The 72,089-nt window shown below is 35.6% G+C and overlaps 2 protein-coding genes and 2 long non-coding RNA genes across 9 annotated transcripts; 3 read left to right on the forward strand and 1 right to left on the reverse strand.

Annotated features, from left to right (window-relative positions):
* Positions 1–6,298: 6,298 nt before the first annotated feature.
* LOC108485449 (sulfate transporter 1.3) lies at positions 6,299–11,345 on the forward strand. 6 transcript variants are annotated; one of them, XM_017789286.2, is made up of 15 exons: positions 6,299–6,347; positions 6,477–6,591; positions 7,807–8,148; positions 8,248–8,296; positions 8,389–8,596; positions 8,678–8,852; positions 8,964–9,029; positions 9,117–9,230; positions 9,308–9,424; positions 9,541–9,667; positions 9,779–10,065; positions 10,171–10,361; positions 10,441–10,526; positions 10,616–10,692; positions 10,793–11,345. In XM_017789286.2, the coding sequence occupies exons 3-15, from the start codon at positions 7,816–7,818 to the stop codon at positions 10,934–10,936; spliced, it is 1,974 nt and encodes a 657-aa protein (XP_017644775.1). In that variant the 5' UTR covers positions 6,299–6,347; positions 6,477–6,591; positions 7,807–7,815; the 3' UTR covers positions 10,937–11,345. The 6 variants fall into 6 exon arrangements, with proteins under 6 accessions (XP_017644775.1, XP_052886019.1, XP_052886020.1 ...); XM_053030059.1 differs by lacking the exons at positions 6,299–6,347; positions 6,477–6,591 and adding an exon at positions 6,679–6,760; XM_053030060.1 differs by lacking the exons at positions 6,299–6,347; positions 6,477–6,591 and adding an exon at positions 6,838–7,170.
* A 2,730-nt stretch (positions 11,346–14,075) lies between these two features.
* LOC108484920 (non-specific lipid transfer protein GPI-anchored 31-like) lies at positions 14,076–23,333 on the reverse strand. Its single transcript, XM_017788802.2, has 2 exons — positions 23,203–23,333; positions 14,076–14,361 (listed from the first exon to the last, which is right to left on the reverse strand). Exons 1-2 carry the CDS (start codon positions 23,331–23,333, stop codon positions 14,076–14,078), a joined length of 417 nt encoding a protein of 138 aa, XP_017644291.2.
* A 39,057-nt stretch (positions 23,334–62,390) lies between these two features.
* On the forward strand, positions 62,391–65,579 carry LOC128293959 (uncharacterized). The gene is made up of 2 exons (XR_008284119.1): positions 62,391–62,496; positions 65,386–65,579. It is a non-coding gene; the product is annotated as an uncharacterized LOC128293959 (long non-coding RNA).
* A 3,478-nt stretch (positions 65,580–69,057) lies between these two features.
* Positions 69,058–70,826, forward strand: LOC128293975 (uncharacterized). The gene is made up of 3 exons (XR_008284140.1): positions 69,058–69,160; positions 69,275–69,318; positions 70,592–70,826. It is a non-coding gene; the product is annotated as an uncharacterized LOC128293975 (long non-coding RNA).
* The last annotated feature ends 1,263 nt before the right edge of the window (positions 70,827–72,089 follow it).

Raw genomic sequence — 72,089 nt, forward strand, 5'->3', positions numbered from 1 at the left:
TTAATTACCACTTGGCATTGTAAGAACTATGCTACATCAACAAGCTTGGCTAATTTGGTGAGAAACTTGCTTTAGTATATATATTAGATTAGTTCTATGATTTTTTTAAGGGAATTTAGTTCGTATTATCTTCAAATCATACATGGAATTATTGTTAAGTTATACATGATATTACCACAATCAAGAATTTTAATTTATCTTTTAATAATAGCGGCATTAGACCAAAAATTTGTTTTCTTGATGTTTTGAACACACCATAAAAATAACATCAAAACATTACGGAAAAACAATTTTTCATTCATATATCTGCTACTTTATATTGATGATATGTTGATTGTGAGTAAGGATTCTTTAGAAATTGAATGACTCAAAACTATGCTTAACTCTAAGTTTGAGATGAAGAATCTTGGTACAGTCAAGAAAATTTTGAGGATGAAAATTTTAAGAGACAGACGTTCCGGGAAATTATTATTGTCGCAACAAAGGTGCATCGAGAATATCCTTGAGCGATTTGAGATGCAAGAGTCTAAACTAGTAAGCACCTCTTTAGCTACACATTTTAAACTCTCAAATTCAGGTTCACCACAAACAAAAGAAGAAGAAAGGTGCATGTTAAGAGTACCTTACTCAAGCGCAATTGAAAGTTTAATGTATGCAATTGTATGTACACGCCCTGATATTTCACATGTTGTTAGTGTTGTTAGTGGATTCATGGCCAAACCCGACAAGTTACATTGGCAGGCAATCAAATGGATTTTTAGATATTTACAGAGTATTTCAAGTATGTGCTTAGAGTTCAGAAAAAGCTCAAAGTGCTTAGTCAGTTATGTGGACTCGGATTATGCAGAAGACTTAGATCAGAAAAGGTCTCTTACAGGCTATTTGCCATTAGTTGAAGAGCCACATTTCAAGCCACAGTGGCCTTATCGAGTGTTGAAGCAAAATACATGGAAATCACTAAAGCTGTGAATGAAGCAATTTGGTTAAGAGACTTGTTTAGTGAACTGGTTAATGAAAAATGGACAATTGTCGTGTATTGTGATAATCAAAGTGTTATATATCTCACCGAAGAACAGATGCACCACAAAATGACAAAGCACATAAACATTCGTTATTACTTTTTTCGTGAGGTGGTCACTTAAGCAGATGTCCATATCTACAAAATTAGCACAGAACACAATCCAACCGACATGTTGACAAAAAGTCTCTCAGTTTCAATGTTCGAGTATTGCTTGGACTTGGTAAGCATCGAACGAAGATCAAATTAAGCCCGTGACAGGGCATGGAGAATGAGTTGAGTCAAATACAATTCAAGGTGGAGATTTATGGTGTATGCCTCCCATTTCAGACTAAAACAGTGAGTGACGTCACAAAAGAGAAGACACAATGTCACAACGAATTGTTGATGTCACGACGAGAAGAAATTCGTTGTCCTGATGACGCAACATCTTCTCATCATGACAACATGGAATGCCACATCACGATGTGGTGACGTGTTCCTCAAGTTTCTTGGTTTTCTTTTTTCAGTTTAATTCTGGTTTAGTCTCCGACTTAAACTTTAATTAATCTAAGGTTATTCTAGCCATAAAAGCTATGAATTTCAGTCTATAAAAAGGATATAGTTACCCTAGGTTTAAACATAGAAAACAAGACAATCAAGAGAGAATTATGTGTTTTAGTTTGAAAGGGTTTTTCTCTTGAGGTTTCGGGTTTTCTTTGTTTTGACTCTTTTCATCTTGTACTTTTCTCTTATTAGTGAAATCTTCTTTTACCCGTGGTTTTTTATCCTTTTTAAGGAGTTTTTCCACGTAAAATTTATGTATTCGATTGTTTCAATTTCTTTGTTATTATTCTTGTTCGTCGTTTACACGGATTTATCCCCAACAAATCCTTTTGAAACAGATTTAAATTAGTTTAAATATTTAATTTTATTTTTATAATTTATAAAATGAATGTTTATATTTTCTATTATTATTTATGTCAAAACCATTTTTTTTTGAAAAACGGGAATCGACTTTTTAAAACGAAAGTTTGGAGTCACCACCGATCCTTTTTTATGAGGTGTGACCGCGTCACCTCAAAACGTGGTCGTTTTTCAATAAACAGATTGATTTATCAAAACAGCAATTTTGGTCTGCAAAATTTGAAAAAACGAGTTCGGGAGTCGATTACGTGCAAGGAAGGGTTATCATCCTCGTCACGCCCAAATTTGGTACCTAATTGATTATTTAGTGACTTAATGTCGAAAATTGAAATTTTGACAAGAGTTTAAAATACGATCCCTCTCAGTGTTAATGTTTTTTTAAAGTATTTGGATGAATTAAAACGTATGTCAAGGACCGTTTCATCTCAAGGTAAAATGTTATATCCAGTACGTTAGGACACAACACCTCAACCCTCGAGTATGAGCTTGCCTTCTATTTCATTTAAAACTCATGTATTTAAATTTTAAAAAGGTTATTCGGATATTTAGATCAAACGAATAATCAAAACCCAGTACATTAGGGCACAACTACTCGAATTTCTAAATACAGAATATTGCCTTTATTTTATTTAAAACTCATGTATTTTAATTTAAAAGGATAATTGGTTACTTAGATCAAATGAAAAACCGAAACCCAGTACGTTAGGACACGATTTCTCGAATTTCCAAGTCTTGAATATTGCCTTTACTTGAAAAATCCTACAAAAATAATATTAAATAAAATAATATAGAGATAAAAATGGAATAACAAAGAAATTTTGAATAAAAATTAATTTAAGCGGGAGTGGCAAATAAACACATGTACAACAAAATATTAAATGAAATAATTTAAAAATAGTACGGATAATAAAAATAATAGTAATAATAGTTTTAAAAATAATGGTAATAATATTAAAAAAGTAAATATAATGATGATAATAATATTAAAATAATAATAATAAACAAACGATATATTAATGATAATAGAAAATAATGATAATAATAATGGAAGTAATGAAAATAATAATAATAGAAACAATAGTAATAAAAGTAATAATAAAATGGAAAATAACAATGAAACATTAATAATAATATACGTGCTAATAACAATAATAATATAAAAAAAGAAAATAATACTATATTGATAAAAATAATAATAGTAGGTTAATAATAATTGTAATAAAAGGTAAAAATAAAAATAAAAACACTATTATGTTGCTACTACTAATAATAATAATAATAAAGAAAACAGTAATAGTATATAGAATAATAGTAAATTAATTATTTTATTATTATTAAAAATAACACTCTTCCCCTCCTATTTAAATCCGGCCATCGGTCCGGCCTTGCTCCGGCCACCGGACCTCCACGAGCCAGTGTTGGCACCACCTACACGGTGGTTGGACCTCAAAAAAAACCCTTTTTCGGCAATTCCAAAATGGGTAAACTTCTTCCCCTTATTTTTACTTTAGTATTAAAGAAACAAAATAAAATTGAAAGATAAAATAAATAACACTCTTCCCCTCCTATTTAAATCCGGCCATCGGTCTGGCCTTGCTCCGGCCACCGGACCTCCACGAGCCGGTGTTGGCACCACCGTACACGGTGGTTGGACCTAAAAAAAACCCATTTTCGGCAATTCCAAAATGGGTAAACTTCTTCCCCTTATTTTTACTTTAGTATGTAAAAAGAAACAAAATAAAATTGAAAGATAAAATAAAATAAACAAGGAACTTAAAACGAGAATAGACGAAAAAAACATCTCTTTTGCTTTGATTTTTGATTAATCTCGTGTATTTCTTGTATTGAGAGTCTCTCTTTTTCTTGTATTCAAATCTCTCTCTTTTTTTCTTCAAAATAAAAAACGAAACCCGATTACAATGGTTTTGAATGGCTTTTATAGCCAAATTTTACAACTTGTTTGCTAACCGATTGCCTCTTTCTTTTTGTAGTCAAATGGGGTGATGGAGGTAGTGGTTGGTTTAGTGGGGTGTTAATTAGACTGTTAATTTATTTGGTGTTTTGGGCTCTGCTTGTTGGGCCCGAGCAAAATTTGGGCTCTATAATTTATGTGTATTTATTTTGAATGATTTTTCTGTTAATTTTTTTAAAAAAAATTATAAATTTTTAATTTTATAATGGTTGAATCGATTGAACCAAAAACCGATGGTCCAATCGGTTCAACCATCAACCCCATTTTTCAAGGATTGATAAATTATTTCCATTTCTTTTCCATTTTCACCAATTTCTTACCCTCATTGTCTCATTTTCTTTTTTTTTTTTTTTTGTTTTGAGATAAAACAATAATTAGTCTTTGAAGTTGGCAAATATTTCTACCTTGGTCTCAGAACTTTTATTATCCACATTAGTGACAAAACTTGACAATTTTTTTTTAATTTGGTCTATGAACTTAGATTTCGTTAAGGTATCATGACATGACACTTTAAAATTGTCACATTATCATTCAAAAATGTTCTAAAATATTTTTTATTTTTAAATTTTATATACTTTTTTTTTAAATTTTCAAGTGATAAAATGGCACAATCTTAGAGTGCTACATAATCAAACCTTAATGGAATCTAAGTTCATAGAGCAAATTACAAAAGAATTCAAATTCGGGAACTAATATGGAAAAAAAAATTAAGAGGCAAATTTAAAAAGTTTACAAATTTAGGGATTAAATGTTAGAAAAAAGAGACTTAGGAAATTAGAATGGCAGCTTGAGGTGTGAATATCCCTATCCTTAAGGATATTTGATTTAACAAACATTATTATTTATTCAATAGGAAAACAATAAATAAAGAAGAGAATTTTGAAATAACAAAGCAAGTTTGGAAGAGAAGGTTAAGTGAAAATTGATTGAGTGACTTTGAATGCTATGATACGTAGTATTTATAGGTACAATGTATGTCAAAAAATAGAAAACAAATATTTGATTCTAACACTAAAATAATTTTGCCTAGTATCACTGATATTTATACTGAACTAAGCTTTCAAACTCAAACCTCGTACATGCTTACTTATCCTTTTTTTATTTCGCCTCTAATATGTATTTTAATAAATGTATATAAAAGATGTGAGATTTGTGTAATTCTGTCCAAGGCTTTCAAAATTCTCTTATATGTTAATAAATTTTAATTTTAAATTACATTGAAAAAATTAAATTAAAATTATATCTTGTTAAATAATCATTTAAACAATTTTCAATTAATACATTTAAAATAAATAAAATATTTTATAAATGAATTGAGAACATATCTTAAAACGACTTGAAAGTGCATGTTGAAATCGAATATTTTTTTAAAAAATTGATACATGGATAAAGAGAGTAAAACTACGGCCAAGAGGAACTAATAAAGGTAGTAGATGCGCAATAAACCCACTTCCAATGTGTGAGGGGAACCCACCCTTAAAGACGTCCATATTCAAACTAGTATTGGGTTTGGCATAGGCTGTGAGGGGAGACTTCAAAAAGTCGTTTTTTTGTCTTGTTTTGTAGTGTATGTTAGACTAGGGACTGAAAATGAAGTTGTTAAAGTAATGGCCATGCTTTCATCTCTGACTTTTCCTTTGCCCTTTCCCTCATTCATTCCGTCATTCAACCGAAGTTTTTTTATATTTACGTGTTTTAATCCCTCACGTTCGGTTGCCTGCAAATTTGGACTCAACCTATTCATTTTTCTTACATTATGGAAAATGAAAATTATAAATTATATTGAATTGAGACCCAATTGTGAAGTACTAAGTTTAAGGCAGGGGGAGGGGGAGGGGGAGGGGGAGGGGCTTTTGCCTCCTTGGTTGAAATGATTATATTGTTATTTTAATCCTCCTTAGAAAATTATAATTTATGCTTTTGGCCCTTGCTTCAAATACTGTATATCAAGGTTGGAGATACAGATAGAAAGCAATTCTGCCATTTTGTTGGTATACAGTCTGAGAAATGGAGACCCAAAGTGAGAAAGAAGAGTAACATTTGCTATGTAAAAATATTATAAATTTATATTTCTGGATAAAATATTATGTGTTGTAAGCATATGCCAAATATTATTAGAATCCACACATAATTTAGGTAAAATTAGATAACAGAAAGCCCAAAAGATCTTATTTTTATCTCTTACGAAAAGTTATTATTTTTTATTTCAACTTATTATTCTATATTCCTATTTTTATGGAAAAAAACAAGAAATAAATGAAAAATCCGAGAAAATGGCAAGAAAGTAAAAAGAAAGTAATGCGGGTTCAATGAACCTGGACCACATTTGGGTTCTCTCCCGGTGATCTAAGGTTTCTCCTGCCAATGGGTTTATTTGTTTAAAATCAATATATATATATTTAAAAGTGACAAGGCGAAATATGAGGACCATCAAGTGTGGAAAGCAAAAAGGTGAGCTTTTGAAGTGATTTTAAACGGTCCCTTTTTGGCATTTGCATGAAATAGAAATTCCTCTCTTTTTTTATTGCCCTTCTCTGTATGTTACTATTTATTGTCCTTTCTTTATACATTACTTTTTAGGGAGGTTTATATACAAATTCCATTTGAAGTAAGCTTTAGCTTTAGCCTTGGCCTTTGGAACTGGGGTGGGGCAAGGTGGGGTCTTCCACTATCAATGGCTTCTGTATGAGAGGAGGTGAGACACACAGACTTTGCTATCTTATCCTTTATTCTGATTCTATTAGTTTGGAACTTTCATATGCTTGTTGTTAATTATATGAACCATCTGGGTTCTTTTCTGGGTTTATAAAGCAGAAATTTGTAGTCATGGTATTGTAAATTGTGATTATAATTTCATGAAATTGGTGAGAGATTTTCTAGTTTGTTTTTGTTTCCATTTTTGCACTACAAGCCAAGAGATTTCAATTAATTATTCGTGTCCTTGGGTCCCCTAGGAGGGATTTTCAAAATGGGACCCTTAACAATACATCAACTAAGACTTTTATACAAATAAAACTGAAAAGTCTCTTCTTAATGTATGGCTGCTTGTGATTGACTGCAACTTTTTCCATCTTTTCCCATATAACATTAACAGAAGCCGCATCAAATCAGTTGTTCTTTGTGCTTGTATTTTTTGCAAATGAGCTTTTCATGATAATTAATAACAAGGAAATATACATAAAAAGGCACAGAGAAAGAGGTGGCTAAAGACTTAAAATTTCTGGTTTGTGCTTCCCAAACTGCATATTTTATTCTAAGCACCACATTTTTACAAGTAATTGCTTGCATCAATGACTAGATATTGAATGATCTATATGTTTATTTTGGTACCACTTCTTGTTTGCTGTTTATATAACATGTAAAAAGGATCCGGATATTGAAATTGATGCTATTCATATGATAATTTAGTAAGTGAAGATGAATGTTTATTTACTTTTGGTGATAGTATTTCTGTAAATTCTATTACCAGGAGACTCTTTTTTGCTTTTATTAAAATTTTACACTAGATTCATGCATTGTTGATGCTTAATTCTCTCTTTTAGCTTGTAAAGTTTGACCTGGAATCCTATTAACACTTATATAAGCAAGATCATATCAAGGATTTATCCAAGTTCAATAGGATTTTGCAATCTCTAAACCATTACTCCACTTTCTTTGGTTAGTTTAAGCATCTTCATTGTGTTCTAATGCCATGAACTATATTCAATTTCTTTGGATGGCTTGACATTTTGATGTTCTGTTCTTTAATATCAATGCTCTGTTTGTCTATTTTAGGGCTAAGAAACTAAATAAGTATACATCAGTGTGGTGTTTTTCATGGTTTGCATGGATTCTTGCATTTTGCTATTAATTCCCTGCAACATTCAGCAGTGCACTTTTTCTGATAAGACTTAATTTTCATGTTGTACAGATTAGTGACATGGAACCCAACTCTGCTTCAAGCATTGAAGCTGAAACCAAAGAGATGGATGTTAGAAGCCTGTCGGCCTCACACCAACACTCGCAGTATCTTCACAAGGTAGGGATTCCCCCTAAGCAAAACCTCTTGAGGGAATTCACTGCCAGGGTGAAAGAAACATTATTTGCCGATGATCCTTTGCGTCCCTTCAAGGACCAACCAAGGTCTCGAAAGCTTGTCCTCGGCATCGAGGCCATCTTCCCGATTTTCGAATGGGGAAGGAGTTACAACTGGAGAAAATTTAGAGGTGATCTCATTGCTGGACTCACAATCGCGAGTCTATGCATTCCTCAGGTAGATTTTGCTATACTCCTAAAACATACATAGAGGCCATTAACTGTTAATTGTTAATGAACCTCCAATAATTTTCATATGTATTTTCTTGGAAAATAGGACATTGGTTATGCAAGGCTAGCAAACTTGGCTCCACAGTATGGACTTTGTAAGTTTTCATGTTATTTATCATCACCTTCCATTGTTAGTCTTTTTGTTGGAGTTGTCTTGAGGTTTTTATTATTGTTTTAACAATTACAGACTCCAGCTTTGTTCCACCATTGATTTATGCCTTCATGGGAAGTTCAAGGGACATCGCGATTGGACCAGTTGCTGTGGTATCTCTTTTACTAGGGTCAATGCTTTCAAATGAGATTGACCCTAATCAAAATGAAGCCGAGTATCTGCGGCTTGCATTTACAGCTACCTTTTTTGCTGGGATCACTCAAGTAACTCTTGGTTTTCTCAGGTAATTCTATATTTTACTCTCTGAATTAATAGTATTTGCTTCTAGCATTCACTAATCTATGTTTTGAAAAAAAAAAATTAGGTTGGGATTCTTGATTGACTTCTTGTCACATGCTGCCATCATCGGTTTTATGGCTGGAGCTGCGATTACAATCGCCCTCCAACAGCTTAAAGGTCTTCTTGGTATAGAAAAATTTACAAAGAAAACAGATATTATTTCTGTAATGCGCTCTGTATGGGGCAGTGTCCATCATGGAGTAAGCAGCCTTCCATCTTCCCAAGCTAAAATACAAAGCTTTCCGAACTTATATCAATTTAATCATTCGCTACTTCCCAGTTACTAAATCTATATGGTTCTACTTCTGCAGTGGAACTGGCAGACTATACTCATTGGAGTTAGCTTTTTATCCTTCCTGCTGTTAACCAAGTACATTGTAAGAGCCTCTAAGTACTATTCCAATTTACAAACTATTTATCGGGCCTGTGAGCATTTCCTAACTTTTACATGCTTTGAAAAATAGGGGAAAAAGAGCAAGAAGTTCTTCTGGGTGCCTGCAATAGCTCCTTTGATATCAGTTATTCTCTCCACCTTTTTCGTTTATATAACACATGCAGAAAAGAAAGGAGTCCAGATTGTAAGCATCTTTAACCTATAATAATCTTTAAGTCCAATACTGCAATCTCTTAGTTGAATGTTTTCTCATATATGCAGGTGAAAAACATTGAGAAAGGAATCAATCCCTCATCAGTAAATCAAATTTATTTCACTGGTGACTATCTTCTTAAAGGTTTAAAGATTGGTGTTGTGGCGGGTATGATAGCATTGACGGTACGCTATCTTTTCTTTACTATCCATCTTCACCCACAAAGGAAATTAATTAACTGCCTCTAAATGGACCTTTTTCATGTTTTCATCTTTTCTTCTTTGTTGGGTTAATTTAACAGGAAGCTGTGGCCATTGGGCGAACTTTTGCTTCGATGAAAGACTATCAACTAGATGGAAACAAAGAAATGGTGGCATTAGGAGCAATGAATGTAGTCGGTTCATTGACTTCCTGCTATGTAGCCACAGGTAAGAAATAAGATATGAATATGATATATTGAAAGTATAGACATGCACACAGAAAATCACTTAATTTTATCGGTTTATTACTAATAATGTTATTTCCTTCATCATCTGCAGGGTCATTTTCTCGATCAGCAGTAAATTTCATGTCTGGCTGCGAAACTGCTGTTTCTAATATCATCATGTCCTGTGTTGTATTTCTGACTTTAGAATTCTTAACACCTTTGTTCAAATACACCCCAAATGCTATTCTCGCTGCCATCATTATATCTGCTGTGGTTGGACTTATCGATGTTAAGGCAGCAATTTTGGTATGGAAGATTGATAAATTCGATTTTGTTGCATGCTTGGGAGCCTTTCTTGGAGTAGTATTTGTATCAGTCGAGATTGGCCTTCTAATTGCTGTAAGAACTAAGAATATGCCAACTATATCTAAATTTCCTGAAGATGAACTATACCCTATTTATGTTTGATTAAAATCTGTTTTCTCACTGAAAACTTCATGGCAGGTCATAATATCCTTTGCTAAAATCCTCTTACAAGTTACTAGACCTCGAACGGCGATTCTAGGGAAGGTACCAAGGACTAATGTGTACCGAAATATACTACAATATCCAGAAGCAACTAAAGTTCCAGGGGTTCTGATTGTGAGAGTTGATTCTGCTATTTACTTTTCCAACTCTAATTATGTCAAGGAGAGGTATAACACCCTTCTAAGGAACTCCTAATCTCCTAAGAACAAGATTTGAAGATACTCAAAGTCATTAACATCCTTGCAGGATACTGAGATGGTTGATGGATGAAGAAGAGAAAGTAAAAGCTGGATGTCAACCAACAATCCATTTTTTGATAGTTGAGATGTCGCGTAAGACTTCTCAAACTGGTTGTTTTACCATTGTTTTCATTTGCAATTTAAGCTCACATTTCCTAATGTCTAAGGTGTATGTTGTGCAGCTGTTACCGACATTGATACCAGTGGCATCCATGCCTTGGAAGAATTACACAGTAGTCTTGAGAAAAAGAATATTCAGGTAAGGGGCCCAAATAATTTATAAAAACTTCCTTGAAACAATAAACTGTAATAGGCTTTTTCCAGTTTACCTGAGATATTCCTGCACTGTTGCATAATAGCTTATACTAGCAAATCCTGGACCCGTGGTGATGGACAAGCTCGAGGCATCGAAATTTGCAAATTTAATCGGAGACGACAAGATCTTCTTGACGGTCTCAGATGCAGTGTCATCATGTTCTCCAAAACTGGTGGAAAATGTCTGAACAGTGTAGATTTCCAGTATGGGAAGAGAGGGAGGGGGTCTGTAATGAAGGCTGATAATGAATGGGTGAATTTAGGGGTGTTTTTAAGGGGGAATGGCTGACATCATACTCCAAAAGGAAAAATAGTAAAAAGTGTATAATGTGGTGTGGATAAGTTTATTGTCTATAGGATCCTTCCTTCTAATTTTTTTTTTTTAGCTTTTTGGTTTTTCGTTAGTTTTTAACCATAGGGAATCACTTTTCCTCAAAACAGCAATCATTGTTTACTAATTGACATCTAGTGATGTAAGCAAGAACTTTTTGTTTTCTACGAGTTGAGCAACTACATACAATAATGGTGAACATAGACGCAAATGGGTGCTACATCCATTAAGAATCCAATGCACGTTCAGATTTTTGTATAAAGAAAGATTCTGGCACGCCATGGTATTTCTCTTTCCTTTTTTTAATTGCAGTGAACAGATTTGTAGTCTTGCAGTTAAGGCAGCAGTGGTCCTTCCAAATTCATGACTTTAACCTCCATCTTTTGCTATATTTATTACAAAAATTGAAATATAAATTTAAAAATGTAAAACCTTTTACGATTTTAATTTTTTTAAAAATACTATTTATGACCCAAGCTCTCCAATAGTGAAAATGGGTAAACCTTGGCATGGACGCTATCAGAGTAAAATACATTATAATTCCATTAGTAGTTTATTTGAATAGAAAGAATTGAGGGTTGCATTAATGTCGATAGCTTTTATAAAATAAAAAATTGTCCCTTTGTGTAAAAGATTCCTATACTCAATAGCTTGTAAAATATATCTATGATTGTAAAGAGTATAGAAATACTGATATATTAAAGATAAACTAAATATCAATGGTTAGAGATTAAAATCTCTATTTTGATTTTAATTAAATTTATATTTCATTATAAATAATTATGAGCAATTTGTATGTAATCTTAAAATCTTCATATATGAATTGAAACAAGTCTTTTGCGAATGATATTTAAAATTTCATGATATCATTTCTTACCTTTGGTTTTGTGAAAATATTATTCACCAACTCATATGTCATCAAATTAACAAGAGTAAAATTTATTTTTTATTTTATATGTGGATGATATTCTACTTGCTACCAGTGATTTGTGAAATAATTTCTTTTAAAAACTTTTGATACGAGAGATATGTATAAAACATCTTATGCCATTAAAATATATAACAAAATGCTTTGAGTCTATCTTAAAAAAACCTATAATCAAAAAGATTTTAGAATGGTTTTAAATGAAAGATTCCTTGCTTAGTGTAGCACCCATTGTCAAGGGTGATAGGTCCAAATTGAACTAGTTCTAAAAAAATAAGCTTCAAATGGAATAAATGCAAAACTTTCATATCCTCGTGTTGTTGAAAGCCTATTGTATGCTCATGTTTGTACTAGATTTGACATTGTATTTTCTGTTTCAAATGTTTGGAAGATATCATAATAATTCATGTTTAGACCTTGAAGAGCTATAAAGAAAGTAATGAGGTACACTAAAAGGACTAATGAATACATGCTCATGTATAAGTGAATTCACAACTTAGAGGTAGTTGATTATTTCGTATCAAATTTTGTTAGGTGTGTTGATTAACAAAAATTAACATATAAATACATTTTTATGTTAGTGGGCATATAGTCATATCTTGAAGGTGTGTAAAGTAGACTTTTCGTTCTTACTTCTACCACGAAGGATGAACTTTTTTCTTTTTCTTCTTTTTTTTTTTGAGTCACATGCGTATAATTGAATTGTTTTATATTAAAACTTAAATTATTAATTCACATGTTTTTTATCTCGATATTAAGTATTTAGCTATGAGAAAAGATTATATGAAACTATAATTTTACATCATTCCTATCTCTTTCAAATAGGAAAATGACAAATCAAATTTTTCCTCCTGATTTTCAGCATTTTTAGTTGAATCTGAATTTTTTAGGAGAAAAAAGGCTAAAAATTAAGAGAAAAAATTTAATTTGTCATTCTACTATTAAAAAAAGATAGGGAGAACATAAAATTATAGTTTTATATAATCCCTTCTCATTTAGCTATAAAGTAATCTGTTAAAAATATCACCTGCACATAAAAAAAAATTAATAGCCGGATGCTCGAGAGGAAAAGAGGATGTAATAATTGATATAATTATCACTGAGGAAATGTGTTTTATTACACATATTTTGGCTGAATGAAGATAAAAAAAAACTCATATCAAGGCCAAAGATTATCTCTTGGAATTGGAATCACAATACCATAGAAGATATTGAAACCGCTAGTATGCTAATGGATGCAAAGAACCAAGCCGGAAGAGAGTAAGCTCCTGAGTGGTGTGACGGTGGAGGAACGCCACCAGGCGGTGTCGATGGTGACTTAGTAGATGGAGTTCCACCTTTATCAGATGAAGGGCTAGCTGCAATAACGTCAATCATTTGAAATGCAAGAGAGCAAATATTTAGCTCGAAATTTTGTTTTATATATAAATCACAGATGTTCTCATCTGTTTTACGGTTTGAATATAGTTCTGTTCAGATTCAGAATGATATTCAGGTAAAATTTTCTCGACAATGTTGTTCAAATGTTTGAGAAAAAAATTTCACTTTCACTTCTTTCAACTACACGTTAATATGTTTACCTCAATTTTAATTAAACTTTATATTTATATTTAAATTATTTGATTAAAAGGCATTTTTAGATTTGAAAAATAAAAAAGATTCTCAATAGATTATGTTAGAATGTGAAAATATAATTTTCTTTGAGTACCATTATGTTAAAGTGACTACTGAAAAGCAGCACACCTTCAAGATTTTGTCCCAACTCTAAAGAAAGCTTAGGATCACCTCTTGATATTTAAATAAAAGAAATTCTAGTTGTTGAACTTTGCACGTGATGAAACTTGAACCTATAATCTCTATATGTATGTGCAAGTATTTAGTGGTCATTTTTTAATACAATGATATTTAAAAGAAGACAATACCTTTGCGTTATCAACACAATGCTCTATTTAAAAACACTACTTACCGGGAGCGACGCCAGGTGACGGAGAAACTGCCATGGCAACAATCCTTTGTTATCAAACAAATAAAAGAAACAATGAGTAAATATTAGAACGTAAGAATACGAAGTTTAGCGTTTACCGTCACATTGGCTGATGGGAGGAGCGGAAATCTGGCAGGCTGAAGGCAAAGTCTCGGCCTTCGTAACGTTAATGTTGGCACCCAATTGAGCATTGTTTTTTATATATTCACAAATGCAATCAGGATTAGATTTCAACACTTTTTCAAGACCAGCACAACATGAAGCAGCGGGCTTCCCATCTTTGCTGCCATTATTAGACAAGAATTGAACACAATCTACCATATTATACATGGCAGTGGAACAACTCAGTGATGGGGATGCTGGTGGTGCTAACCTAGATTTTGCCAACACCAAGCTGGTCATGAAAATACAAATGACCACGTAAATTTTCTCCATTCTTTTTATTTTTTTTATTTAAAATTAATTAACTTAGAATTCAAAAACATTTAAGTTTCAGAGAGTTCATGGATCAAAAGTGTTAACAAAATATGGATAGTTATAAATAAGGATATGAAGACCAATTTTTTTCTTCTAGATTTCCATTTATTTCTCTTGGTAGTTGCATTATTTACGTTTTGAACTGTGAATTTGTCATGAATTTGCTTGTCTTTCGTTTTAAATTGTTCATTCTTTCTAATTATATCTCTAAATGAATTTGTGTTTTAAAACAGAATTTCAATTAACCTAGAAATTGTTATTGAATTGTTTAAACAAAGTTTATTTTTTATTACAATTTTTTTTGGTGTATTGGGAGTATAGTTTTAAATTTTACAAGTAGAATTTTGAAGGTGATACATGTTTTATTTAGGGTATAATAATAAATAAGTTACATTTTATCAAGGCTTAATACATTATTTAGTACTTGTGCTTGACACTTTTTTTAATGTGATACTTTTATTTAATTTTTGTCTAATATGGAACATGTATTTAGTAAAAAGTATACATTTTAGTTCTTGAAAGAAATGGTATTAACTTTTTAGTGTTTAACTTGAGTTTCAAAGTTGATTTGATGGAAATTCATAATTTACTGAAAAAATCAGTCATCTTAATACAAAAGTTAAACAAATTCACAATTAATACTAATTTTGTTTCATTACCAAAATCATAAAAACTCAAACCTAATAAGTAATAATATTAGCAATTAACCTTCATCAAATCACCCTAAAACTTGAACTAAACACTAAAAAGTTAAAATCATTACCCAGGGTACCAAAATGTATAACTTTTACCAAATATAAATATCACATTAGATCAAAATCGTGTCAAATTCAAGTACCAAATGATAAATTAAGCCTTTTACCAAATACTAATAAAAAAAAATCTAATTACTCAAAAACAATGGGCCAATATGTTAGTAATTCTTTTATAGGCTGAACTGGCTGAGCCCATCAAAATTTCATTTCAGGCTGCTTATGTTTATGTAAATTGGAAAAAAGTAAATTCATCAAAAAAAAAAAATGGCAGTGTCTCGTCTGTATATATTTATGTAAGTTAATATATTTTTGGGGCAACAAATATAAATTAAAATTAATTATTAAGTAAATTTTTCTTTTTGGCAAATTATCAAGATTAGTGTCAGTCAATTAGTTGTTTTGCCAACTTAACGGTTTACTTTGCCATTGGATGCATTCCTTCAATCCAGGAAAAACCGTAGTTTGCTACCCAAGTGGCGAATAACAGTGGACATTGATCTTTCTCTTGAGAATGTCTACAATGATGCAGTCCTGCTGGTTAATGTCTACTACTTTGCAGAGTAGGAGTGGGTTAAGAAGTCATTTGCAGTGGTTTCTTGAATGATCGTGCAATAGCCAACCCATCATCGGAAATCTTGTATCAATGAGTACAGCCGCCGCTCCACCGCACTTTCTCAGATTTCTGTCATACGTTATTAAGACCTTGACAAAACACTACAATTGTGAGGGCTCCATTTCAACCGAGCAACTCCTACTATAATCTGAGACTGGTCGCCTCATCTGCTTTCCGTACACCCAATTAGCACTGGAAGAGGGAGAAAATTTTTACAGAAGACTCATTAACCTTATCGAATGTATCTCAACTTATGCATTCCAAAAATTATAATTTAAAATGAATCTATAATAAGGATGGAAAAATAGTTTAAACTCAGTTAAGTTCTTACCTTAAGTGGATCTTTTTCATTTTTATGAAAATTAGGTTCTTGTGGGGCTAGACCGGATGAAATAGATTTTTGTTGATACTGATGTTTAACAAAAAGGAGAATGTGGTGGTGTCAAGGTGGAGAGCTGGAGTAAGCAAGGAGGGAAGTAGGAGGAGAGGTAAGACTAAGAGAAGACTATAAAGTGCTAGGGAGCTGGCTTCAAGTTGCTATCCCCTTTGCTCATCGTGCCTTGGGATACATATATATAAGGAGAGAGTCCCCTTGCTTGATAGTGCCACAACACCAACAATACAAGTGTGATGTGGCACACTTGTATGATTGGCCAAGTGGCAGGTCTGTTATGTGTCAATTGTCGTCAAACGTGATACTGCCTGGCATTTTCATTAATGAGATAGTACGAAGTTGTTAGGTCTCAAGGGTCCCCCTTAGGAAAAGAGAACAACCTGCTGAAAGCAGATGGCCTAATAGAAGACCCATTAATAGTGGGAGGCCAAGGATGAATGGCCTTCTTATGGAACGTCTAAGGCATGCAAGTAGCTAGACATCAAGAGGTGTAAAGTGAAGGGACACCCACAGGTGCCTCCCAAGCTACTTCTTGTGATACCATGTGTGCAAGCCGGGGTAGAGGCACAACAATTGTCCCCCCCCCCCCCAGTCAAGAGGTGGATTATAAAATAGTCTGTCTCAAGACCATCCGCAGGTAGTCTCAACAAGTGGTAATTACCGCAAATTAAGTAGCGGGTGGTCTACAATACCAAAAGTTGCCTCTCGCGCATGTTGAGGACGCTTTTAGAGTTGAAAGGTCGTACTGGAGATTCTAAAACTTCTACATTTAATAAAAATTGAACCGTTGTTCATAGGAAATAGGGTTAATGATGCACTGCTGCATGAGACACGTGTTTGGGTGACATCAGTTGTGAGGCTTCAAATTGTTTGTGCAATGAAACGCACCGTTTTGGAAGAGGTCTATATATAGGTTTTTTCGTCAATCTTCAAGTTATTTTGCTGTCTCAAAATTTCCAAGTTTTTTTGTGCTCTTTCTGTGACCACTTTTTAAATTTCTTCAAGTTTTCAATTGGTTTTTCAATTTCCTTGCCCCATTCATTTTTTTAGTCTTGACTTTTCTTTATATTTGTTTGTGTGCTTCGCTCTCATGGTTTTTTGTGGTAAGGCCTCGTTTTTCTAAATCTTTCTCCCCTGATTCATGACCTTTTCTCATCGATCATGGCTAGAAACAATCATGAAGAAGTTGTTAAGAGTTTTATAATGAAGGTGGAAAGAGGGTGCCCTTCAGAAGACACAAAGAACCGATGGTTGGATCCACTTATGAGTGCACCACCACTGAAAAGGAAGTTAGGAGAGTGCTCCGATGCAAGGGGTTTTCGGCCTCAAGCTATAATTTTGGCCCAACTATATCATGGTGGTCATCAATATTGATAAAAGAAAAAGGCTTGCTTAAGTCTTCTTCAATATCTTTTTCCTTAAATTATTTTATTTGTAAAATTATTATTTTAATTAATAATGTCATGTTAGAAAATGAAAAATATATATTCATTTATTTATATTTATTTATAAATTTTATGTATTTTTATTGAAAATGAATGTTTAAATATTTTTTATTTTTATTTTTAAAGTTTTAGAATTTTAATTTTAGAATTTCTAAGAATCAAGACTAAATTGACATAATGTATAAAGTTGAGGTTAAATTTGTTAAATTTTTAAAAATTTGAACATAATTAATAAAATATATAAATAATGAAGGGCTAAATTAGTTATTATGTCAATAAAAAAGTCTTGTCAAGCATTTGTTATTTATTTAACGTATGAGTGACCAAAATATTAAATTTCGATAACATTATTGACTAAAATAGAAAATTTTAAACTTGAGTGACTAAAACAAAAACGCACAAATAATTAGGTGACTATTTATATCAATTACCCAAAAATCTATTTGTCGAAACCATTCTTTTGAAAACGGGGATCGACTTTGTTTGAAAGTAAAAATTAAAGCGGGAGTCGCCACCAATCTTTTATTAGGTGTGATTGGATCACCTTTGTTTTAATAAATCAATTTTAGTTTACTAAAATAGGGCCTTTGGTCTATGAAACTTGAGAGAATAAGTTCGGGAGTCGGTTACGTGCGAGGAAGGATTAGCACCCTCGACACGCCCAAAAAATTGGTACCGAATTGATTAGTTAGTGTCTTAATGTCGAAAATTAAAAATCGGGAAGGGACTTGAAATACGATCTTTTCTATTAATACCGATTTTAAAATTCTTGAATTAACTTAAATCGATTTGTTTAAAGATTTCCTTATCTCGAGATATCGGAGTATCACATCCCGTAAGTTTGGACACAATACCATGAATTCCCGAGCACAAGGTTGTCTTTTAATTTAAATTGAGTTTCGTGTGTTTTAAAACTCGAAAAGGATATTTTGCTATTTAGAAATAACGAGAAAATCGAAACCCCGTAAGTTAGGACACAATTCCTTGATATCTCAAAATGCATAACATTGCCTTATTTGGAAAATTTCGTTTTTGAGTAATAGCGAATATGGCATTTGAACGACGTACATTATTTGTTTGGAATAAAAAAAATCAAGCGATCCAAGTCGAGCAAGTATGTTGGGTTAATGTATGATATGATTTAAACTAGATAAAACAAAAATATAACATAGAGTACGTAATAACAACACAAATACAATATTATACAAGCAAATGACAATAACTAAAATACGAATAAACTAATTATACCATACACAATGGCAATAATCACATAACATATGTAACTTGAATACTAATCATTAATAATAAAAGACAAGTGAATTAAAAATATTATAACGCATAAACTAAAATGACTAAAACGTAAAACAAATTTCAAAATAATTAATAAATGAATTTAAAATAAATAATGAGAAAAGAAATTTAATCAACAATGTACAAAACAATTTAAAAATAGAATATATGTACACATATATATAGTAGGTAAGGAATAAATAACATATATAAAATAGACCAATATAAAATATATGCATAAAGCAAGTTAAAATATATAATAAGAATTTAAACAAACAATACATTAAAATAAGTTGGAATAGATGTAAAGTAAATAACATATAAAATATTTTAAATAACACATAGGTGAAATATTATTTTTTTAAAAGTTAATAAATGGATTAAATAGATTTAGGACATGGTTGAAAACGAGTTAAAAATTGGGGTACAAAATTATAAATACTGGAAAGTTAATCAGGGACCTAATAAAAAACTAAACGAAATCTAAGGGTTAGAATTAAAAAAAAAAACAAAAGAAAATTGGAAATGGGGGCCGATTGAATGGAGTTGCGAATGGAAAGGACTAAACGCACAGATATCCCTTTTAGGGAGAATTCACAACCCCCCTTACACTTACAGTACCTTTTCAAATGATTTTAAAAAAGTTTCCTACTTTTCTATTCTGCTGGTCCCTTTTTCAAGAGAAAAAAAAAAAACCAAAAACTCTTTCCTTCTCTCTTTTCATTTTCATTTCTCTGAAACAAACCTCTCTCTCACCAAGTTCAAGTGAGAAAGCTACTATTTCGCCCTCCGAGTACTCGTCCCCTTCTTCTTTTCCATGGCCTAAACGAGAAACTTGAGGGGTTTCGTGGCCCTTTTGGATCGGGGAATCTCCGATGGGGGTGGGACGTGAAGAATAGGTAAGTTTTCAGCCCTTCTTTTGTTTTTTATTTTTATTTTTAAAATATTTAACACAGAAAATAAAATAAAAAAAAATCTAAAGAAAGAAAAAAAAACCAAGGAAAGAAAATATGAAAACAACCTTTTTTGTTCTCTTTTTTTATTAATAATCTGTGTAATACAACCCCCTTTTTTGTATTTGAAGACAAAACCCCCTTTTTGTTTATTGATTTGCAATAAATTTGAAAGGAAACTAAGAAGAAGTTAAAACGAAATGAAAACAAATAAAATGAAATCGAAGATCCACCTTTCTGCATTTTTTCTCTTGATTGCTAGTGTTTTTTTTTTGGATTTTTTTTTTGCTGAAATTTTTTTTTGCTGGAATTTTTTGTTCTTTTTTTTCAAATGGGAGAATCCTCTCTTTTTTTGTGTGTGTGTGTGTTCCCCCCTTCATTTCTACCATTTTGCTTGTTTTTTATGCCATTTGCAGGTAGTGGGTGAAAAAGGAACAACCACCCATGTTTTTGGCCTGAAAATCTGGGAAGTGGGTGCCCCAAATCACGTAATCTGTCTGAAGGACCAAATCACAAATGCAGCAAAACTTCTGGGGCTAAATGTAATTTTTAAAAAGTTTAAGGTTAAAATGTAATTTAAGGAAAGTTTAGGGGTCTAAGATGTAAATTTTTTGAAATTTTTTTATTTTTTTATTTTATTTTTTTGAAATTTTGGAACTTAAACACGAATTCTAGTCGGACAAAAATTTAGTGCTTACAACTGCCCTTCTTTGCTCATCATTGTGAAACAAGGATAGTGCAAAGACTTAAAAGCACTAAATTTTGTTCAAATGCCCAATCTTTATTCTTTATTGAAAAACAAGAAATTGAAAATAGCTCGGGATGTGACCCGAAGTTCAACTCACCTCTCGAATTATGAGTTGATCTTTGAAAAAGCAAAAAAAAAATTGAAAATATCTCAGCGTGTGACCTAAGGCTTAACTCACCTCTCGTAATATGAGTTGATTTTTTTTTTTTGAAAAACAGAAATTGAAAATACCTCAGTGCGTGATTTGAGGTTCAACTCACCTCTCGCAATATCAGTTGATTGATTTTTTTGAAAAGTAGAAATTAAAAATACCTCAGCATGTGAACCGATGTTCAACTCACCTCTCGCAATATGAGTTGATTTTTTTTGAAAGACAGAAATTGAAAATAGCTCAACGTGTCTTGAGGCTCAACTCATTTCTCGCAATATGAGTTGATTTTTTTGAAAGACAAAAATTGAAAATACCTCAACGTGTTTTGAGGCTCAACTCACCTCTCGCAATATGAGTTGATTTTTTTGAAAGACAGAAATTGAAAATACCTCAACGTGTCTTGGGGCTCAACTCATTTCTCGTAATATGAGTTGATTTTTTTGAAAAATAGAAATTGAAATTACCTCAGCGTGTCCTGAGGCTCAACTCACCTCTCGCAATATGAGTTGATTTTTTTGAAACAGAAATAAAAACATCAGAATACCAAAACATGTTATCTGGTGGAACTCAGGTGTCTTTTCCTTTAATTCAGTACAGCTATCATCACGTCCTCTCGCTCTACTGGAGTACCTGTAGATGTCATGCATAACGTTATCATGATATGCATATATGTTTGTCTTAAATGCCTTTATGCCTACATGATTATGCTATGCGCCTTTGGCATGTTTGTCTTATGTCCTTTTTCTTCACGATTTTTTTTGTGATGATCTGCATTCATTTCTTCGGCTCTTGACTTTCTATTTAGGCCCTGTACCCATCCTCAAGTTTTTACAAGTAATCAACGTTTCTCAGATGCCGCTGGTCGAACTTTGTCCTTACCTTGAGACTCTTGTACTTATCAAATTCTTATCCGGGTAATGCTCAACATTTCTTTTGTCTAGAGTATGTCATTTCACATTTATCATTTAAATAAACCACATAATGAGATACATGAAAATGGTCAGGTAGGAATAAAGGGATACCTCACATTTATTTATTTCAAATGTAGCAAACAAAGAAAATTAACCAATGATAGTGAAAAAGTGTCATAAAGAGAAAAGGGATCGCATTCAACGGATACAAATGCTCTAGATATTCAACACATGAACTCGTCCACGTTTCTTATCAAGAATCTTTTCAAGCATGGCTTCTTGCGTAGAAGATTTTGAGCTACTGAAAAATGGTTCAAATGCTGTAGTCTCACTGTTTGACCCACCGTTCAACCGCCTTACTTTTTAAAAATGCCCTTTCGGGTTTTCATTCTAATCCTTTGTGTTAATCAAAATGCCCTTTTCGGTTTTTCACCTTGATCCTTTTTTTTCAGGCATAATATTTCTTCACAGCATCTGAATTCACTAGATTCGGTAACTCCTTCTCATCCATCTCAGTGAGAATCAAAGCTCCGCCCGAGAATGCCTTCTTTACGACGTATGGTCCTTCCCAATTTGTTTCCCAATTTCCTCGTAAGTCCTTCTGTATTGGAAGAATCTTTCTCAGTACGAGTTCTCCTTCGTGAAATTCTCTTGGCCTATTTTCTTTTCATGGACCGCGATCATTCTCTTCTGGTACATCTATCCGTGACAAATTGCCTTTAAAGGTTTTTCTTCGATGAGGTTTAACTGGTCATATCGAGCTCGAACCCATTCTGCTTCCTCTAGTTTTGACTCCATTAAGACTCGTAAAGAGGGGATTTCAACTTCGATGGGTAGTACAGCCTCCATTCCATAGACCAGAGAGAAAGGAGTTGCTCCCGTTGATGTCCGTACAGATGTGCGATATGCATACAAATCAAATGGTAGCTTCTCGTCCCAGTCTTTATATGTCTCGGTCATTTTCCCAATAATCTTCTTAATATTCTTGTTGGTCGCTTCAACAGCTCCGTTCATTTTCGGGTGATAGGGCGATGAGTTATGATGCTTTATTTGAAATTGCTCACACTTCCTTCATCATCTTGTTGTTGATTCAAAGCGTTATCTCGAAATGATTCTTTCAGGCAAACCATATCGACAAATGATTTCTTTTTTCAAAAACCTGCAAATTGCAGTCTTCGTCACATTGGCAAATGATGCGGCTTCTATCCATTTTGTGAAGTAATCAATAACCACAAAAATGAATCGATGTCCATCAGAAGCTTTTGGGGTAATTGGCCCTATAACATCCATGCCCCACATAGAAAAAGGCCACGGAGAAGTCATGACATGCAGGGGTGAAGGGGCTACATGAATCTTATCACCATAAATTTGACATTTGTGGCATTTTCTTGCATAACTAATGTAGTCGCTTTCCATCGTCAGCCAGTAATAATCGAGTCTCATAATCTTCCTAGTCATAGTGAAACCATTGGCATACGTTCCACAAGTTCCTTCATGGACATCTTCAAGTATTTTTCTAGTTTCAGCATCACCCACACATCTCAATAGCACTTGATCTTTTCCTCTTTTGTATAGGATGTCCCCGTCAAGAACGAATCCAGCTGCCATTCTTCTAATTGTTCTTTTTTTGTTCTCATTTGCTTGTTCGGGATACCTTTGATTCTTGATATATTCTAAGACATCATGGAACCATGGTCGTCCATCTGGCTCTTTTTCAATGCTGAAACAATGTGCAGGGACTTCATATATGCTCATTTGAAGAGGCATTTTTTCTGTTTCTCTGTTTGCTTTGAACATTGAAGCCAAAGTAGCCAGGGCATCAGCCAATTGGTTTTCTTCTCGTGGGAAGTAATTAAAAGTTATTTCTTCGAATTCTTTAATCAGCTCTGCCACTAGATCACTGTATTTAACCAATTTCGAATCCCTCACTTCTCAATCTCTACGGATTTGGTAAATCACCAATGCTGAGTCTCCATAAACCTCTAAAGTTTTGACGTTTCATTCAATAGCTGCACAAAGTCTCATGATACAGGCCTCATATTATGCTATGTTATTGGTACAGAAGAAATTCAGCCTGGCAGTGAACGGATAATGATTCCGTCTAGTGAGACTAGGATTGCTCCAATTCCATGCCCCAAAGCATTCGACGCACCATCAAAAATCATCTTCCATGGCTTCTCTTTTAATGACTCGAATTCCTTTTCTGTGATGCACATTAAGTCTTCATCTGGGAAATCGAATCCCAAGGGCTCATATTCCTCTGTCGTTCAAGTCGCTAAGAAATCAGCTATTGCGCTCCCTTTTATCGACTTCTGACTTACATAGGCAATGTCGTATTCCGATGGAGGATATGCCATCGTGCCATTCTTCCTGAAAGTGCTGGTGATTCCATCATGTATTTTATTGGATCTAGTTTTGAAATTAGCCATGTCGTATGATACAACATATATTGCCTGAGTCTCCGAGCTACCCAAATCGAGCGCATAGCAAGATTTTTCAGCAGACGGATACTTTGCCTCATATTGATGAACTTTTTTTGAGGTAGTAGATCGCCTTTTCTTTCTTTCCTGACTCGTCGTGTTGCCCCAGTACGCAACCCATTGAATTTTCAAACACAGTCAAATACAATATCAATGGTCTTCCCGGAGTTGGCGGTACTAGCACTGGAGGATTAGACAAATATTGTTTTATCTTATCAAAAGCTACCTGGCATTCCTCATTCCATTCTCACAGGTTATGTTTTCGAAGAAGCTGAAAAATTGGGTCGCATTGGTTGGTAAGTTGAGCAATGAATCGGGCGATGTAGTTTAACCTCCCTAAAAATCCTCTGACTTCCTTTTGTGTGTACGGAGGTGGCAACTCTTGAATGACTTTTATTTTATCTAGATCAACCTCGATACCTCTTTCACTGACAATGAAGCCTAGCAATTTTTCTGAGGTAGCCCCAAATGTATATTTCGCCGGATATGTTGCCCCAACATTCTTTAACCCAAATGGCATCACCTTGTAGCAGAATGTTCCCCACATTGTTACGAAGGTAGTTTTCTCCATATCCTCAGGGGCCATCTTGATCTGATTATACCCCGAGAATCCATCCATGAAAGAAAACAATGAATGCTTTGTTGTGTTATCCACCAACATATCAATGTGTGGTAAGGGAAAATTATCTTTAGGACTTGCTCGATTCAGGTCACGATAATCCAAACACATTCGTACTTTACCGTTTTTCTTTGGTACCGGGACTATGTTAGCCACCCATTATGATATTTGGAAGCTTGTAAGAAACCCGCATCGAATTGCTTTTTGACCTCTTCTTTGATCTTCAACAGCATCTCAGGTCTCATCCTTATTAGCTTTTGCTGAATGGGTTTGCATTCTGGTTTTAATGGGAGTTTATGGACCACTATATCTTCATCCAATCCTGGCATATCCTGATATGACCATGCGAATACATCTCTGTACTCGTGGAGCAAAGCAATTAAATTATGCCTAGTGCCCCCTGAAATAGAGGTCCCAATCTTTACTTCTTGCTTCCTTTCTTCAGTTCCCAAGTTTATTGTTTCAACAGATTCTTGATGAGGCAAAATCTGTTTATCCTCTTGTTCCACCATTCTTAGCAAGTTAGGAGACGAGACATAGTCTTCAGCATTTTCTTCGGCTTCGAATTCTCCTAAACAAACAGCCTTCTCAAAATAGATTTCAAGACTCGTAACGGGTTTGTTCATGCTGTTGACATCTGAGCACCTGAAAGTTGAATGAAAAAGGAAACTATAGAGGGGCATCCCAGTATTGGAACCAACAAACGAAATGTTATGGCATGGCATGAGGCAAATGTAAGGATAGGCTATGAAATGAGAAAATGATTATGAAATTAGTGATAATGCAAAAGATCGTGACAAAATGCATCTTCATTGATATTCATTTGAATGATAAAGAGCGAATGCAAGCTCTTACAAAAGAATTCTATTATGTCTAAGAACGCAATAGAATATTAATGTTTGAGCATTACTCTGAAGACTTATAAACTACAAGAAGGTCCTCGGCAGTCCAATTGTTCAACATGAAACCCGGGGGACAAAGGCGTATCCTTGAGATATCTTTACTTGTGCCAGCTCCTTTGTCAATGACATTTATACTGATGTTCTGAAAACCCTTTTCAATCATTAACATTGTGCCTTGTGCATTATCCTGCCTTGGGTATATCATTCCTGCAGACGTAAATGTTCTTGACAAATGAGGGAATTCCATAGGCTCACGTTTTGGTTCTCAGCCTAAGGTTCTCGCGATCCTTCTTTCTTGATCTTTCTTCCACTGTCTTCTTCTTTGACGTATGTCCGGCTAGAACTCCAAACCGTATCGGGCCTTGTGGTGCACTAGTTTTAGAGCCCTGACTATTCCTTGCAGATATCTCCCTAAACCTCTTCTCGCTCGAGCTCCCATTCCTACAGTCAACTTGACATCCATTCTATTATTTCTCGACAATTTAGGCACGGGAATTTTGTTTCCCTCAGTGACGAATGTGGCATTGACGAATTCAAGGGATCGGAAGGAGCATTCCACTACGTCCTTGCTCACTTCAAGGTATGGCGCATCAGCAGAGATAGATGCGACAATGTCTTCTTCTCCCTCGACAGTGACCAAACAGCCATCCATGATAAATTTCACTTTTTGATGGAGGAATGATGGGACCGCTCCAGCAGAATGGATCCAGGGTCTTCCCAAAAGGCAGTTATATGAGGGTGTAATGTCCATGACTTGGAACTCGACATCATATATGTAGGGACCCACTTCCAAAGGGATCTCAATCTTTCCTATGACTTCACGCCTTGTCTCGTCGAATGCCCTTACCGTAGAATGACAGGGCCTTAAATGGGATAGATCCATCAGAATTCTGGAAAGCGTGGCCAAAGGCATAACGTTGAGTGCCGACCCATTATCGATGAGCACGTTCGGTATTATGTAGCCCTTACAGCGAGTCATAATATGCAGTACTTTCACTGAGCCTCTACTATTGGGTGGTATTTCATCATCACTAAAAGAAATAAAATTATCCGCGTTTAGATTATTCACCCATCTGTCAAGCTTCTCAACGGATATATTATTTGCCACGTAAGCTTGATTCAACACCTTCAGCAAAGCGTTCCGGTGTGGCTCCGAATTTAACAACAGAGATAAAACCGAGATTCGTGCTGGTTGCTTATTCAATTGTTCCACCACATTGTATTCACTGTGTTTGATAAATTTCAAGAACTCCTGTGCTTCCTCCTCATCCACAGGCTTTTTAGTTTCTTGCACTGATGGAATTTCTTGCTCGACTTCGGCCTCATGTATCGGTGCTTTTCATTTCTGTTTCAAGTCACTGTTCTTCTTCACCTCCTTCGAATAACATCTTCCACTACGAGTGAAATGACCTACTTCCCCGACGCTTCCAGTCATGGCTTTGGGTTTTTCATCTTCAGGTGTGATGATATTAACGTCATATTTCCATGGTACTGCTTTATTGTCCTTGTAAGGGAAAGGAGACGGTATTTCAATTATCATTTTTGGTTTCACCGGTTCCTTCCTTGCATCATAATAAATTACGAATGGTCGATCGGCGCTACATGGAAAACCTGACGATTGATTGTCAGAGGCACATACTTCTTTCTCATTGGCCTCTCCTTCATTAATGATCTCAATCTCCTTATTATCTATCCGGTCTTGCAGTAACCTTTTAAATTCCTCACATGATTGAATGTCGTGCCCTACAATTCCATGAAAATCACAAAAAACCTGACATTCTTTTCTGAGATTATCATCGGGGAGACAGAGCAATCCATTCTTAACCAGTGCCTCCCAGATTTTCTGTAGAGGCATCCTTATTTCTGAAACACATCTTCTGACTTGCCATTCATCTTCTTTCTCCACTGTGCTCACATTCCCTTCAGTATGATTAGGGAACGGGTTCCTAGTTACATTACTGGCACTATCAAATCGTAGGATACCCGCATCAATTAGTCCTTGAACTCTCCTCTTAAAGGCTAGGCAATTTTCCGTGGAATGTCCCTGGTTTCCTGCATGGTATGCACAACTAGCATTTGGGTCGTACCAATTTGGGGTATGGGGGCCTCAAGGGTGCCATATAATGTGGGGATATCAATTGCTTCTCCAAAAGTTTTGGGTACAGTTCCCCATATGACACAGGAATAGGGGTAAATTGTGGTCTCTCAGAATTGGGTTTTGCTGGCCTCTGCTCGTTTTTGGATTGACCTTGGGCGGGTATTATATTTTGTGGGAAAGTGGCGGTTGGTCTCGGGTTACTTGTGGCGTAAACAGGGTAAGAAGAGTAAGGAGACAGTGTTTGGTAGTAAGGGGTTTGAGGAGGATAATAGAAATTCGGAGGTGGGTAATTTCGAGGTCGGGGTTGGTTTGGATACAGATTAGGGGTATAACAGCTTCCCATTCCCACCATGTGGGTTTCTGGTTCTTTCTTCTTCATGAGTGCTACCCTTCTTGAACTTTCTTGACCTTTCATTCTACCGCTCTTGACGGCGTTCTCTATAAACTCACCGGATATTACAATATCCTCAAAGTCTTTCGTGAGGATTCCCACTAGTTTGTCATAAAACGGCTTCTTTAAATGGTTGATAAAAAGGATGGTTATCTCCGTTTTCGTTAGTGGGGGTTCCACTTGGGCTGAGACGTCCCTCCATCTTTGCGCATACTGTCTAAAAGTTTCTGACGGCTTTTTCTCCATCATTTGTAAAGTCATCCTATCAGGCACCATATCGATACATGCTTGTCTTCGCTTCACGAATCGACGCCAAGTCTTTCCAAGATTGGATCCTTTCCTTACTGAGCTGGTTGTACCACCGAAGAGCCGATCCTACTAGACTATCTTGAAAACTATGTACAAGTAGCTTATCTTCGTTCACGTAACCGGTCATTTTTTGGCAAAACATGAAAAGATGTGCTTTTGGACATCTTGTCCCATCGTACTTTTCGAAATCAGGCACCTTGAACTTCGGAGGCAGGATTAGGTCAGGTACCAAACTGAGTTCTTTAGCACCTAGTGCAGAGAAGACTTCAGTGTCTTCTATTGCCTTAAGTCTTTCCTCCAAGCTCCTATACCTCTCTTGAGCCTCGTGATCATCTATTTTCAACTTGGCTATTTTGACTGGATCATCTAAATCTGGAACTATAGGATTGGCAGGGGTTGCTCTGGGATTTGACATAAATGTTCCTTGCCCTAGATGAGCAAATGGCATAGGTCGTTGTTCCAAGCCTGTGAATTCCCCTTGAGTATACCCTCTTTGTGCTACGTGGGCATGTGGTGGAGTGAATCCTGTGGGATAGAGTGGATCCTGGTCATGATTAATTCTTGATTGAGGTTCTATACTGTTGGGGTTTTGCATGGGTCCTTTTCCTTTGACCAAAACTGACATCATCTCCATCATTCTAGCCATTTGATCATTTTGTTCAAGTGATTCCTCTCGAGATCTTACTATCAAATCTCTCATTTCTTGCTGTGACTTAGCCAGTTGCTCTTGTAATTCCATTTGAATTCTTTCCATCCTCTCAATCCTTTCGTTGAATTCGGCCTCCATTACTCTAGCTTGTTGGCGCATTCTATACGAATGACGTGGTTCCAGTCTTATGGTATTACAACTGCAAATTGTATGTTTTAACCTTAGTGAATAATTATGGGACATACACATGCAATGAATGAATGCAAAAAGAGGCGTTGATTCCAATTCAATTTTATTAGAAGAACTTTACTAGAAGAAAAATTTCTTTACACAGAACGGATGATTACATATCGACTTAGCCTAATGCCCAAAGTTTTAACTTTCCTAAAGCCAAGCTAAGCTTGACCTCGGTTTGATCGACTCTTACTTCAAACTCAATATATCGGCTGAAGCGCCAAGGTTTGCAAGTGATCGACTACCTCCGAACTGAGCTATAGCCGCCCATGACATAGTCTCTATCTCTAATCGATTTTGAGAGTGGTGAGGTTGTTCTCTGTAATGGTCGTTGTTTGTCTCAAGAAGTTCCACTCTACTTTTGCTATCTCACGGTCAGATCTCGAGTTCTTCTATTTTCCTTTCAACTCTTGATCCTGCTCGAGACTAGCCTTGGTTTAATTATCGAATTATGGCTACGATGTTCTTTGAAGTAATCTTTCCAATTCAGCCACCCGAGCTCGTAACTTCTCCTTTTCGTTTTGGGTTTCTAACAAACTTTTCTTCAGAGTGTCCTCTCGTACTCGGGTATTTTGAAACCTTTTCTCCCAATGGTCGACTCTAGTTTTTTCCTCTTTAATCTCTTGACGCTATTGTTCCGACGTTTTACCTAATCCTGCAGTTTTTATCGTTATACGAAGCTTCTTGTAATCGGTTTTCAGACTATCTAAATCTTCTTCGACCTTGTTCTTTCATTTCCTTAACTTCTCAGCCTCTAGCTTGCGGATATCGACGTCTAACCCCAACTTCATTTTATCTTCTTCTAGCTGCTCTATCTTCTTCCCCAACTCCGAGTTTCTTTTCTCAAAATCTTACTTAATGATCTTTAACTCGGATGGGATGACCCGTAAATGCTCCTCTATCAGTTGAGTGTTCCCTTAATTCTGCCTAGGGATGTTGTCGTTAACTCTCCTACCCCACCACCATTCATACTCGGGGGTCGTCATCGGGCCTGCGGTGAATCCTTTCATTCTTCGAGTTTGGTTCCATGCATCTGATATCTCACGAACCTTCTTCTTATAATTGTTGTCTTTATAGGGGAACTCACATTGTGCCAACACTTGTGTCACCAGTATAAACTGCCTTGATCAATACTGCCTTAACACCATCAGTGGAGCGTATCCAATGGCTCCCCATATTCCAGCCAGAGAGACCCAGTCAAAATCACCGCACCTATATAAGATCTCGTCAGGAATCAACCATGAAGCCCTCCATTCAACGTCTTCGGCTTGTAAATTTTGGAGAATAGTTATCCACCTCTCTTCGGAGATGTCGTCCCGCCTCGATGTGGCCACTAATTCTCTTAATGGGGAACAATCCTTAGAGAATACCCGATAGGAGACCTTCTCCACCTTCCAAAAATGACTATGGAACCAAGCTAAAAGAAGCTGTGCGCAACCAATAAATCTTCCTTCGCCCACTCTCTGGCATGCATTCAAGGATCGAAAAGTTTCTGCTAGGATTACCGGGACGGGTGTGGTACCTTTATCAAGTCGATCGAATAAATCTAAGACGGCTTCATCTATGTGTCCAAGTGCTTTAGGAAAGACGATCAAACCATAGATGCTTAAGGCAAAAACATCAACCTTTTTCTTTGAATCTGGGTGTGCAAGGATCAAGTCCCTTAAATTCCTTCAAGGAATACATTTACTATCCCCTTTTTGCTTGATGGGGCCGTAACCCATTGCTCGCTCATCCCTGTGATATTCATCAATTTCTTCAAAAAGGGAGGGACGTTGACAGGTCTTGAATAAGCCCTATCAGCCTGAATCTTCGAGTAATTAAGTAACGCCATGTATTCATCCACCGTAGGTACTAAATCAACTCCTCCCAAAGTGAAGCAACTGTAAGCGGGATTCTAAAATTGTGCGAGGGCCCGAAACAAGTACTTGTCCACTTTTACATCGAGCAAATAGGGTAAGTCACAGTAGTTACAGTAAAAGAGTTGTTTGACTTCACCATTCCAACTATTCCATATATCCTTTAACTCTTGCAGGCCGTTCTGAGTCACACTGATGCGAGTGAAATCTCATAACTCTGATTCATATCCCTCGATCAAACTATCTCCTTTCTCCTGTTGCGTTCTCTCAGACCACACCCGGACGGCCGCATTATCCTCCACTCTATCAAGAAATCCTTTTTCCATGTGCAAAACTCTTCTAATTAGTAACCGAACGTAAATCAACACCCTTGTATGATGAAATGTCATGCGAAAATAATCAAAATACAACAAGTCAGTATTATATACAAAGAATAGAATTCAAAGCAAATAAGGAGTAAATAAGCACCTAATCAGGTAACCACTAGGGTTCGGTGTGGTTCTACATAGGGTAGGCTCCTATGGCTCATTACATGTAGTTTGGTTCTAAAGTAAAGGTACCTGAATCAGCAGATTCCTCAATCCTCACCCATTATAGGTTCATATAGACCGAGTTCGATTCAGGGGAATACATTTCCCTACGGCTATACGGAGGTGAAAACCTCACGAAGATACTGGTAAGGATGTATCCCGAAAGCGATCCACTATCCTATACGGAGGTGAAGACCTCACGAAGGAGTAGTTTTTCACTTCCACTTAAGAGGGTGAAATTGACCAATAATGCGATGCGATATGCAAAGATCCTTCAAAGAATTAAACCACTTAAAGTAAGCATATTATGAAGAGAGTCGCGAAAATAACAGACAAAATGCAATACAGTAAATTTAAAACCGATTTTCGATTTTAGACAAAAGACAAAAAAAATCAATTTAAGGCTCGACTCTGGAGGTCCCCAGCGGAGTCGCCAAACTGTCGAAACCATTCTTTTGAAAACGGGGATCGACTTTGTTTGAAAGTGAAAATTAAAACGGGAGTCGCCACCAATCTTTTATTAGGTGTGATCAGATCACATTTGTTTTAATAAATCAATTTTAGTTTACTAAAATAAGGCCTTTGGTCTATGAAACTTGAGAGAATAAGTTCGGGAGTCGGTTACGTGCGAGGAAGGATTAGCACCCTCGACACGCCCAAAAAATTGGTACCGAATTGATTAGTTAGTGTCTTAATGTCGAAAATTAAAAATCAGGAAGGGACTTGAAATACGATCTTTTCTATTAATACCGATTTTAAAATTCTTGAATTAACTTAGATCGATTTGTTTAAAGATTTCCTTATCTCGAGATATCGGAGTATCACATCCCGTAAGTTTGGACACAATACCATGAATTCCCGAGCACAAGGTTGTTTTTTAATTTAAATTGAGTTTCGTGTGTTTTAAAACTCGAAAAGGATATTTAGCTATTTAGAAATAAAGAGAAAATCGAAACCCCGTAAGTTAGGGCACAATTCCTTGATATCTCAAAATGCATAACATTGCCTTATTTGGAAAATTTTGTTTTTGAGTAATAGCGAATATGGCATTTGAACGACATACATTATTTGTTTGGAATAAAAAAAATCAAGCGATCCAAGTCGGGCAAGTATGTTGGGTTAATGTATGATATGATTTAAACTAGATAAAACAAAAATATAACATAGAGTACGTAATAACAACACAAATACAATATTATACAAGCAAATGGCAATAAGGAAAATACGAATAAACTAATTATACAATACACAATGGCAATAGTAGAACCCATATTTTTCCCGGGCCTTAAAATAAATAAACCAAATTTTGAAAAAAAAAATAAAGAAAAAAATCAAAATGCCCATTAAAAATCCATTTACAAACAAAGCTACCAACCCAATTACAACCCAAAAATTAAAACCTAAAGAAGCTCAAAAGCTTAGAAACCCTAGCCCACAACCTATTTTCAGAAATTAGAAACCCTAGCCGCAAGCCTCAACCACCCACTTCCAACCACTACCAAGTGGCACATGCCTCCACCACCATTTGCCTGCCATACAAGAAGAAGAAAAGATAGTAAATATATATAATAAAGTTTGTAAATGGCTATAAAAGCCATACTAGAACTGATTGTAAAGGGGGATCGATGGTATTTTGAGGAAGAATCGATTGTATTTTGGGAGAGAAGAGATTGTATTAGAGGGGTTGTATTACGAGACTTTGGGAGAAATCAAAGGAGAAAACAAGTTCAAAAGGTGTTTGTCCTTATTTTTATTTTTTGATCTTCTTTCTATTCGTTCGTTTTATCTATTTTGCAAATATTTTTAACAAAGAAAAAACTTGTAAAAAATATAAAAAAAAGGGAAAGAGGGAAGGATCTTACCGGTGTTCAGTTTTCCAACATCGTGGACGACCGAGGAAGCCACCGCCGAGGATCGGTGGTCGAAAACTGAATGGATTCTTGAGTTCTAGGGTGCTTCTCATTAATTTTTGAAGGTTTTTGGGTCATTTTAACCCCAAATCCGGGCTCTAATCGAGAAGAGAAGAGAAAAAGGGCCTCGGAAGATTTTCTGGTCACCGTGGATGGCGCCGCCGCCGTCGGTGGCCGGTGACTAGCGTGACGGTTGATGGCTGGTCCGATGACCGGAGGAGGGGAAGGGTTGAGAGAGTTGAGAGCCTTCTCTCTATTTTGAAAAATGAATGTAGGGTGGTAAGGTGGTGTTTTAACTCTTTTTTTTTGTTGTTTTTTTTCTTAAAAGAAAAGGTTTTTTTATGATAAAAAAAAAGAGAAAATAAAGTATGATTTTAATTAATAATAAAAATAAAATAGTATGGGGGAATGGTTTTAATTAATAATAAAAACAAAATAGTATGAGGAGTAGTTTTAATTAATAATAAAACAAAATAGTATGGGGGAGTAGTTTTAATTAATAATAAAACAAAATAGCATGGGAGGAGTGGAATCAACTTTTTGCTTGGGACCATGCATGTTACCTTTAATTGGGTAATTTCTTAATTGGTCCCTCCTTTGTGCTAGCCTTCAATCGGGCCATATTTAAGTTTTATATTATTTTAAATTGGCCTGCATCTGTGTGCTATTTCAATTTGCCCCTTTGTGCGGTATTTTAAGATTTGGGGCATTTTAATTTTAGATCTCGGACATTTATCATAATTAATTTTAGCCCAAAATTACATTTCAATAATTTGTTTTACTTGTAAGTTATCTCTTGGATTTTGTTTCTTCTCTCAATTAAGTTTCAGTTATTCTTTTAGAATAAACATATTTCTACATATTATTTTGATTTCATACTTTTGTAATTATTATTTTCTCTTTTCTTTTTTTTTCACGTGCATACCTATTTATATGAAATACCTTTATATTATTATTACTACTATATGTATATATTTATAATATTACTAATAGTTTATTTTTACATTATTATGTATATACCATGTAAATATTTTAATATTATATTATGTATACATTATATATATATATATATCTTTTAATATTGTATTTTTATTGTTTTGCATATGCCCTAATATTATATCGTTTATATATATTTTTATTTCCCATATTATCTTACTTTATATATTTTTAACTATATCATGTATATGCTACTACTATATATCTATTTATGTAGTATTATTAATAGTTGTTTCTAATAGTATGATTATTTCTAATATGTATATATTATGTATTTACCTTCAATATTATATATCGTATATTTCTAATACTATTACGTTATTACTACTATTACACTATTATTATATTTTACCTATTACTCTTTAAATACACTTGTTTTACCTTTTACTCTTCATTCACTATATATATTGTTTACTTATCTATATATTCACATACATATATATAATTTCACACATCTTTCTAAAATTTTTATTTGTATTATTACTATTAATATTATTATTATCTTCACAATACTATCATTCTTTAGTCTTACATAATGATTGTTTATTTATTACTAGTTTTTTTAATCTCGAATATTTCCTAGATTATTTGTTATTATCTTTTATTCGTTTTATTCATTTATTTGTTACCTCGAAATAAGATTTTTTGCAAATAAGGCAATGCTTGGTGTTTGGAAATTTAGAAAGCGGTCTCTAACTTATTGGGTTGCCACTTTTCTCGTTGAATTGAATAATTAAGTACCCTTCTAAGTTTTTAGAGGTTTTCTAAATGCAAGCCACTATCTTGGAATTTCAAAGCAATAAGTCCTAACTTATTGGATATAGCGTTTTGCTGTTTCGAGATAGGAATTTCAAAAAAGGATAACTTAATGTCAATACTTTGACGCTAGTGAATCCCAATTTTCAAAGTTAAAATATTTTAAAGAGGACTACATCTTAAATTTTTTTTTCTTTCGACATTAAAGACATTTGATAATCAATTAAGTACCAATTTTTGGGCGTTACGAGGGTGCTAATCCTTCCTCGTACATAACCGACTCCCGAACCCTTTATTTTATTTCGTGGACCAAAACTAATGATTTTAAAACAAAATGTTTTAAAGGTGATCCAATCACACCCGAAAAGATTGGTGGCGACTCCCGTTTTCGTTTTTTAAAATCGATTCCCATTTTCCAAAACTCGATCTGATAATGGTTTCGACAGCTTGGCGACTCCACTGGGGTCGTAATAAGAGAGTCAGGCCATGTAATTGATTATCTCTTGTCTTAATGTCAGAAATTAAAAATTTTAAAATTTAATCCTCTTTGCATTACATGTGTTTGTATTATTACATGCTATATTTTGATCGCATTGCATTTTACATGACCGTTGTGGTCACACCCTTAAGTGGGAGTGAGAAGCTACGCCTTCGTGTGTAACGGCCCAATTTTCGGGAATTCTGTGAATGTTGGCATAGGTTTAATTATGTTAGTGGGCCTCTAGAAAGCCCAAGCTTAAGATAGAACCAGGCAATTTTAGTTAATTTTTGTTCCATAAGAAAAAAAGGGTGAAATTATGAAATAGGACCTATGTGAAAATGTTTGAAAATGCTATAGGCTAAATTGAAGTGGCCAAATAAATAGGAGTGCAAAATAGGAGGATTTGCATGACAAACCTCCCATTTTACATGAAGTGGCCAGCCATCATGTTGTTGTAGACAAAATGTACACTTGATATCCATAATTTATGGTACAAATTGATACAAATTGATAATAGGTTAGGTAAATGTTCCATGATAATAGGTTAGGTAAATGTTCCATGATAATGGGTTAGGTAAATGTTTCATGATAATGGGTTAGGTAAATGTTTCATGATAAGAATTTCATGTCTTTTGTATTAAAGAATTAAATGGATGGAATATGAAGTTTTATTAAAAGAAAAAGGGGTGAAAAGAACAAAGTTTTGTCCATCTTTGTTCATCATAGCTGAAAGTTAGAGAAGAGAAAGGAGAGGAGAAAGCTCTTGAGTATTCGGTCATTAGGAGGAGGAAAATTGAAGGTAAGTTCTTGGTAACTTGCTTCTATTTTGAGGTTCATGAGTTCTTCTTGATTCTACCTTAACTCTTGAAGCATATTTTGGTTTTAGTTGTATTGTGAGCATTTGGTCATGAATTAAAATGAAGGAAATGGTTGTTGTTTCATGTTCTTTTGATGAAAAATGGAAGATAGGTGAAGTTGAGCCAAACAAATGAACATGCATGTGCCTTAGATGCTAAAGGGAAAAATTGGCTAACATGTTGTGCTTTAAAATGATGAAATGGAGATTATACTTAAGTAAAATCATAGATATGTGATGATTGATTGGTGATATACATGTTTAAATAACATGCATGCAAGTTATGTGTGAAAGAGTGAATTTGGTAATAAATCTGCTTGGGACAGCAGCAGTAATGTGAATTTGGAAAATCACATAAATTGTGGGAGATGAATTAGAAGCTGAATAAATTATGTAATTAAATCTTGTTGAGTCTAGTTTCAAATGAAATAAACGAGAACATATTTTGAATTCTGTAGAATGAGAAATTTGATTCGTAATGAAGAGTGGTCAGATTAGTCAAACAGTGAAATATGGGAAACTTTAAGAAAAATCTGGTATTGATTGGCCATACCAAAAATTCTGAAAATTTTATAGATAGAAGATATATGAGTCTATTTTCAGGGAAAATTAACGGTACTTGATTTGGAGTTTCGTAGCTCCATTTATAAATAATTTAGTGACTGTTGCTCAGGAAGACAGCTTGCAGTGAAATTATGATTATGTGGTAAACATTGACAAAAATTTGTTAATGAGTTGCTTATTGATTTCTTATAAGCTTACTATGATTTGTAGGTGTGGTTGGCCGAATATTGTAAGGGGTTAATACGTAGTTTGTATTTGAATAGTTAGATTAACGTATTAGTAATCCAATTGTAGGCGGTTCGTGTGTGGATCTCGTCAGCATATCATCATAAGCATGTGTGTAGCGACACCCTCTCATAGACTAGATTGGCAAAAGCGAAATGCCGAAAAGTCGATATTTTGGGAATTTGCGAGTGTGCGAATGCTCGTAAGATAGTTGGGTTTGTATATTTGGTAATCTAAAGTAATAAAGCTGCGATGCGCGATTTCGTACATTTTGATAATTTAGGCTTAATGGGTCAAAGATCGGGTTCATGGGCCAACGGGCCCAATTCAGTAAGTATTTGCGGTAAGTGTTCTGATAGTACGTAAATAGTTAGGATATGCATGAAAACCCTAAAAGTAGCTAAATTACTATAATACCCCTATGTATGGAAAATTACTGTTATACCCCTAGGTGCAAAATTACCGTTATACCCCTAGGGTTAATTTTGACTGAAAAGCATGACGATTTGATTCTGTATGATGTATGCCATGATTATATATCTGTTGCATGGGGACATGGGTTATATTATGGAGGAAGCGTTCTGGTGGCTATGCCACAAATATCTGATCTGGTGGCTATGCCACAAATATCTGATCTGGTGGCTCTGCCACATATATCTATTCTGGTGGCTCTGCCACGATTATCTGTATCTGGTGACTCTGTCACATTATACATTCAGCAGCTATGCTGCAAATTACGTAATTATGTAGCGATTGGGTGGGTCGAGTTGTCTCCCCACGGTGTAAGGTTGATACGGGGTGTATACGGTTGGATATGGTTAGGTTTCGCATAAACATGTAATATCATTACGCTCATTATGGGCCTATGGGCTTTATTTTGAATTCATTCGGGCTAAGGCCAACTTATTCTATTTCGTGGTTTAAGTGATATAGGCTATGGTTGGGTTAATTTACACACCGAGTTTCCCAAACTCACCCTTTTATTTTCATCCACGCAGAAATCCCCAACCATAGTGGGCTTGGAGTCGTGGGGAATTGAGTGGCCACCCATTCTGAAAGTTTGATTTTCTTCTGGTGAACTGGACATCCTTTTAATTACGTTTGAGGTTTTGGGCTTTTAAATGTAATAAGGCCGCTTATTTATTTTTGATGGTTTTTTTATATGTTTTATTAAGATAGGTAATATTTATATTTAACTGTTGAAATTGGATAGCTTTAGGGCGCGTTTTCAAAAACAACAATTGATTTCAAAATAACACGACAACAAGCAAAGCTTTTGCAATGAAAGTATTTTCCAAAATTAATCACTTTTCCTAAAAATGACTTAATCAAATCGGTTTCCTAGAAATATCCATGACGTTAAGGTGTGGCAATGGCGGTATGCATGTCTAGGATTGGATCTGAAGGGAGCTTGGTACTTAAGCAGTCCGATGGACTCACCACCTCTTTTCCGGTTTCCTACGGTGCGACTTCCATTCACTTTAACCTATAATGAAATTATCTTTTAAAACACTAAGTAAGTTTTTTTCTGGATCAACAATATAAAATGTTTTGAACGCTTCGATGTGGCATGTCAGATCCAGTCATAACTTTTGGGTCGGGTTTGGGGTGCTACATCGTGAGGTTTTCGCCTCCGTGCAGGATAGTGGATCACTTTCGGGATACATTCGTACCTATGGTTTCGTGAGATTTTCATCTCCGTGTTGCCATAGGGAAATGTATTCCCCTGAACTGAACTCGATTCAAATGAGCCTATAATGGGTGAGGATCGAGGAATCTGCTGGTTCGGGTACCTCAAACTTTAGAACCAACCCCATGTCGAAGGACCGTATAAGCCCAACTTAGACATTACCTGTAACACCCCTATCCCGAAACCGTTATCAGAATAGGAAAGCGGTATTACCAGACTTGTAACTCATGTCAAAACAGTAAAATTTTAAACTTTTTCTTGAAATAAAGATCATTCATTTAGATAAATGCTAAATACAGCCAGGGATAAAATTAAACTTCTATAAGTACACATTCAAAGGATGCCATTTTCGCATGGCTTATATACATTAACGAATATTATTCGCTACTAGTCTATTCTATACATGCCATAAAATAATCCAAAACATAGCAGTACCAAGCGGTGGATAGTGATAGTGTGACGAGTTGTTGGCGTTTCGAGCAATGGCCAAATTTGACAATCTATAAAAGCAGAAAGCGTAACAACGAGTAAGCTTTCAAGGCTTAGTAAGTCTTAAGTAAAACAATTAACTTTCTGGATTAAATACATTTATAACTTACACAAAATCCAAGTGAAGCCTCGATGGGCTTAATAAGCCTACACAAGTACATAATACATACAGCCAACTTAATGTCTTTGAACATCCGTAATTGTTGATTTATTACTAAGTCGCTTAAGATTAGGCCTTACACAAATCACGTTTTGAAATGTCAAGATATATCACCATTCGGTCAAATAGATTAAACCCTATGTATGCACATGTAATTCATCTATTTCATCCAAATTTAAGAGTATATCCCCCTTTGCATTTAAAAAAAAAACATCAATGCTATTTTTGTTTAGTTTAATCAGTCGAACTAAAACATAACACTATAATCACATTCGGTTTCCATATTTGGAAACACATATTCATGTTTTCATATTACATAAACAATTTGATAGAGTCAATACTCGTTGAATATAACTTATAACCATCTCATAAGTGATTCCCCAAGTACATTTGTAATACAAACGAAATCGAATTCACATAGCAAGTAAGTATCACTTACCATATACTTAACCTTTGTACACTTACCGTTTCCATAGTTACCAATTACCAATTCAATCTTTCAATACCTCTAACCACTTAATCATATGCACTCATTTCGTGCACATACATAAATGTATATATGTATTTAGGAGCTTAGTTCTTTAGTTCATATTCACATTAATATTTCAAATAAAACATAACACTATAATCACATGTTACCACATTTCACACAAACTATCACCATTGTAATTCATTAACCTTATTCGAATATAAGCATATAGCGTATACCTTAACTCCATGTTCTAATATCATTCGACTTTAATACATATTTATATATATATATATCTATATATATCCCTTTCAATAAACTTCCAACTAAATAAGAAAATACACATATGACTTACATTCTTCTCATGACAACCATTCGGCTAAACAACATATAAGTCACTACACCTTCAATTTATAAAACTATCAACACATATTACATATACATTGCTTACGTTTATAAAATAGCCATTCGGATAACTGGCACACATTTAAATTTTAGCCATTTTGGCCTCACCACCTATATATTTATCTTGTGCATCAATTCAGCAATAGCTTATAAGCAACTCAATTAGTTTCATCAATGTTTACAACAAAATCACAGATTCACTACAAGCTGTTTTCTTGAACAACAATCATTAGATTATTTGTAACTGGAGCTACGGAACTCCAAATGAAGTACCGTAAATGTTTCCCGAAAATAAACTCATATATATTCTATCCATAAAAGTTTCATGATTTTTGGTTTGGCCAATCAAAACTAGAATTTTCTTAAAGTTTCCCCTATTTCACTGATCGACTATACTGACCACTCTTCACTACGAATCAAATTTCTCATTGTACAGATTTCAAAATATGTTCTTGTTTATTTCATTTGAAACTAGACTCATTAAGGAGTCTAAGAATATAAATTTTATCTTATAGCAATTTTTTACTATTTATAATGATTTTCTAAAAACAGAACAGGGATTTGATTCATTACGACCTTTGTCACACACAACTTTAAATATCTCTCTATAGGAAATTCCTTTGCTTACACTGTTTATTTTATAAGATACTAGACTCATTGAGCTTTGATTACATATTTTATTCAGTCTCTAATTCCACTCCAACAATTTATGGTGATTTTCAAAATCACGCTCTCTTCTTGTCCTAAGCAGATTATTACAATTGCTCTTAAATTTCCAAGTCCAAACACTTAAGAACTTAGCATTTGAGTTTAAAACATATCATCATATATAAGTACTTCTTATTATCACATACAAATCATAATTTAAATATCACTTTTCTAATAACAAACCGGCTAAGGCTCATAGAAGTAACTTATTCCTTATCATTTTACTATAGGTAATTACACCAATTCATAGTCCCATCTTTACCCGTATTCCATATCATTCTTCATTATAGCTAAACTTATATGCTAGAAACTTACCTCGGATGTTGTTGAACGATTTCAACGGCTATTCGATTACTTTTTCCTTTCCCCTATCCAACTTTGATCCTCTAAGCTCTTGAGCTAAATCAAACAAATTTACTTCCCAATCAAACATAGTCATACGGCATCCATATACATTTTAAAACCAATTCATTTGAATCAATTGACCACTTAAGTCTATTATCATTCGTTTTCAAATTTGTGTACTTGATAAGTCACATTAAACAATTATATATGTAACTTTAATACATATTTATATTCGAATGTCTCACTGACACAAGGCGTATACATAAGGCATTAACATACATATAAATATATTTTAGTCGATTACTCAAGTTATGCACAACATGTATATATATATACTCTCATATTCATTATTATAAATATTGCCGAATACTCATTTAACAATCAACTCATATACTCATACATGGACGATTTGAAATTTCCTTTAACCAATTATACCATCGGCAATGGCTACAATAACTTAACAAGCTTTAGAAACTTCTTTAACCTTTTAACTTCATCTTATTACCCCTAAAGTCCGAATGCACACATAACAAAATATAATGCCAAAACGCCATTAACTAATAAAATCACACATACACAATTTATATACAAATTTCATCCTTACAATGTATATAATTCATTCGGCCATTCATCACTCACCTAACAAAACTTCATATCAAATTCCTATGACTGATCACACATATACTTACATTCCAATATTCGTAATATTCAAAATCACATTCTAAATAAAATAGTCATGAACAATGCCGAATCCTTAATTGTTCAAACATAAATTTTTACTTAATTCAAAACATATAAACAACATTTGTTCAAGACATCAAACCTCTTTAATTTCGGCTATTACTAATAAAAACATTCACAAATCATATTCTTAGGAAGACCAATTTCTTTCCACAACACATTCATCATCAATACTTAGATGAAACAACCAAAATTCCTTCCTTTATACCCTAGCCGAATGCTCCAATCATCCATCAAAATTACAAATTTTAGCATGGGCTAAGTAAGAACCATGATTATTTACCTAAACAAGTTAAAATTTAACAATTTAACATAATATACTAACCTCCTTAATGACTCAAGTGACCAAAATTCTTCCTCCCTTTCTTTCTTTCCTTGACCAAGATGAACAAGAATGGAGCTTTATTTTTTCACCTTTTTTTTATTCCTTCACAATATAAAATTATACAACCATCATAAGTAATTATTTATGTCTATTTTTAATATAAATTCCTCATCATGGCCGGCCACTATAAACAAAAAGGAATATTTGACATGCAAGTATAAGCATTTTATAACATGCATTAATAGGCCACTTTAACATTTACCTAGCACATTTCTAAATTTTCTCACACAAGTCCTATTTAATAAATTTCACATACTATTAACAAAATTTTAAGCATGAAATTTTCACACATGCATATTCATATATAATAATCATCAAATATGTCGGTTAATTATTTTTATGACTCGATTTTGTTGTCTCGAAACCACTTTCCGACTAGGGTCAAATTAGGGATGTCACATTACCCTTATAAGTTATCGTTGAAATTTATTGATATTATGTGATACTGACTATCTCTTTTCTTTTGCTTGCATGTCATTTTGCATTTACAAAGATATCGGTTCATGGTCAGTTTCTAAGTTAGGAAGTTTTATTATGGAGAACGGACTTCATGATAAAGTGGAAGGCAACGTTAACTTCCACAAATGGTCCGAGCAAACTCAACTAGAAAAGGGAGACAGTATAGCTATAGGATATGTGTCTGAGTCGCAGATTATACTCGTATAAGTGTCACACAGAATAATCTCCAAGAGCTTAAGAAAATTTGGGATCAGTGGGGCAAAGAGACTAAGCAATTATTCTACGGTAACTATGGAGACTTACCTTACTTGCTTGATGTTCAGATAGACGAGCACTTATTCAGAGCCCTTGCTCGGTTTTGGAACCCCAGACAGTTGCTTCACTTTTGGGGAAGTAGACATGGTACCCTCTTGTGGAAGAGTACACCTGCTTTACTTCGTTGTCCTCGGTTTCAGAATGATAGGATCTATTCCCGAGCTCCTTGTGTCCCTACCTTTTGGAAGAAATTGATGATTATTACGGGGATGAGCGAACAGTGGGCCACGGCCCGAATTAAAGAAAAGGGTGAGTGCAAGTGCATTTCGTGGGATGCTTTGAAAGATTTGATTTTGACACACCTTGATGAGACAAAGAAGATAGATGTTTTTTCCCTAAGTTTATATGGATTGATGGTCTTCCCTAGGGCTTTGGGATATGTGGATGAGGCAACAACGGATCTTTTTCATCGACTCAGTAAAAAGGTCACTTCTGTCACTGCAATTTTGGCGGAAACATTTAGGTCTTTAGGTACATGTAGGAGGGCTGGTGCCGGCAGGTTTATAGGGTGTGCTCAGTTGCTTTTGGCTTGGTTCTACAGTCATTTCTGGTTGATAGATAGGGTGGTTTGTCGGGTTTACTTTGAGGATTATTCACCGTTGAAAGATATTGTAGCTTCAACCAGGAGAGTTGATGTTCCAGAAGAGAATTGGATAGGGTTACTTCAGAACCTTCAGTCGGAAGATGTTGAGTGGAGGGCTCCGTAGATGATGCCTGGTGAGGTTCTTTACCGATGCGGCAGTTTTGATTGGGTACCCTTATTGGGGATTTGGGGTGCCATTGGCTATGCCCCTTTGCTCGTACTAAGACAGCATGGATTGAGACAGTTCATACCAGCGACTCAGAGGTTGGCTCAAAGTGAGTTTGTATATAGAGGAGCCGATTACAAGAGGAGGGTTAGTAAAGTTTCTAGTGCTTGGAAGAAGACTTGTCGATTGAGAGGAAAAGCTATTAGCCCCGCTACGACACCGGAATACATAGAATGAAGAGGTAGAAGAGTTAATGATAATATCCCTAAGCCAAGTATGGAAGGAGCTCGACCAATGGAGGAATATTTACAAGTAAGGCCCTCAAAGTTAGAAATTATGAAACAGGAGTTCGAGAGACAAAGCTTGGAGTTCGAGAGGAGGATAGCAAAGCTCGAAGAAGAAAAGATGTACTTGAGTTTGGACATTGATGTTCAAAAGATGGAAGTCGAGAAAGAGAGGAAAGAAAAAAGGAAGATTGAGAAAGATCGAGATGATCTAAGGGAGCATTACAAAAGGGCACAAGTAGCTCGAGGAGGGCGAGAGTAGGAGGATCTTCGAATCAGTGGCAGAAGGAGGTTCAAGAAGAAAAGGATAGAGCCGAGTACTAGGAGAGGAAATTCCAAGAAATGCGGGGGCAGAATTTGGCATTAGAGGAAGAGAATAAAGGATTGAAGACCAAGGTAATGGAACTTGGAAAATCCCTCCGTTAGCACCAAAACCATTATTCTAAGATCGAGTTAAAGGAGCTAAGAAGCAAGGTTGAAGATTTGGAGGTGGCATTGCATGACGGTGAACTCCGGGTTGAGCAGCTCAAGGCGCAAGAGGATTATCTGATGGGAGAGCTACATCAAGCTAAAGAACAGGTCAGAAAAAGGGATCATGTCATTGGTGAAGCTATATCTCAGATTCGAGAGGTTACTGAGTATATGCAAGACTTGGCAATTCGAGCTGACGTATTGAGTCTGATGTATTCATCATCGTCGGATGTAGGACGAAAGTTAGCCCTTTTATTAGATAGAGTTAAAGCTTTGGGCCTTAGGGCGAAATCATATTTGTAATCCTCTTATATATAAAGATATTCTTTTTCTAAATAAAATTTTCTAAATGAAGTTGAACCAGAATCGATATTCTTTTTGCATTCATGCATTTGCATCTCATAACATTTCATCACATCATTTGCATTCAAAGTTATAGAAAGACCCTGATTAGTTAAAGTTTACTTTCCGAGAGGTAGAAAAGAGAGGTAGAAAAGAAAATGAAATCATACATTCTTACTAACTTTCGTACTAAAACTAAGAACATGGATCAAAGGTTTGAGCAATTGCAAAAGATATGCAAGATCAAATGCAAGAGCGATTGGCCAAAATCTGAGAATGAAATGAGGGAGCAGATGCTAGAGGCTCAGAGAAACATGATGGTTGAAATGGCTCAGCTGCTAAGAGCCACTGATAAAGGAAAAGCTCCCATGGTGATCACTGAAGAGGATAATGAAGGTCCTCCTCCGGGTTTTACTCCGCTTCATGTGCCCCTACAAACCGAGGCACCTCCTAGAAGGCTATCTGTCATAGTAAGGCCTCAATATGGGCCAGCGGATGCTAGAATCCCCATAAATTTCCCATCTGGGTTGGGAAATAATTTGGGTGATAGCTCGATCAACCTTATTACTCCTGATCTGGATTTAATGGAGAAGGAAAGAATGGCCACTGAATCCTCAAAATAATTGGAAGATCATTGCAGGTGGTTAGAGGAGAAGTTTAGGGTTTTAGAAGGCGTTGGCAATCATCATGGGATTGATGCCAAAGACTTAAGTTTGGTTCCAAATTTGGTGCTTCCTCATAAATTTAAGATGTCAGAGTTTGAAAAGTACAATGGGACTACTTGCCCAGAGGCACACATAACAATGTTTTGTAGAAGAATGACTGGTTATGTGAACAATGATCAACTATTGATCCACTGTTTTCAAGACAGCCTAGTGGGAGCGGCGGCTAGGTGGTACAATCAGTTGAGCCGTGCAAGAATCAGTTCATGGAGAGATCTTGCACAGGCTTTCATGCAACAGTATAACCATGTGATTAATATGACGCCAGATAGGATCACACTTCAAAACATGGAGAAAAAACCTAATGAAAGTTTTAGGCAATATGCACAACGATGGAGGGAGGTGGCAATGCAAGTACAACCACCATTGTTAGAAAAGAAAACCACCATGTTATTTATTAATACTTTGAAGGCGTCATTCATCACACATATGATTGGAAGTACCACAAAAGGTTTCGCGGATATAGTTATGGCGGGTGAGATGATTGAGAATGCCGTGAGAGGCAGTAAAATCAAGGGGGAAGTGGCTAAAAGATCAGCCCCAAGGAGAAAGGACAATGAGGTGAATAGTCTCAACTCGAGGGCAATCACAGTTGGTCAACCCAAAGTAGCTATGGTCGAACAACAAAATACCCAAAGATAGGAATCAGGCATAAGACAGAATTCAGAAAGAATGCAATTTACGCCTATCCCTATGACGTATAGTGAGCTCTATCAAAGCTTGTATGATGCACATGCCATTGCTCCATTTCACTTGAAACCACTACAGCCACCGTACCCCAGATGGTATGATGGAAATGCTAAGCGCGAATATCATGCGGGAATACCGGGGCATTCGATCGAAAATTGCACAGGATTTAAGAAGGCCGTGGAGAGGCTTATCAAGATGGGGGTTGTGAAATTCGACAGTACCCCTAATGCCAAAAATCCGTTACCGGATCATGGCAATAAATGAGTGAATGCCATTGATGAAACAAAGAAAAGAAAAATCAAGGAAGACATTGCTGAGGTGAAGACACCTATGAAGGTAATATGGGAGGAGATGGTGAAGAGAGGTATACTGACCTCTAGAAAAGGAGGAGAAGGAATAGAGAACCATTGTGAGTTCCATGGGGAAGTAGGTCATGTGATCCAAAATTGTGAAGAGTTCAAGGTCATGGTACAAGGCCTTATAGTTAACAAAGAGTTGCAGGTTTCTGAGGGTAGTTCTTATGAAGGACAAATATGTGTACTGGAGAATGAACGACAAAGAACCAGCCAACCGAGAATTATTATTTCCTTTCTAGGGAATAATGAGGAGGGGTCGCAAACTAGGCCCAAAATAGTCATCTATAAACCCAATCCTTTCCCTTATAAGGATGACAGGAGGGTGCCATGGAGCTATGACTGCAATATAACAATACCTGAGGGGGAGAGTATAGCTAGCGCGTCCAGGGGCATTCAAAATGAAGGTTCTCATACACGAAGTGGGAAACGTTATGACGGGGGGAATATCAGAGTAGAGCCCGCAAAGACGAAAGATGTCAAGGCTGAAAGGGAAAAGGAAACTGAAGTACTCATCAATGAGCAGGTAAAGAAGGAAGAGGCTAAGGGGTTTCTAAAATTCCTGAAACATAGCGAGTATAGCGTGGTCGAGCAGTTGCGCAAGTAGCCGGCGCGTATATCAGTGTTAGCCCTACTCTTGAGCTTTGAAGTGCATCGAGATGCGTTGTTAAAGGTGCTTAACGAAACATATGTTACCCATGACATATCCGTTAACAAGCTAGACCGGTTAGTAAACAACATCAGTGCTGACAATTTCATTTATTTTAACGATGATGAAATTCCACCTGGGAGCATAGGGTTAACCAAAGCCCTACACATCACTACTCGGTGCAAAGGATACACACTTTCAAGTGTACTCGTGGATAATGGGTCTGCTTTGAACGTCCTGCTGCTATCCACCTTGAACAGATTACCCATTGACAGTTTGCATATGAAAACGTGTCATAATGTGGTAAGAGCATTTGATGGAATTGAAAGAAAAGTAATGGGGCGAATCGACATCCCTTTGGAGATTAGGCCGAATACGTATGAAGTTGATTTCATAGTGATTGATATCAAGCCCTCCTACAATTGTTTATTGGGGAGACCATGGATACACTCGGCAAGAGTAGTGTCCTCTTCATTGCACCAAAAATTAAAGTTAGTGATGGATGGTCGCTTAATAACCATTAATGTGGAAGAGGACATCATAGCGGCAGTTACCAGCAAGGCCCCTTATGTTGAGGCAAATGAAGAGGCTATTGAATGTTCTTTCCACTCTTTAGAGGTCATCAATGCCACCTTTATTTTGGAGGGAAGCAAAGTGCCGATACCCAAAATGTCTGGAGCCACGAAGATGGCCCTACAAATGATAATGGGGAAAGGAGCATTACCGGGAAAAGGGCTAGGAAGACAGTTGCAATGAGAGGTTCAAATCCCAAAACTGATTGAGAAGAAGGACCGCTTTGGCTTAAGCTTCAAGCCAGACCACAAGCACAAGAGGCAAGAAATAGAGAAGCGCCAAGCGAGAAGAAAGGCGCGTTTGAATGGAAGAAAAGTGGAGTGAGAACCGATGACATTCCCACCTATATCCAAATCCTTCAAATCAGGAGGACTGCTGATAAAGGAAAGTCATCAAGTTAATGCTATGCACAATGAAGGATCGGAGCAAGGAAGCCTCGAGGGCATTCGCCCTTACGAACCAGGGAGCTCTCTGAATAATTGGACTGCGGAAAACCTTCCTGTAGTCTTTAGGAATTTTTCAGAGTAATTCTCAAAACATGTCTGTTACTCTAGGGCCTACGAGTAGTAAGATTATATTCATGAAATAGGCTTATGTTCATCTATAATTATTTAAATAAAACAAAACTTTTTATTAATTTAAACGAGTATCGTTCTATTTTTATCGACCAATATTCCTTCAAATTCTAGTAATTCTTATTCTTTTATTCATAGTACATAAACAATCATTCTTTGATTCATTCATTCTTTGTATATTCTTTCATACCCCCACAGGTCCCTAGATATCAATGATATGAGCGCTGATACTACAGCTCCTAATTTCTCTAGCGAGCAAGACATGTGTTTAGAGGAACCTCAGGATTTTGAAAATGTTTAGGATTGTGACGTATCTCTCGATCTGTTAAGAATGGTTAAGTAGGAGGAGAAACAAATCATGCCACATGAGAAAGAGGCAATAGAGAATATAGCCCTAGAGGAAGGGAAGGAGTTGAAAATCGGAACCCTAATTGGCGTGGACACAAGGCATGGTCTGATTGAGTTGCTTCAAGAGTTCAAGGATATCTTCGCCTGGTCATATCAGGATATGCCTGGATTGAGTACTGACATTGTGGTACATCGTCTTACGATAAAACAAGATTGTAAGCCAGTCCAACAGAAGTTGCGAAGAATAAGGCCAGATATCGTTTTGAATATAAAGGATGAAGTCAAGAAACAGTTTGATGCAGGATTCTTGCAAGAAGTGAAGTACTCCGAATGGGTAGCTAACATTGTGCCAGTCCTCAAGAAGGATGGAAAAGTACGAATGTGTGTTGATTACAGACACTTGAACAAAGCAAGCCCAAAAGATAATTTTCCTTTACCCCACATTGACACTTTAGTAGATAACGCAGCGGGATATTCATTGTTCTCCTTTATGGATGGTTTCTCAGGATACAACCAGATAAAGATGCATCCAGAGGACATGGATAAAACCACCTTTATAACCTTGTGGGGCACCTTTTGCTATAAAGTAATGCCATTTGGACTAAAAAATACAGGGGCAACGTACCAAAGGGCCATGGTGAACTTGTTCCACGACATGATGCATAAGGATATTGAGGTATACGTCGATGATATGATTGCCAAGTCCCGTACGGAAAAAGAGCATATTGAGGTCTTGAGAAGATTGTTTGTAAGGTTGAGAAAATTTCAGTTGAAGCTCAATCCAACAAAGTGTACCTTTGGAGCCAGATCCAGAAAGTTGTTAGGCTTCGTAGTCAGTGAAAAAGGAATTGAAGTCGACTTAGACAAGGTCAGAGCCATACGAGAATTACCTCCACCACGTACTCAAAAAGAAGTTCGAGGATTACTAGGAAGGTTGAATTACATTGCTCGGTTCATTTCACAACTAACCGAGAAATGTGATCCTATCTTTCGCCTCCTCAGAAAACACAATCAAGGTATTTGGGATGGGGAATGCCAGAATGCTTTTGAAAAGGTCAAGCAGTATTTGTTGAATGCTCCGGTATTATCTCCACCCAGCCCAGATAAACTATTAATACTGTACTTATCAGTGTTTAGTAATTCTATGGGATGTGTGCTTGGCCAGCATGATGAGTCAGGGAAAAAAGAGAAGGCAATTTATTATCTCAGTAAGAAGTTCACTGACTGTGAGATGAGATATTCACCAATCGAAAAGTTGTGTTGTGCTGTTGATTTGGACAACTCGGAGATTAAGACAAGACATGCTATACCATACCACTTGGCTCATCTCAAAACTTGATCCATTGAAATACATGATGGAGTCAACAGCTCTAAATGGGAGAATGGCGAGATGGCAAATTTTACTTTCAGAGTTTGATATAGTCCACATAAGTCAGAAGGCTATAAAAGGAAGTGCGGTAGCAGACTTCTTGGCTAGTAGGGCTCTAGAGGATTATGAGCCACTAAACTTCGATTTTCCAAATGAGGAGTTGATGTGTATAGCAATGATTGAAAATTCTTCTTGGAGGCTCAATTTTGATGGGGCTTCTAATGCAGTCGGAAATGGAATTGGGGCAGTCTTGGTATCTCCGAATGGCTATCATTATCCTTTTATGTGCAAGTTGGACTTTGATTGCACAAACAATATGGCTGAATATGAAGCATGCATTATGGGACTTCAAGCTGCTATAAAGCGAGGTATAAAAACTCTAGAAGTATATGGGGATTCGGCGTTGGTTGTTTATCAGCTTAGAGGTGAATGGGAGACAAGGGACCCTAAATTGATTAGTTATCGAAAGGTAGTTTTGGGGTTACTTGAGGAATTTGATAGCATCACCTTCAATTATCTCCCACGAGACAAAAATCGATGATGATGCTTTAGCAACCTTGGCCTCAATGATCAAGGCAAATAAAGAAGAAGAAATGAAGCCAATTCAAATGAGTGTTTACGAGGCTCCACTCATTGTTGTAACATTGAGAGGAGGAAATGACAATAACCCCCGGTATCAAGATATATTACGATCGTGAGAGATCGTAAATACCACGAACGAGCCGATGAAAATGACAAACGAACCTTGAGGAGGTTAGCTTGCGACTATGTTTTAGACGGAGATATCCCTGTACAAAAGACTAAAAGACCAAGTACTTTTGAGATGTGCCGATCTTTGTGGAAGCTAAGTTAATTCTAGAAGAAGTTCACGAAGGTGTATGCGGGACGCATGCAAATAGGTTCACGATGGCAAGGCAAATCATGAGGTTTGGCTATTATTGGGCCACTATAGAAGGGGATTGCATCAGTTACACCAAGAAATGCCATAAGTGCCAGATTTATGACGATAAAATTCATGTACCACCTTCACCTTTGTATGTTATGACTTCTCCATGGCCCTTTTCCATGTGGGGCATGGATGTTATTGGACCAATATCATCGAGAGCTTCGAATGAACATCGGTTTATCTTTGTAGTAATTGACTACTTCACAAAATGGGTAGAGGCTGCTTCTTATGCGAATGTTACTAAGTCAGCTGTGAGTCGATTCTTGAAGAAGGAGATCATTTGTCGGTATGGAATGCCTGAGAAGATCATATCCGACAATGCATTGAACCTAAACAACAAAACGATAGCAGAAGTTTGCGACCATTTCAAGATTAAGCATCACAATTCATCCCCCTATCATCCAAAAATGAATGGGGCGGTAGAAACTGCCAACAAGAACATTAAGAAAATAGTGGGGAAGATGACTGAGACCTATAGAGATTGGCATGAGAAGTTACCATTTGCACTCCTGGCCTATCGAACATCTGTCAGAACCTCTACTGGGGCAACTCCATTCTCGTTAGTTTAGGGGATGGAAGCAGTATTACCTATTGAAGTAGAAATACCTTCTTTTCAAATTTTGACAGAAGTAAAGTTAGATGAAGCTGAGTGGGTTCAATCCCGGTATGACCAGTTGAACTTGATTGAAGAAAAGAGGCTAAAAGCCATTCGACATGGTCAGATGTATCAGAAGCGAATGATGCGAGCTTATGACAAGAAAGTTCGACCAAGGGAATTCCATGAGGGAGACCTTGTACTGAAAAAGATCCTTCCTATTCAAAAGGATTTTAGAGGAAAATGGATGCCGAATTGAGAAGGGCCGTATGTTGTGAAGAAAGCTTTCTCCGGTGGTGCATTGATCATAGCAGAAATGGATGGGAAAAGTTTACCTAATCCAGTGAACTCGGACTCAGTTAAAAAATACTTTGTCTAAAGAAGAAGAGAATCTAAGGTGAAAACCCGTAAAGGGCACCTTGAAAAAAAAAATCAAAAACGGAGAGGCCAAGGTGAAAACCCGCAAAAGGCACCTTGTGACCAAAAGGTTTTTCAGTTGAAAACCTGTAAGGACAGCTCAAATTTTGAAGAGTACACAGTGATCTTGTTACAAAGAGCGAAGAATGCTACAAACTGGGGCATCAACAGAGTACTTGGGATCTTTTAAACACATTTTAAACTCAAAAAAGACTTCATGGAGCTAGTGTATAGACACTCAAGCGGTAATATCTGGAGGATCTAACTTCTGTCTTTTATTCTATCTTTAAATTCTATTCCTTCCTAAAGATAGACCTTCAGATTAATTTCCTTTGTATTCTTTCTTCTTAATTCATTCAAATCCAATTATTCTTAAAGATTTATTCATCTTCCATGTTGCATTGAAATAATGATAGATGAACTAAATATGTTTACAAACGAAGTTTTGCGCATTACTCTGAAATTTTTAGACAATACAAGAAACTAAAATAGGACAATTGTTCGAGAAATTCACGTAAGTAAAGGATGAAGGAACTCGAGGAATTTCTTTCATCCAGTCTAAAGGGAAAATGAACAAAATCAATGATTCAATTTTAAGAAAAGATTGTTTTACAAACATCCTCAGCGGATCGTAGCATTGGAGGAAGGGTACAGGCCTACGGGCTGAGAGTGAATGAAGCTTTGAGAAAAGAAAGGCAAATGAAAGAATGAATGATGACGTCTAGGATAAGGGTCATATTCATGACATTTTGCATCATAACATGTTTAATTAGGAACATTTGACTCACTTCAAGCATGGCATCCTAATTATCAAGCATAATCATTCTACAGGATGACGCGCCTTAATCCCTTAGGCAGTAGGGTAATAGGCCGCAGCATAACAGATCTGGCCTTCAGATGTTATACTGAAGCAGATCCAAAATGGTTTGGCATCCTTGTGTTTACAATGAGCAAATCGAAAACATAGCTGATTTGGCTTTCACGTGATTACGAGAAAGCAAATCTAAGATGATTTGTCATCTCTGTATCGTCAGAGAACGAATCGAAGTTTGGCATCTTCACTTTGAAGGAGAGCAGACACATAGTAGATCTCGCCTTCAGATGATTTCACTGAAGCAGATCCAAGATGGTTTGGCATCCTTGTGTTTACAAGGAACAAATCGAAGACATAGCTGATTTGGCTTTCACGTGATTACGAGAAAGCAAATCTAAGATGATTTGTTGTCTCTGTATCGTCAGAGAATGAATCAAAGTTTGGCATCTTCACTTTGATGGAGAGCAGACACATAGCAGATCTCGCCTTCAGATGATTTCACTCAAGCAGATCCAAGATGGTTTGGCATTCTTGTGTTTACAAGGAACAAATCGAAGACATAGCTGATTTGGCTTTCACGTGATTACGAGAAAGCAAATCTAAGATGATTTGTCGTCTCTGTATCGTCAGAGAACGAATCGAAGTTTGGCATCTTCACTTTGATGGAGAGCAGACACATAGCAGATCTCACCTTCGGATGTTTATGCTGAAGCGGATCCAAAATGGTTTGGCATCCTTATGCTTACAAGGAGCAAATCGAATCATAGTTGATTTGGCTTTCACGTGCTTACGTTAAAGCAAATCTAAGATGATTTGGCATCTCTATATTGTTAGGGAACAAATCGAAGAAATAGATTTGGCGTCTCTGTAGTAGACGGATGGCAGATCAAAGATAGCAGATATCGCCTTCCTAAGTTACAATGAAGCAGATCGAAGATTTCAGCATGGCATCCCTGTGCTTATAGGGAACAAGTTGAAGATAGCAGATTTGGCATCCCTGTGCTTATAGGAAACAGATCGAAGATAGCAGATCTGACATTCCTGTGCTTAGAGTGAAGAAGATCGAAGATTTCGCATGGCATCCCTGTTCTTATAGGGAACAAGTTGAAAACAGCAGATTTGGCATCCTTGTGCTTATAGGGAACAGATCGAAGATAGCAGATCTGACATTCCTGTGCTTACAGTAAAGCAGATCGAAGATTTCAGCATGGCATCCTTGTGCTTATAGGGAACAAGTTGAAAAACAGCAGATTTGGCATCCCTGTGCTTATAGGGAACAGATCGAAGATAGCAGATCTGACATTCCTGTGCTTACAGTAAAGTAGATCGAAGATTTCAGCATGGCATCCCTGTGCTTATAGGGAACAAGTTGAAAAACAGCAGATTTGGCATCCCTATGCTTATAGGGAACAGATCGAAGATAGCAGATTTGGCATCCCTGTGTTTATAGGGAACAGATCGAAGAAGCAGATCGAAGAACTCAAAACTCGGCAGGCCCGAGCAAAATTGAGTTTTTTTAGTCTTTGCTCTATTCCTGTTAACACAACAATGAGCAAAGAGGGGCAGCTGTAGAACCCATATTTTGCCCGGGCCTTAAAATAAATAAACTAAATTTTGAAAAAAAAATAAAGAAAAAAATCAAAATGCCCATTAAAAGTCCATTTACAAACAAAGCTACCAACCCAATTACAACCCAAAAATTAAAACCTAAAAGAAGCCCAAAAGCTTAGAAACCCTAGCCCACAACCTATTTTCAGAAATTAGAAACCCTAGCCGCAAGCCTCAACCACCCACTTCCAACCACTACCAAGTGGCACATGCCTCCACCACCGTTTTCCTGCCATACAAGAAGAAGAAAAGATAACAAATATATATAACAAAGTTTGTAAATGGCTATAAAAGCTATACTAGAACCGATTGTAAAGGGGGGATCGATGGTATTTTGAGGAAGAATCGATTGTATTTTGGGAAGAGAAGAGATTGTATTAGAGGGGGTTGTATTACAGAGACTTTTGGGAGAAATCAAAAGGAGAAAACAAGTTCAAAAGGTGTTTGTCCTTATTTTTATTTTTTTGATCTTCTTTCTATTCGTTCATTTTATCTATTTTACAAATATTTTAACAAAGAAAAACTTGTAAAAATATAAAAAAAAGGAAAGAGGAAGGATCTTACCGGTGTTCGCTTTTCCAACATCGTGATTTATCGAGGAAGCCACCGCCGAGGATCGGTGGCCAAAAACCGAATGGATTCTTGAGTTCTAGGGTGCTTCTCATTAATTTTTGAAGGTTTTTGGGTCATTTTAACCCCAAATCCGGGCTCTACTCGAGAAGAGAAGCGAAAAAGGGCCTCGAAAGATTTTTCGGTCACCATGGACAGCACCGCCGCCATCGGTGGCCGATGACTGGCGTGACGGTTGATGGCCGATCCGATGACCGGAGGAGGGGAAGGGTTGAGAGAGTTGAGAGCCTTCTCTCTATTTTGAAAAATGAATGTAGGGTGGTAATGTGGTGTTTTAACTCTTTTTTTTGTTGTTTTTTTTCTTAAAAGAAAAGGTTTTTTTATGATAAAAAAAAGAGAAAATAAAGTATGGTTTTAATTAATAATAAAAACAAAATAGTATGGGGGAATGGTTTTAATTAATAATAAAAACAAAATAGTATGGGGAATAGTTTTAATTAATAATAAAACAAAATAATATGGGGGAGTAGTTTTAATTAATAATAAAACAAAGTAGCATGGGGGGAGTGGAATCAACTTTTTGCTTGGGACCATGCATGTTACCTTTAATTGGGTAATTTGTGCAATTGGTCCCCTCCTTTGTGCTAGCCTTCAATCGTGCTATATTTAAGTTTTATATTATTTTAAATTGGCCTGCAATTGTGTGCTATTTCAATTTGCCCCTTTATGCGGTATTTTAAGATTTGGGGCATTTTAATTTTAGATCTCGGACATTTATACGCAATTAATTTTAGCCCAAAATTGCTTTCAATAATTTGTTTTACTTGTAAGTTATCTCTTGGATTTTGTTTCTTTTCTCAATTAAGTTTCAGTTATTCTTTTTAGAATAAACATGTTTCTACATATTATTTTGATTTCATACTTTTGTAATTATTATTTTCTCTTTTCTTTTTTTTTCACGTGCATACTGCTTATATGAAATACCTTTATATTATTATTACTACTATATGTATATATTTATAATATTACTAATAGTTTATTTTTACATTATTATGTATATACCATGTAAATATTTTAATATTATATTATGTATACATTATATATATATATATATATATATATATATATATATTTTAATATTGTATTTTATTGTTTTGCATATGCCCTAATATTATATCGTTTATATATTTTTTTTATTTCCCATATTATCTTACTTTATATATTTTTTAACTATATCATGTATATGCTACTACTATATATCAATTTATGTAGTATTATTAATAGTTGTTTCTAATAGTATGATTATTTCTCATATGTATATATTATGTATTTACCTTCAATATTATATATCGTATATTTCTAATACTATTACGTTATTACTACTATTACACTATTATTATATTTTTACCCATTAATCTTTAAATACACTTGTTTTACCTTTTACTCTTCACTAACTATATATATTGTTTACTTATCTATATATTCACATACATATATATAATTTCACACATCATTCCAAAATTTTTATTTGTATTATTACTATTAATATTATTATTATCTTCACTATACTATCATTCTTTAGTCTTACATTGTAACACCCCGAATTTGGGCCTAGAAGTATTGGGCCTTGAGTGGGGGTCCGTAAGGAGGTTGTATATAGGTATTTAATTGTGCAATGAAATGAAACAATTAAATGTTTGCTATTAGTGGTTAATGGCTTTGAGAAGTGTTGGAGAAATCTTGGGTTCAAACTTGGGCTTTAGCAAAATTTTGGTATTAAGTGAAAAAACCTGGATACTTGGATGAGGGTTTTAAATTATTGTGTTAAATAAATGACACAAGGAAGCTTGTAGTCTAGTGGTTGTGGTGTCATTAAGGTTGTATGGGAGCCTGGGTTCAAGCCTTGGCTCTTGCAATTTATTTTGTTTTTTTTAAAGGAACCGGACTTTGGCCTTTAGACCTTATAATTAATTGGGGATAAAATATGACACAAAAAGCCTTGTGGCTTAGTGGCAAGTAGCGTGTGGAGCATTTAAGGGGAGGCATAGGTTGAATCCCATGGCAAGCAAAGAGCATTTATTTTGCTAACAGGTGCAAGAGTTGGTGTTGAATTTAAACTCTAATGTTGGAGGATCCCACATCGAAGCTAATATAAGAGTGGTTGTGAAGTCGGCTTTAAATAGAGGGAACCATGAAGAGAGTAAATGTAGGGGTGAGCATTCGATCGAATCGAATCGAATCGAATAGAAAATTTTCGAGTTAATCGAGTTTTCGAATCTTATTTTATCATCCTAACTTTATTTGAAATTTTCTCGAATCGAGTCGAGTGAGATGTAATTCGAATCGAATCGAATCGAATATATTTGTTCGAGTTAAGTTTAAAAAAAATGACTCTAGCATTATTTATTTTTATGTAATTTTTCAAAAAAATAATTTTCTTTAAAGTTTTTAAACATGAACATACAACAAAAAATTAAAGTAAATAAGTGAATAAATACAAGCAACACAACATTAACCTAAATAAACAACATTAGTCCAAAAAAACAACAAAAAAAATACAACAAGATTATAATAAAAAACATAAGTAAAAGTCAAAGTAAACAATATAAGTTGAAGTAAACAACAACATTATAATAAAAAAACATGAGCAAAAGTTTAAAATACAATAGAAACCTACACCACTCAAAAAAAAAAAAAGAATACAACAAAAGTTCAATTAACCAACAACAATAACAAACCAAACCAAACTAATAACAATAACACATCAGTTCAAAAACCATTATAGAATAGTTTAAGTTTCTTCATGAGTCCAAATAAAAAACAAAAACAATACAACAACATTGTAATAAAAAAACATAAGTAAAAGTCTAAAATACAATAAAACCTACACGGTCCAAAAAAAGAACACAACAAAAGCTCAATTATCCAACAACAATAACAAACCAAACCAAACTAACATCAGTTCAAAAACCATTATAGAATGGTTTAACTTCTTTCTTGTGCTTCAATCACTGTTGATAATCTTGAAACATCTAGTAAAAGTATTGATTGAGTTAGTTAAATGATAAAAAATGTTTGCAAAAATAAATTAAATAAACACTTAACTTTATAAACTAATGTTAAGTGTATTACCTTCTTGATCTTGAAGTATTTTGAATAAATCTAGCAAATTTAAAAACAAAAGTGTTAGTTAAATTATGGGAATGCTTACTAATATAAATAATACAAAAGCTTATTTTATAAATTAAAATTTTTATATTACCGTCTTCCATGATTTGAAGTTCATCAACATAATCTTCAAGATTGATGGCATCACTAGATTTCAAGCCAATCTTGTGTGCAAACTAAAGCCTCGACCATGAGAGGAGTTAGAGAACTTCTAAAACTATCGAGAACACGCCCACCCGTGCTAAATGCACTTTCCGAGGCAATCTGTTGAGATAGGAATAGCAAAAATATCTCGAGCCATTTGTGCAAGAATAGGGAACCTAGGGCTGTTCATTTTCCACCACAATAGTAAATCAAATGAACTTGAATTGTTTACTTCTTCATCTTCACCCAAATATCTATCCAACTCAGATTTGCTTTCTAATCCAACTTGTTTCTTCTTCTTAAGGTATTTTTGTTTGGCCAAGCCCGTTTTCATTTCGATCGATCTATTTCCATTGAACGCAAAGATTAGTCAAAGAACTAGATCTACCTTCAAACAATTCAATTCTCCCAAAGATTAGAAGAATACTCATTGAACAAGCAATGCAATTCTTTATCAATCATTTTATAATGTCATTAGCGACATTAGGAAAAGCAAGTTGACCCCAAAGTCCAAAAAACTCATTTTACATCGCGGATCAAAGATGACCGCCAAGTAAACTAGCATGTTGATCTTGTTTCCTTCACCCCAATACTTATTATATTTCTCTCTCATTTTGGAAGTCATAGAAATTATTTCTAGATCTCCACAATCTTGCCACCCATCAAAAAGACAATGCACATCCGTCAATACTTCAAAAAGTGAATGAGAGGTAACATGCAAAGATCCGGACACCTTCAATGTAAGATGATAAAAAGGCTCCAATACTTTTATAACTCTTCGAACAATTTCCCAATCATCAAATGTAGGAACTCCATCTCCAAAGAAGAAGATCAAGAAAAAATTATGGTCATCACGTACATATGATTCAAATGCACGCTCATATTTTTCAGCCACCTTTAACATCATATATGTTGAGTTCCATCTAGTAGGCACATCTAAACACAATTGAGCCTTACTATCTATCATTTCTTCTTTTACCCGTTGGTTGAATTTTGTCAACCTTGATGGTGATGCTCTTATATACCTCACAGCACCTCTAACTCGATCCACGATACGAAGCATCCTTAATACCATATTGCACAATGAGATTAAGAATGTGTGCAACACATCTCATATGAATAAATTTTCCATTTACAATGAAGCATTTCGATGATTGAATTTCTTTCTCAAATATTCAATGGCAACACTATTGGCGGATGCATTATCAACCGTAATAGTGAAGACCCTCTCAATCCCCAATCTGAAGACATTTTTCAATGGCTTGACCTATGCTTTCACCTCTATGAGCGGATATTGGGCAAAATTTATAATCCTTTTTGCAACCTCCACTCATCATCCACCCAATGTGTTGTTAAAACCATATAAGATATCCTCTCGCAATGAAGTCCAAGTGTCGTAGTCAAACAAACTCTACTTATATCTTTTTCAAAATAGTTCTTCATCACACTCTTCATGGAGTTAAATAAATCAAGACAATCCTTCTAATTGTCCAACGAGATGGAAGACTAAACCGTAGGCGTGCTATAGAAAGAAAGTATTTGAAACCCTCTCCTCTACAAATTTAAAAGGTAGTTCATCCACAATTATCATACGAACTAATGCTTTTCTAATAGCATCTTTATCAAACACCCAAGTTGATAAATCTGTTGTTTCTTGGCTAACCTTCACAAATGCTAATTCGATTGCTTGGATTAGAAGTATTACCTCGAGGTCTTTTTAGGCATGTTTTCAAATGGTTATTCAAATTCGTTGTAGAACCCAAGTTGATTCCATGGTGTAAGTAACATCACATGTATTGCACCTTGCTCTCTTCTCCCCTCTTTAGTCACAAATTTGGTGAAATGGTTCCAACAAGATGCTCTTGGAGTAATCTTTTTTGAACATTTTCATTGGTTGTTGTTTGATCATCTTTACTTGGGGAAGAATTTTGTGAACTTTGAGTTGAACCATCTCGCTTTGAATCACTCATCTACAAGTAAATATTTGTTGCAATCACTAACCATGACCAATAATTAATTTAAAATCAAACCTAATAAATCGGTTAAATTAAAAATTAATTAATATAATAGTACAAAAGCATGTTTCTTGGTATTCTTGCAAATAAACAAAACAATCCAAAAGCCATGGCTTATTTAAAGTATTCATAGTCGTGATATCATAGAAATTTTGCTTTGGAAATCATTGCTAGTGGATACTAATGAAAATAGATGTACATTAAGTGCCAATTAACCAAAAATAGATGTTCATAAAATAAATGTACAGATGGATAAATAAACATTAATGTCAGTAGTTTTTCTTCTTCAATTATTGAAGAAAAATTAGTTAATTCATAAGGATAAAAATCATACAAAAATCTAATAATTACAACTTGAACTAGTAATACAAACTTAATTAACTAAGTTTTAAAAAAATCTTATAAATTAGTAAACCCTAGGAAATAAATAACATTTAATAACAAATTAAATTTATAACAATCGAGATGGAACAAAGTCTTCAATAATTTAACCATTGAATCAAAACAAAGTCTTCAATAATTCAAAAATGTTTCAAGAGTCAAGACAAACCTTAAAGATGCAAAACTTGAGCTTAAAATGGAAAAGAACAAAGTACCTCGGTCATTACTCGGAAGGAACAAAGAACTCGATTTGGAGGTAAAAATTTTAATTTGAAGGTTGAAATAAACTAAAGAAGAAGAAGGATTTTAATTTTAAGATTTTTTTAGCAAAACAGTAAGGTTTCGTCTTTCGAGAAATGGGGGTAAGGGTTTCGTTGAAATGGGGGTAAGGGGTTTGAATAACAGTGTTTAATTTTATGGTTTTGTGAAAAACAAAGTCCTGGAGAGAATAAGAAAATTAATTGGATTTGGTCATTGGAGATGGCATGGGGCTTGGGGTTTGAATTGATTTGGGGAGGAATTGGGTTTGGGTTTTAGGAAAATAAAGTTTTGGGCAAGCGGGCTTGGGGTTGGGGTGAGGAAAATGGGATAAAATAAAATATTTGGGCTTAGGGGTAATTGGGTTTGGTAATTAGTAAAAGTTTAAAATTTAAAAATTTAAAAATATAGTTTATATTCGGTTTATTGAATTATTCGAGTTATTCAATTCGAGAATTCAACTCGACTCAATTGAAATTGAAAAAAAATTGAGTTGATTCGATTAATTGATTAACTCGATTAACTCGATTCGAATAATTCGAAATTCGAATTTTTTTTCGATTTTTTCGAATCGAATCGAGTTTTGCTCACCCCTAAGTAAATGTACCTTTCTTGGCTGATCCCTTTCGCTGTATGGCGTGCTCGTTTGGGTTGGGCGTCGGCTAAGAGTGCTCGGAGCGTGGATTAACTCCAGTCTCCTATCAGGTGTGTATTTATCACTACTCTTGTTGTTGGATGGCTACTTCGGGCCGAAAAGGGCCATGTGGGCCCAATGGGCCTACAGGCCCAATTGGATAAGTTGTTCGATTGTGTAGTAAATATTGGACTAGGCTAGGTGAATCGCATATCTGTGGCTAGGTTTGGGCTAAAAGGGTCACACGAGCATGTGGGCCCATTTGGGCCGAGAATAGGCTTTAGGCCCATTCGTATTGTTATCCATGTTTAGAATACTTTAGTTTACCAATTCTTTGAAATGCCTCGACTTGTAAAATTACCAAAGTACTCTCGATTTACGTAATTACTGTTTTACCCTCGGTTCTGTAATTACTATTTTACCCTAGATTTATAGAATTACCGTTTTACCCTCAATTTACAGAATTATTGTTTTACCCTTGATTTACAGAATTACTGTTTTACCCTTGATTTATAGAATTACCGTTTTACCCTCGATTTATAAAATTACCGTTTTACCCCTAATTTACATAATTACCGTTTTACCCCTGATTTACATAATTATCGTTTTACCCTCGACTTACAAAATTACCGTTTTACCCTCGATTTACAGAATTACCGTTTTACCCTCGATTTATAGAATTACTATTTTACCCTTGATTTACAGAATTACTATTTTACCCTCGATTTACAAAATTACCGAAATACCCTCAATTTGTAAAATTACCAAAATACCCCTGATTTACAAAGTTACAGAAATACCCTTGACTTTTTAAAAATTATAGAAGTACCATTGGTTTACAAAATTACTGAAATACCTTTGGTTTGTTGATTTACCAAAACACCCTTGTAGGATGAAATGACTAAAATACCCTAAAAGGTAAAAAGACCGTAAAGCCCCAGAGGATAAAGTGACCGTAATACCTCGTATGGTAAAATGACGAATATGCCCTTATGTTCCGTATGGTGATGTGCTTAGGATTTACATATATTGATATTGGATTAGTTAAGTTTGAGTGACGGTGGTGGTTATCGTAGGCGATTGATTTTGGAAACGTTTCAACTTCAACCCGTAATGTGTGTACTAACCTCGTAATAGCTTAGATTAATATTTCGAAAAGTCAAAGCTTCATATTTTAGTGATTCGGGAATTAATATTTAGATCTATTTTCTCACGACGTTTAAGTTGGATTCACAACGGATATGGGGTAGGAAGGTATTTGGAACGTTCTTCAATGAGTAGATCTCTTGGTAAGTATTGAACCTTCTTTCCATTTGTATCTTGTGGTTTAAGAAAAGTGAAAACCCTCGTCGACTAAGGCTAAAAGGGTTTTTGGTGTTATTTGGTTTGTTGGTGATAGTGAGGATTAAAGGCTAGCGATCGAGGAGTGTGTGAAAAGCTTGGATCATCGGAGTGACTAAATCTAGTCATCAACTTCGCAAAGGTATGAACCCAAGGGCCATTGTGGATGGTGGTAGAATGTGTAAGTGATGATAATAGGTAGTTTTCGATTTGGTTTAATAATAACATGGTCTAATCTATAAGTGGTTGATTATAGGAGAAATCGCATAGGAGATCTCGTCAAGGAATATCGCAAATCGTGTGTAACGAACCCTTTTCATAGCTTAAAGCGATAAAATGTCGAAAAGCGAAATGCCAAATTCGGCATTTCGAGGACGTGTGAGCAATTAACGCTCACTAGTTAGTTAGAATCGATGAGATGATGATTGGGAACGATGGAAAGCGGTAAGAATGTGATTTTTGGCGTTCTTGGTAAGTTAGGCCTCGGTAGAAGTGGGGCCCATTGGGCTTTCGGGCCCATTTGGGTAAAATTGGTAGAAAACGAAATATGTTAAATTGCATGTTAAGACTATTATCATTGTTATGGATATAGGCTAAATGGGCCTAGATGACAAAATCAGCTGAGTAGGGCCCATCAGGGGTTTTTTGGCCCAATAACTCGTTTTCGCTAAAAGTGGGCCAGAATCACTGTATGCACCCATGAATTGTTTGTAACCGTTAATGAACATGGAAACCCTAATTTTTGGTAAAATTACAATATTACCCTTATAATATGAAAATGACCGTTTTGCCCCTAGATAAAAATAACCATTATACCCCTAAGGTTTATATATGAACTTAACGCATGGGATTTTGATAAACATGATATGTATGATATGCACATGATATGTATGATATGCACATGATATGTATGATATACACATGACATGTATGATATGCACATGATATGTATGATATGCACACGAGATGTTCATAAATGCATTGGGTTGGGGTTTTTATATGAATGGAGGAAGTGAAAAAGGGCTTATGCCCCAGTTATTAAAGGGCTTATGCCCTAGTTATTAAAGGGCTTATGCCCCAGTTATCAAAAGGGCTTACGCCCCAGTTATCAAAAGGGCTTACGCATGGAGTTATCAAAAGGCTTACGCCCAGTTATTAAAGGGCTTATGCCCCGTTATAAAAAGGGCTTTTGCCCTAGTTATTAAAAGAGGCTAGGCCTCGGTTATATATAAAAAGACTAAGCCGCCGGTGGAGAGTTATGGCGGGGTGGGTCGAGTTAATCCCCACATGGTGTGTTGGTTGGTACGGTGGAGAGTAGCGGATGGTGGGTTGAGTAGTCTCCCGGATGGGTTTGCATTCTTTCATTGACATTATATGTGATATTGAAATGGGCCTATGGGCCATAATTTCATCGTAAAGGCTTCGGCCCAGTAATATGAAATATGAAAAGGCTTTGGCCCAGTGTTATGAATTATGAAATATGAAAAGGGCTATGGCTCAGTACATGTATGAGATTGGTTTTGGGCTTAGACCCAACAGGCTATTATTGTTTTGGGCTCTGAAAGGGGCTTGTTGCACACTGAGTTTCCAAACTCACCCCCCTTTCCTTAATCTTGCAGGTGAGCTTAGATGTGGGGACTTGGGCCGGAGGGGATTCAGAGTGGCCACGGTGATTGTCTTTGGACTTTTAAATAAGCGTTGGTTTTCTTTAAATTTCCTTTAAATATTATTTATTTTTGGGTTGTAATAAGGCCATTTTAACTTTCCTTTTATTTCTTTTCGGGGTTACTTTAATCTTAATAACTTTAAACCTGGTTGATAATTATTCAAATGGGCTAGACTTAGGACGTGTTTTCAAAATGATACTTGTTTTCAAAATATCTCAACACCACGATTAATCGATTTATCAAAGACGTCCACTTAAACAAATTTAAACTCGATATGACAAAGTGTGGCTATGGTTGTGGGTATGTCTAGGATTGGATCCAATTAAAGAGTTTGGTACTTAGCGACCTTCATGGCTCACCTCCTTTATCTCGGATACCACGGTGCCCGGCTTCCATACACTTTGTTAACTCAACAAAATATATGGTTTTAAAACACTAAAAACGGAACGTGGGTTTTCAACTCCAATGTGGCACGCCGATTCGGCCATAACGTCTGGCCGGGTTTGGGGTGTTACATTTAGTGGTATCGAGCTAAGTTGCAACAACTCGGTACGTGGATCGGGTCCGAAAATTTTTCAAAATTTAGGCCTAAGAAGGGTATTTTGGAAATGGTTTTGAAAAGTTCATTTTAAAGATGTTTTATGAGTATATATGTTAAAATGGTCCAAGTTTTTCTGTTTTAAATTAAGAGTTTCAAAATAAAGGGTGTTTTCAAATCAAAGTTTTTTTTTTTTCGGTGATCAAAAACATAGTTTTCGAGTTTTAAATGGATTGAGAAAGAAGTGGCGCACTGAATCCCCGACACCAAGTCTGAGGTATTTCGTTCCTCGTATTATAATTGTATTAAGATATTCTTGTAGATAGAATGAGACCATATCATGACATTATAACTAGGGCAACCCTAAAACTCTAGAATCTGAGATCGTAGCTAGGCTATGATTACGTGAAAATAGAAACTTTAAAATACTATCTCGCATAAGACATATGAATAAATAGTAAAATTTTTGAGATCTTTGTAGTTAATTGATATGTGTACTAGTAATGTAGAGTATTGATATGGATTCTGAGGGTAAGCAAAGTCTACCAACTTCGGGTTGCGGTAACTCGGAGCTTGGTGCTGAGGCACTGGCCGAGTTAGTAAGGAAAGTGGTAGAGGAAGTATTGGATACCAAAATTAAGGAAATTAGGGAAACGCTTCAAGTAGGGTGCTTGGAGTGTAAGAAAAGGAAGGATTCTAGTTCTTAAAAAACCAAGCCTCGTTCTGTGAAACATGTTAAGGCACGACCAAACTATCCAATCTGTAAAGACTGCAACGGACGTCATCCGGGTGAATGCCATAGGAAGACAGGAGCATGTCTTAGATGTGGGTCCAAGGAGCATCGAGCTCGGGATCGCCAAGTTTATTTTATTTAAATATGTGTTACGAATTGTATGCGTGCTTGATAAATGTTTCTTTACTTTGGTAATTAGATGTTCTGGGTCGTACTAAGAATTATTTTTAATTAGAGTGCATAGTGGAAGCATAGAGGTTTGACTTGAGTAATACGGTTAGTTGATAGTTGGAAATTTCGAGGACGAAATTTCTTTAAGGGGAGTAGAATTGTAACACCCGAATTTGGGCCTGAAGTATTGGGCCTTGAGTGGGGGTCCGTAAGGAGGTTGTATATAGGTATTTAATTGTGCAATGAAATGAAACAATTAAATGTTTGCTATTAGTGGTTAATGGCTTTGAGAAGTGTTGGAGAAATCTTGGGTTCAAACTTGGGCTTTAGCAAAAATTTTGGTATTAAGTGAAAAAACCCGGATGCTTGGATGAGGGTTTTAAATTATTGTGTTAAATAAATGACACAAGGAAGCTTGTAGTCTAGTGGTTGTGGTGTCATTAAGGTTGTATGGGAGCCTGAGTTCAAGCCTTGGCTCTTGCAATTTATTTTGTTTTTTTTAAAGGGAACCGGACTTTGGCCTTTAGACCTTATAATTAATTGGGGATAAAATAGGACACAAAAGCCTTGTGGCTTAGTGGCAAGTAGCGTGTGGAGCATTTAAGGGAGGCATAGGTTGAATCCCATGGCAAGCAAAGAGCATTTATTTTGCTAACAGGGGCGGCAAGAGTTGGTGTTGAATTTAAACTCTAATGTTGGAGGATCCCACATCGAAGCTAATATAAGAGTGGTTGTGAAGTCGGCTTTAAATAGAGGAACCATGAAGAGAGTAAATGTACCTTTCTTGGTCGATCCCTTTCATTGTATGGCGTGCTCGTTTGGGTTGGGCGTCGGCTAAGAGTGCTCGGAGCGTGGATTAACTCCAGTCTCCTATCAGGTGTGTATTTATCACTACTCTTGTTGTTAGATGGCTACTTCGGGCCGAAAAGGGCCATGTGAGCCCAATGGGCCTACGGGCCCAATTGGATAAGTTGTTCGATTGTGTAGTAAATATTGGACTAGGCTAGGTGAATCGCATATCTGTGGCTAGGTTTGGGCTAAAAGGGTCACACGAGCATGTGGGCCCATTTGGGCTGAGAATAGGCTTTAGGCCCATTCGTATTGTTATCCATGTTTAGAATATTTTAGTTTACCAATTACTGAAATGCCCTCGACTTGTAAAATTACCAAAGTACTCTCGATTTACAGAATTACCGTTTTACCCTCAGTTTACAGAATTACTATTTTACCCTAGATTTATAGAATTACCGTTTTACCCTCAGTTTACAGAATTATTGTTTTACCCTTGATTTACAGAATTACTGTTTTACCCTTGATTTATAGAATTACCGTTTTACCCTCGATTTATAAAATTACCGTTTTACCCCTAATTTACATAATTACCGTTTTACCCCTGATTTACATAATTATCGTTTTACCCTCGACTTACAAAATTACCGTTTTACCCTCGATTTACAGAATTACTGTTTTACCTCGATTTATAGAATTACTATTTTACCCTTGATTTACGTAATTACTATTCTACCTCGATTTAAAAATTACCGAAATACCTCAATTTGTAAAATTACCAAAATACCTCGATTTACAAAGTTACGAAATACCCTGACTTTTTAAAATTATAGAAGTACCATTGGTTTACAAAATTCTTGAAATACCTTTGGTTTGTTGATTTACCAAAACACCCTTGTAGGATGAAATGACTAAAATACCCTAAAAGGTAAAAAGACCGTAAAGCCCCTGTGAGGATAAAGTGACCGTAATACCCCGTATGGTAAAATGACGAATATGCCCTTATGTTCCGTATGATGATGTGCTTAGGATTTACATATATTGATATTGGATTAGTTAAGTTTGAGTGATGTGGTGGTTATCGAGGCGATTGATTTTGGAAACGTTTCAACTTCAACCCGTAATGTGTGTACTAACCTCGTAATAGCTTAGATTAATATTTCTTTGAAAAGTCGAAAGCTTCATATTTTAGTGATTCAGAATTAATATTTAGATCTATTTTCACGCACGTTTAAGTTGGATTCACAACGGATATGGGGTAGGAAGGTATTTGGAACGTTCTTCAATGAGTAGATCTCTTGGTAAGTATTGAACCTTCTTTCCATTTGTATCTTGTGGTTTAAGAAAAGTGAAAACCCTCCGTCGACTAAGGCTAAAAGGGTTTTAGTGTTATTTGGTTTGTTGGTGATAGTGAGGATTAAAGGCTAGCGATCGAGGAGTGTGTGAAAAGCTTGGATCATCGGAGTGACTAAATCTAGTCATCAACTTTGGCAAAGGTATGAACCCAAGGGCCATTGTGGATGGTGGCCGAATGTGTAAGTGATGATAATAGGTAGTTTTCGATTTGGTTTAATAATAACATGGTCTAATCTATAAGTGGTTGATTATAGGAGAAATCGCATAGGAGATCTCGTCAAGGAATATCGCAAATCAGGTGTGTAACGAACCCTTTTCATAGCTTAAAGCGATAAAATGTCGAAAAAAGCGAAATGCCAAATTCGGCATTTCGAGGACGTGAGCAAGTTTAACGCTCACTAGTTAGTTAGAATCGATGAGATGATGATTGGGAACGATGGAAACGGTAAGAATGTGATTTTGGCGTTCTTGGTAAGTTGGGCCTCGAAGGGTGAAGTGGGGCCCATTGGGCTTTCGGGCCCATTTGGGTAAAATTGGTAGAAAACGAAAATATGTTAAATTGCATGTTAAGACTATTATATGTTATAGATATAGGCTAAATGGGCCTAGATGACAAAATCGGTGAGTAGGGCCCATCGGGGTTTTTGGCCCAATAACTCGTTTTGTTAAAAGTGGGCGGAATCACCTGTATGCACCCATGAATTGTTTGTAATCGTTAATGAACATGGAAACCCTAATTTTGGTAAAATTACAAGATTACCCTTATAATATGAAAATGACCGTTTTGCCCTAGGTAAAAATAACCATTATACCCCTAGGGTTTATATATGAACTTAACGCATGGGATTTTGATAAACATGATATGTATGATATGCACATGATATGTATGATATACACATGACATGTATGATATGCACATGATATGTATGATATGCACACGAGATGTTCATAAATGCATTGGGTTGGGGTTTTATATGAATGGAGGAAGTGAAAAGGGCTTATGCCCCGATTATTAAAGGGCTTATGCCCCGCTTATTAAAGGGCTTATGCCCCGATTATCAAAAGGGCTTACGCCTGATTATCAAAAGGGCTTACGCCCAGTTATTAAAGGGCTTATGCCCCGTTATAAAAAGGGCTTTTGCCTGATTATTAAAAAGAGGCTAGGCCTCGGTTATATGATAAAGCGTTAAGCCGCCAGTGGAGAGTTATGGCGGGGTGGGTCGAGTTAATCCCCACATGGTGTGTTGGTTGGTACGGGTGGAGAGTAGCGGATGGTGGGTTGAGTAGTCTCCCCAGATGGGTTTGCATTCTTTCATTGACATTATATGTGATATTGAAATGGGCCTATGGGCCATACCGTTTACCGTAAAGGCTTCGGCCCAGTAATATGAAATATGAAAAGGCTTCGGCCCAGTGTTATGAATTATGAAATATGAAAAGGGCTATGGCTCAGTACATGTATGAGATTGGTTTTGGGCTTAGACCCAACAGGCTGTTATTGTTTTGGGCTCTGAAAGGGGCTTGTTGCACACTGAGTTTCCAAACTCACCCCCCTTTCCTTAATCTTGCAGGTGAGCTTAGATGTGGGGACTTGGGCCGGAGGGGATTCAGAGTGGCCACGGTGATTGTCTTTGGACTTTTAAATAAGCATTGGTTTTCTTTAAATTTCCTTTAAATATTATTTATTTTTGGGTTGTAATAAGGCCATTTTAACTTTCCTTTTATTTCTTTTCGGGGTTACTTTAATCCTAATAACTTTAAACCTGGTTGATAATTATTCAAATGGGCTAGACTTAGGACGTGTTTTCAAAATGATACTTGTTTTCAAAATATCTCAACACCACGATTAATCGATTTATCAAAGACGTCCACTTAAACAAATTTAAACTCGATATGACAAAGTGTGGCTATGGTTGTGGGCATGTCTAGGATTGGATCCAATTAAAGAGCTTGGTACTTAAGCAGCCTTCATGGCTCACCTCCTCTATCTCGGATACCTACCTGGTGCCCAGCTTCCATACACTTTGTTAACTCAACAAAATATATGGTTTTAAAACACTAAAAACGGAACGTGGGTTTTCAACTCCAATGTGGCACGTCAGATTCGGCCATAACGTCTGGGCCGGGTTTGGGGTGTTACATACATAATGATTGTTTATTTATTACTAGTTTTTTTTTTAATCTCGAATATTTCCTAGCTTATTTGTTATTATCTTTTATTCGTTTTATTCATTTATTTGTTACCTCGAAATAAGATTTTTGCAAATAAGGCAATACTTGGTGTTTGGAAATTTCGAGAAAGCAAAGATCTCTAACTTATTGGGTTGCCACTTTTCTCGTTGAATTGAATAATTAAGTACCCTTCTAAGTTTTAGAGGTTTTTAAATGCAAGCCACTATCTTGGAATTTCAAAGCAATATGTCCTAACTTATTGGATATAGCGTTTTCTTTGTTTGAGATAGGAATTTCAAAAAGGGATAACTTAATGTCAATACTTTGAAGCTAGTGAATCCCAATTTTCAAAGTTAAAATATTTTAAAGAGGACTACATCTTAAATTTTTTTTTCTTTCGACATTAAAGACATTTGATAATCAATTAGGTACCAATTTTTGGGCGTTACGAGAGGTGCTAATCCTTCCTGAGACGTACCCGACTCCGAACCCGTTCTTTTATTTCGTGGACCAAAACTAATGATTTTAAAACAAAATGTTTTAAAGGTGATCCAATCACACCCAAAAAGATTGGTGGCGACTCCCGTTTTTGTTTTTTAAAATCGATTCCCATTTTCCAAAACTCGATCTGATAATGGTTTCGACAGCAATAATCACATAACATATGTAACTTGAATACTAATCATTAATAATCAAAGACAAGTGAATTAAAAATATTATAACGCAAACTAAAATGACTAAAACGTAAAACAAATTTCAAAATAATTAATAAATGAATTTAAAATAAATAATGAGAAAAGAAATTTAATCAACAATGTACAAAACAATTTAAAAATAGAATATATGTACACATATATATAGCAGTAAGGAATAAATAATATATATAAAATAGACCAA

The sequence above is a fragment of the Gossypium arboreum genome, chromosome 6 (genome assembly GCF_025698485.1).
Source record: "Gossypium arboreum isolate Shixiya-1 chromosome 6, ASM2569848v2, whole genome shotgun sequence".
Classification (NCBI taxonomy): Eukaryota; Viridiplantae; Streptophyta; class Magnoliopsida; order Malvales; family Malvaceae; genus Gossypium; species Gossypium arboreum.

What these genes read in the sequence shown, in the direction of transcription:
- LOC108485449 (XM_053030059.1), top strand. An exon ending in TGCTGTTAACCAAGTACATT is followed by an intron (nt 9,030 to 9,116) that starts GTAAGAGCCTCT and finishes TTTGAAAAATAG; the next exon opens with GGGAAAAAGAGCAAGAAGTT. An exon ending in TTGAGAAAAAGAATATTCAG is followed by an intron (nt 10,693 to 10,792) that starts GTAAGGGGCCCA and finishes GTTGCATAATAG; the next exon opens with CTTATACTAGCAAATCCTGG.
- LOC108484920 (XM_017788802.2), bottom strand. Translation starts at nt 23,333, where the DNA reads ATGGCAGCTGGATTCGTTCTTGACGGGGACATCCTATACAAAAGAGGA. An exon ending in CATGAAGGAACTTGTGGAAC is followed by an intron (nt 14,362 to 23,202) that starts GTATGCCAATGG and finishes GGCAAAATCTAG; the next exon opens with GTTAGCACCACCAGCATCCC.